The 72089-nt window shown below is 51.7% G+C and overlaps 1 protein-coding gene across 2 annotated transcripts; it reads right to left on the bottom strand.

The window, feature by feature from the left end:
• Positions 1–11957: 11957 nt before the first annotated feature.
• On the bottom strand, positions 11958–62540 carry LOC105278816 (POU domain protein CF1A). 2 transcript variants are annotated; one of them, XM_026974121.1, is made up of 3 exons: positions 58016–62540; positions 16309–16542; positions 11958–12152 (listed from the first exon to the last, which is right to left on the bottom strand). In XM_026974121.1, the coding sequence occupies exon 1, from the start codon at positions 60970–60972 to the stop codon at positions 59623–59625; it is 1350 nt and encodes a 449-aa protein (XP_026829922.1). In that variant the 5' UTR covers positions 60973–62540; the 3' UTR covers positions 11958–12152; positions 16309–16542; positions 58016–59622. The 2 variants fall into 2 exon arrangements, with proteins under 2 accessions (XP_026829922.1, XP_026829923.1); XM_026974122.1 differs by lacking the exon at positions 16309–16542.
• Between the last annotated feature and the right edge of the window lie 9549 nt (positions 62541–72089).

Below are 72089 nucleotides of genomic sequence, written 5' to 3'. Positions count from 1 at the left end.
AGCACGAAACCGTATCACTCCTCCACCTTTATTATCATTGTCGTGCGCGCGCGCGCGTTGATTCTATCGGTGCAATTTATTAAGTATCTAAATATAAATATGAGCGCGACCGCTCGCATACAAGTGGCACACAACTTTTACCGTTAAACGGGAGTTAACGGATACCACCCGGCAGATATCGCGCGATCGATTTCGGCGATCGATGCATAATATTATTAATATTGTATAATAATATTAACATTAATGTATCGTAACATGCGTAATGATATTATGTTATTGCTAAATGTGGTACTATATATGTGATATTATTATATAGAGGAAAGTCCCCGATTATGAGATACCATATCGATTTTGCCGAATGTAAGGAAATCTATAGGCAGAATTTAAAAATGTAATACGTTATCTTGAAGAGAATTTAATAAGCTTTAGGTTGGTGAAATGAAAAATCTAATTTAAATATTATTTTTTCTGAAAATTAAAAAAATTTGAAAAAAGAGCTTTACGCAGGATCGAGAAAGTGTGCTCCTAATATAAGATACCTCGAGAAATCGGTGTTAAAAGTGCAAAATACATCAGTATTGCAATTAAAAAACTTTATTAAATAGTTTTATAAAAATAATGCTGCCACAGCCTTCGCCAAATCTTCACGATTCCACTGTCGACGCTTCCTCGTATCTCTAACCTCCATAGTCAGATTCTATAAAAATTAAATACACAAAAATTCGTAATATAAATTCGTATTAACTTTTCTTTAACCTTAACGTAGTATTTTCTTTCTTTTTATTACACTACATAATCTTCATATTCGAGCAATAATGATCTCATATTAAGAGTACCCTGAATATCTCATTATACGAGCCACACGCCTAGCGGTTCCGCGATCATGAAATCTAACCTTTACAATTAAGCAATTAAACAAATCGCGTATTTTCCTCTTACTACGATTCTACTCTATCATTGCATACTGAATGTATTGCCAATCATTTCCTTATTATATAATAAACAAGGTTTAAAGACGTACCTCAAGTTCCTTTGACATGTTCACAATTTCACAAACCTTTTCTTGCAAAGGCTAAACGCAATAACGAACAATGGAGTTTTTCACTAAATACATTTTACACCAAGAGTAATAAGTTCATGGTGGAACTAACAGATGGTGCTCAATAGTTTAGCAGAAACCCCATTATCTCATATTAGGAGCATATCTCATAATAGGGGATTCTCCTCTATTGATATATAAGATATATGCATAAAAATGTTGATGATAAATACGATTCACATATACATCGATTCCACGGCGGAAAGGGAGGAACCGGAAAACCGAACCGGTATCCACTAAGACCGACGCTGGCTCTTGACACGCCGAGTGGACAACCGACGTTATAAAAGCACGCAATGTAGGAGATCGATTTATTAGCCGAATGCGAACCGTGCGGCGCTCTCGCACCGTACTCGGCGGCCGAAAAACGGTCAAACCCACTTCCGAAACTGGATATTCGAGATATCGAGTTTGACTTTAGATATCTTGTGAAATCGACGGCAAAATCGAAGGCACGCGTTGCCACGAAAAGACTGACAAAAAGATAGTCATTCACATCGAAGATTCCTGCGAGGGAATAATCTTCTCTCCCTCTTTCTCACTCTTTCTGCCTTTTTCCGCACCATATTGCTATCAGCGAACCCCATGAGGCTCACCTTATCACCGTGACTCTGGCATTAAACGCACATAACGAGGGCCGCGTTAACACCTGCAACGTCTCGCCTCGTCCTCCTCCTCCTCCCGCTCCCGCAAAATCGACACACATCACCCTGCCGTAGAGCCGCGTCATCCCCCGAGGGAGGGGGACCGTACGGAACGTACGCGGACCTTCCACTTAAGTACCTTACGACGGTCCCCGGCAACTTTTCGAACACTTTATCCGGAAATAAAGATTCCGCGCGATAAAAGGGGCGCGGAGGATCATTCGGTACGGATCGAGCCGAACCGGCCGCGGTGGAAACGAGCGTGTCGCAGCGATGCCAGGACAGGGGCGGAGAGCGGCAAGGGGGGAAAGATGGGACCATCGACGATTTTACATCGTCGAGTTTACTCGAGTGTGTGTGCGCGCGCGCGCGCGCTGGAGACGCGGAGAGGCGAGCCGGTAACCCACTTCGGCATTCTGGAATCGGATCCGAGAGACATCCAAAACCCAACACATCTCTGTCTCTCTCTCTTTCTCTCGTTCCTCCTGGACGCGCGACGCCGCGCGCAAGGGGGCTAGGCGAGGGGGCTGGGGAGGGTGTCTTGGTTGCCGGTAGGAGGCGAAAAAGGCGCGCGGGGCTCTACAGATACAGACACCTCGACTGCGCGGCGGTGTCGGAATGCACATAAACTCACGGGTTTAACCACCGTGTTGCGCCGCGACGCGACGGGAGCACCGGCTCGTGGACTTCAACCTACTCTCTATATCTCTCTCTCCCTCTCGTGCTCAAAGAGAGAAAGCTCTTGCGTTTTCTCTCTTGGTCCCTTGGACGCACGACCAAGAAACACGCAACCCTTATTCTCGCCTCGGGGAGGCGCACATGTGACCGCGAGATGAGTCCGCTATCAGATGCTAGACGCATCCTCCCCCGGGAAGGGGAAGAAACGAACAGATGCGGGAATTATTATACCCTCTGATGAATAAACTACGGGGAAGGGGGAAGGGGAAAAATCGTAAGTCGGTGCGTCTCTCTTCTCTTCTTCTCGCAGCGTCTTGACCGCGCCGAAACTGTGTCAACCGCTTAATTTACGGCGCGAGGACGAGCGCGTCGCCGGCTGCGAACGGAATTTCGCGATTCACAGAATTTCGCCGGACGTTCGGCCGGTCCCAGGACGAGCGACGGGCGACGGTGAACAGGTAGAACGGTAATTTCGCGTCGGCGAGGATACGTGAAGTGTGGGGGGAGGAGTGGGGTACGCGCGTATATTTTATTAGTGTCGTAATCTTTGATGGTTCGAGAGGCGTCAACCGCAAGGCGCGCAAGAATCCAGGATTATCGCGGTGTAGATATATATGCCGCGATTGTATTTTCTATTATTGCGAGCAACGGTAAAAGTATTAAAGATAAAGGAATTCGAGGTATACGTTTCGCACACGCAAAAATTCCTTTAATCTTCGTTCAGCATTTTTGCGAAGTATAAAACCGACGCCGCCGCCCTTCGCGCCTCGGAGCACCACACGGTGCTCGGGAGGCTGCGGTCGTTTTGCGAGTCCGGGCGGATTCCAACGACGTCCTACACGACATTCTACACGGGGAGACATCAGCTGCAGCCGTGCTCTCTCTCTCTCTCTCTTTTCTTCTCGAATCTTCCCCGAGTAAGTCGAGTCATACGCACAGGTCCGAATCAATGAGCGCCGCGAAAAAAGCAATCGCTCGCCGCTCTTTCCGGCAGCTGCCGGGTGAGAAGCAGAAAGAGAGCAAGGAGAAGAAGAAGTCCTCGAGTTCCACGTAAAAACGAGTTCCACGTGTGTCCGGTTTGGCAACGCCGATGGTCCATTCACCGTTAACCCCTGAGATAGGTTTGCGGGTTAGGGAGCTCGGGAGATCACACCGAAATCTCCACGGGCGAGGATGACGACGAGGACGAGGAGGATGAGAGAGGACAAGGGGCACTGCGATGTAGAGGGGGCGGGGGGAGAGGGGGAGAGAGGACGAAACTTGTTATTCCCTAAAAACCGAAGTCGCCGGGTCGAGCACACGAGCGTATGATGATACCTGCACGTATTCCGCTCCCCGCGGCTCATCCTTCTCTCTCTATCTCTCTCTTTTTCTCTCTTCATCTGTTCCTCTCCGTTCCCCTCCCTCATCCCGGCTCGATACCGGCCGGGCGTATCGTTGCGTATCGTTGCGTTCGGTTACCAAACTGGACATAAATTAATCCCGTCAAATGTCCTCATTCGTTACCCAGTCCCCGGATTCCCCTTGCCCGCACCAGCCTCTCTCATGGGCCCGGACATCGCTAAGCAAGGTTAATCTTAACTTATAGGTATGAGGCTTGCGTAAGCCCCCGAACGACTACCTGCCAGCGCTACGGTGCCCCGTTCATCGTCGTCGTCGTCGTCGTCGCCACATCTCGCGGCACCTTTCCCTGAGAACCTCGTGCACCTGGATCCAGCAAAGCAGAAGACACGGTTCACGCCGAGGATAACGTCGCTGATAAGCGAAACGGATGGACGAATGGTCAGCTTAGTCGCGACCAATCGCGCCAATTGCGCCCAGATAAGCTAATTAATTCCCAGGCTTACACGAGCTCGGTCCGTGTAACCTGATTGACCTTGCTGTAGTCCGGGATTCCACGGCGGCCGCGCGAGGCTCGAGATCCGTGGAGCAGAAGCCAGTTTCCTGAGCGTGGAATCGCTACGCAGCTTCTTAATCGGTAGCGTAAACAGTCGGCATAGTCGCCGGTGGTCGAAGACAATTGACGAGTCCTTGAAGGCAATTAACATCTGCGAGCGGTGGATGGTCGATGTATTCGATCGACGAGCAGAAATGTTAACACCGGACCGAGCGCACAACGCGCGAAAGTGACGCAACCAGGCGCGCTGCACAGCCGGTAGTAGCAGCCGAGGCGCAAGTAAGGACCGCCGAGAGTTACCGGTCCCACCTTACCGGGCATCGAATCGCGATGATCGATCCCGATCGACCGATCATGAATGATCCGTCACCAGAAAATCTCGCTTCGAGCGAGATGAAAGGAGAAAACCGGCGGTTTTCCCAGGCGGAAAAGACACGTAATTTCGGTGACAGGGTGAGCCCGCGGAAGGACGCGCATTAATTACACCCTGAGCGATTGTTCCGTTTCATTTCAGGCGACCACATCCCCTCCGTGATCATCCGTACGCGCAGATCGCACGCACCCCATGCGGGACTCCGCTCCGAGTTATCGCGCCGGCTGTAAAACAATACCGCTTGACGTTATATAGCGTTATAGCGCGAGAGCATATTGCGGTTATCGTCGAATGAAGCCGGTGCCACGAGGAAGGGTGAACAGCTTTCAGACTGCGCGAGGTTGAACTTGATTGAACCGGTCAGCTGACTTGCCGGTCCACGCCACGCCATCAGTACCCCATAGCTACATTTTTTAAATACTACGACATCCTGCAACTTAATTTTTTTGCCCATTTTAGCTACGAAATACAGCGAGAAACGGTGGTTGTGGCTTCCTCCCCTCAGTGGTATTTTTTTCCTGCTATTTCGAATGCTCAGGATGAATCTCTAGCGATCAACTGATGAGTCCAACGATGGTTGTCATTTTCGAACTCGACGGTATCGAGGGGAGAGAGCGAGAGGACGGAATTTCGCTTCGACATTTTAGTAGGTATTTTTCGCGGTGCGCGCAAGCGCGCGTCTCTGCGCCAGAGAGAAAGAAGAAAAGGAGGGTGAAATATCGAGTGCCTTCGGTACCTCTGGCACTTTCATCCCTTCGTGATCGCGCGGCGCCGGTGGATTCAACCTATTCCAGAATCTCCCCGAGGTTCTGGTACGACGGGGTGTCTCGCGATTTATGCAAAATGGTACGTAGCTCCCTCGGGAGCTTCTCAGCCCGGTCGACCCTCTATCTAACACGTGCGCGACCGTGGCGTGCCGGGGCCCCCTCACTGCCACCCCCCGTTTTCTTTCTCTTGGCTTCGCTCGGAAGGTCGATCCCGAGGCAGAAGGGGCCCTTCGTGCACGCGTTTTCTATGTATTCCTCGAGCGAACGAACGAACGAACGAATGCCAGCTTTTCCCGACCCAGATGTTTCGGAATTCTTCCATCCGTCGAAATTCCTGCGGCGGCGACTTGGATAACGCGGCGAAACCACCACCCCCATTATCCACCCCGATTGTAACTTTGTGCCTTAAATCTCGGCGCTCCGCTGTCTTTCGAGTCGACCAGCTTCCACGAAATTACGTAAAACGGAGTTTTGAATGTTTAAAAAATATCCCACACGCTCAAGTATTTAAATTAAAATTTTATTAATATTAATATCAGGAATAATAATGGAATATTTTTATTTATTGAATAATATAATATTTTTGTTTCGATTTGTTTGCATTTTTCTGGTATTTCGATCAAATGGAGAAATTGGGGAACGATTGACGCGCTCGATAAACGCGGTAAAAAATGAAGCGGCCATTTTTTACATCGAGATCGAGAGCACGCGCGCCCGTTTTCATTCTCGTCGAAGGGTGTCGGAATAAATAGGCACTTACAAGCCGGATGATCGAGGGAGACCGTGGATCATTTAATTTAATTACCTCGCGGGGGTTAATAGAAGAGATAAAGGTGGCGGCGCCCGTGCTGGATATCATACGCGGCCGAGTGTCGCTCCGCAGGACCCTCCGCGAATAAATCCTGCCTTTCTGACAAATGCGGGGAGCATTGCGATTCGCTCCGTCTCGCCGTCGTTAAAACTTTCGTATTACCTCACGCGGAATAACGCGTTGGACGAGGCGCCTTCACACAGAGTGGATCAAAATTCTGAAGAAAAGCAGATTTCCGAAAGCAAACGACGTCTCAGTGCATCCTAACAATTTATCCGACATTGTCTCAAACATCTCTTGCCGATATTACATGTTTTAGATTTTATTTGAGGCCTTTCGCGCGGAGGCATTAAAAAATCCGCTTAATCCCGCGTCAACAGAAGTTGTCTCACGCAAAAGCGCGACATTGTGGGGGAAGTTGCATTATTTGTAACGTATGTATGGGTAAAATATATACTTTGCAAAAATAATAGGCGCCGTATATATTATATATTATATTACACGAGCGCGTCACGGGCGGGCTGACCCTCGTTGCAGAAGTCGGCCGCGATTTAATTTCATAAACCGCAACTGTTGCCTCTATTTAGTTCGAAAGGGAGCGCGACTAATAGTTACGATCCCGGGCGGTCGGATTCTTAATCGAGTTCTTCTCTCCCTCCCTCTCTCTCTCTCTTCTCCTCTTGCCCCCTCGCCCTCCGGGCAGAGATTGAAAGCCGGGCGCGAATTACGTTCGCGACGTTACTCGTCCCGAATTATTTACGGAATCGCACACACGTCGGAGGGAGGTGGAGGAGGAGGAAGGGACGAGAGTCGAAGGAACCACGCGGACACTCCCCGTTTAACGAGCCACTCCTTGAGCGGGGGCACCGACACCTCGAGCGCTCTTGCGACACCCACCCGCTCTTCGAGGAAAAAAAAGAAACCCACTGGATTAATTTAGACGTCATCTTTAATCCAAAACCCGGTTTGCGTGCCCCTCTCCGTCTCACCGCCATTCTCTCTCTCTCTTTCTCTTTATTTCAGGCGGAAAGCGCTCTCGCTGTGCCCACCTGAAGAGCCCCTCCGTCCCGCCTCCGATAATTTCGACGGGCGGTCGCATTAACGGCGTCCCGATGGATACGTCGCCGCCGGGAACGTCGCGAGGGGGACGAGGGAGCGAGGGGGCGGGAGTGAGTTTCACTGGCGGGATCGCGCGAGGGAGGAAGAGGAGGACGGGGAGGAAGGACGCGATGGTTCGATGCCGCGCGGATGTCTCCGGCGATTGTATGCAGATGAAGAAGGCAGGGCGACAATGACTCGGGACGACGTCTCGGCGGGCCCGCAGCGTCCCCGAGCGGAAAAGAAACCCATCCGCGCGCCGCGCGGACGGAAGGGGGTGTCGTGCGAGGGCGGGGGCGGGGGGCCGGGCGGACGGGAAGCCCCTTTGGCTCGTGCTTCGGCACCCAGGGTACCCTCTGCCTCCTCCTCCTCTCTCCCTCTCTGGGACACCACCTTTTGGAGCCAGACACGCTCGTGTACTACGCATCCATACATTAACATGTCATCATCGCACGCTCGCGCGAAGGAACCAAGCCGATCCGGCCGATCTCGGTGAACCCGTCCTTCCTCCCCTTCTCTTTGCCCCGTCTAAACCCCTATCCTATCCTCTTCGGAGTCAGATTGCCCGTTGCGAGGCTCGCGCGCAGTCGAAACGTGCCGTCGTCATCGCGCGGGATGTGTGGACGCGCCATTGACTTCCCTCTACCTCCGTCCTGCCCCGTCTCGGAGCGAGGTCTCCCTTCGCGTCGGACTCAGCCGGCTCTCCTCGTGGGCGTTTTCGTTTGCTCGCGCCGGATATCGCGGGCAATTCGTCACGGGGATTCGCGCCGGGCCGTTTTATAGACGGAATAATTACTTTGGGGCCCTGCCTGCTCGACCTCCTCCGCTCCTCTTCCCGCTCCCCTCCTCGTACTCGCCCTTTCTCATCCGCCGTCGCCGCCGTCGTCGTCGTCCTTCTTTTCCTTGGCGAGTATCATCCGAACGCCGCTGCGATCTCGAGCGGAATCCACGCGCGAACCGCAAGAATCGACTTGTTTACGTAACTAGATTCACGCGCGGATAAGCGCGCAACCGCGAAGGTTTACTCTTCGATATTTCGATGCGGCTGCCGGGACGCTTGGCCGACGACGTGAACGACGTGAAAATTCGGCGTGGCCGCGCGTGATTCGAATCGCGGACCCGGCCGAGCGTGCTTTCCGCACGCGCGGGCTGGCGGTCGCTCGCTCCGCAGCGGGACGAAGCGGACTCGGAGAATCCTTGGGAAATCGTTTACGGCAGAATTTCGAGATCGCGAAGGGAGAGTCCGGGTCATTCCGGCCGGTCGATATGACTCTGGGGGTTGTTTGGCGGATACACGTATACATACAGGTACATAACCGACAGTTCCCCTTCTCTCTCTGTCTCATTTTCGTTCTCCTCTATTCCTCGCTTTCTCTCTCGTGGCGGAAAAGTGGTATATAGACCGGGACATGACGGTAGTAGTGATGGCAGTGTGGTGGTGATGGTGGCGGCGGTGGTGGTGCAGGAAGGGCTGGATTGGTAAACCGGTCACGTAATGCGCGGCGATGAATGGACCCGCCGAGTCGAGCCCAAAGCCGGGAATTGGCTACTGGGCACACCGCCGACCATCTACCCCACTGCGTCAGCTTTAGCCACCCCGCGCGGCAACGTAAAATTACAAAGAGGTGCTCAAACTCGTGCCGAAAACGCTGCCTCGCGCGAGTACGTAGATCGAGGACGGAAATCCGCGCGGCACGCGTCTCGTTGTCGGGGGGGGGGGGGGGGAGGAAAAAAAAGGGGGGCCGCCCATTGCCGCCCCACGAGACGCGTAATCGTACTGGGGGATTCGAAATTACTGGCAAAACAACGCGAAATGCAGATGCGCACGCGGGGGCAGATATGTGGGACGCAAACTTCGTTACGGAAATCTGAATCAAATCGTCAAGCACGATTATTGCCGTAATTATTGTTTGGCCAATTTCGGGGGTGCAGGCGGAAACGTGACGCGGTGAATAAAAATGTCGATAAAAATGATTGAGGAGAAAATATACACGCATATCGGGCATTCCGAAAATTCTGTCATCCAAACTGAATCGCCGCCTGTCACGCTCGCACTCGCGATGACCACCTGCTTCATCGCGTCAGCTTTAGGCGGTTCTCGTTAAGCGCGAAATTATATAGCGATGCTCATACCTCGCCTATTTCGCGGCGCGGATTACATATAATGCATACGAACGCGTATAATGAAGACACGCAAAAACGCGTGACGAAGTAGCCACGTGGTTTCATTTTTCCTTGTCTGTATAAATATATGTATTGAGAGGGTGCATATATGTATATTACATACACGTATAAAAAGTTTCGCATAATTTTGAATTAATTGAATTAATTCTTGTCTTCTCTCCTGGACGAATCGCGGCGCGAAAGAGGTGCAACACGAGCGAGTAACGCGTATAATCGCGCAGAGTCAGGAATTTGATGTTGAACGTAGCGCGATTAAGGTTCCGGCCGCGTCAGCGGTCCAGCGGTTCGCTTGCGCTCGCTTACAATGGCGTAAAAAGGGCGTTCAAACTCGGATAATTCCTGTTCTAATTCTACCCGAACGCGAAATACCGAGCGCGTAATCCGCACGCTTGCTACCTAGATCGTCGTGATCGAGATACTTTTTATCAGATTTTATCCCGCGCAAAGGATTGTCTTTACGTCAAGCTTTAGTTTGACATTAACCGCATGTATTATAGAATTGATAATTAAATCTACAAAAGTACAAAACTTATTGCTGCACATACAAAACTATTATAATATAATACAAATAAATACAATTGTTATAAGACTACTACAAAGCAGGCGTGTGTAGAAACAATAAAGCTTTCTTACTCACAGGCTTCACCAGGATCCACGGTCGGTCTGGACTTGACGAATGGAGAGATTTCGGGGGGCGGCGGTCACAGGACGACGTTGCTCGTAATCAGGATTCCATTTGCGGAATTCTCCCGGGTCCTGGCTCCTCGTTGTCGTGCCGTGGAGATCGTTCCGTCCGGCTCGGACACGGACACGGCGGCCGGGACGCCATCGAATCCCCGCGCGCCCGGCGCGCTCCTGGACCCCCTTATGCAATCTAAAGCAAGCCTCTGATCTGCCATAAAGTCATTTCATAACCCATCCTCGAGGGTTAAGTACCCCTCGAGTCCCAAATCCCGAGTTAAGCACGGAACCGCCGAGAGCTTGAAACTTTCACGACACGATCTCTCTCGCCACCCTTCTGCCTCCCTGCCACCCCCTCATCCAGTCTTCCTTCAACGCTCCTCGCAGCCGCGTCTTTCGCCTGCCTACCGCGTTATCTTGCGACAATTAAAGCCACGGGGGATGATATTCACCGAGAATTTGCCGGCGCGCTCGATTATTTCGGCGACTTGCGGCGCGCCGCGACGACTCGATAAACTCCCCCCGCTTACGGGGGAGTGCTGGGAAGCTGAGGAACGCCAGCAAGTATATCTCCGTATCGCAGTGTGTTCTCGCGTACACGCGTGATTTTTATTCCGACGCTCGAATCGCGAGTAAAAATTTAATTGTCGGACCTTGAGAGATGCGTTGCGCAACGCGTTACGTTATGCGGTTACGACAGAGCGCGGATGACCGCGGATTGTCGATTACCGTATTGACGGCATATATCCATGTGCAACTATACGCGAGTGAAAGAAGTGCGGAGGATAGAAGAGCGAGACGGGCGGAGATCTCGGCTCGCTCTCTCTGTCTCTCGATTTAATCGCAAACGGACGACGTGATTGCGCGGGGACCCGGAGCTAAATAAGACCGCGCATAAATTACGAGCGCCGGCGTGCGAGCAGCTCCAGCTAGCTGGCACCCGAGGCGGGCGGAAAAAACGCTGGCGGTGATACTTGCGTCGGAATTAAAAAGTAAAAGCTCGTTATAAATCAAACGGGCGCGCCGCGTCGACGGCGCCTCGCGGCGGCTGGCCTTTAAGCCGCCCCGGGGGTGCCGCGCGCGTCGAGGGGGAGGCGACGGAGGCGAAAACCCTTTCGTTAATTGCGCATCGCAGATGCCGGCCCGTTCCAGCCGGCCAGCTACTCTTTACGAGTCTTCTTTTCCCTCGCGCGGCGAACGACCGGTCGGGGGGGTGGAAAGACAAGGACAAGAAAAGCCCCGAGCTCTCTTTATCCTGGCGTAAAGTTCCTGGCGTAAGCTCCTGGCGCGCCCTTAAAAGCGATTACGACCGTGCCTCGTAATCGTAACACGATCCGTTTACCGCGCTCGCGTAAGCAGCGCGGGGATGGAGCGAGCGGAGGAAGCGGAAGATGGGGTGGTGGCGGTGGTGGAATTATACGTGTTCGACAGAAATTCGACGTCGCCAAATACCGAACAGCTCTCGAGTACCGTAATTAAACGTCCCGAGCGGGATCACCGGGATCTTTCCGGCGCGACGAAGCAGTCTCATCACGACCTCGGCATTTTTCGAACCCGACTACTTCCGACTCTCGGTTAATTCCGCGTTTCGATTAACGCCCGAGATCAGCGCACAGCCGAAGCCGAAGCGGAAGGGAACGTCGACACTCGTTCAGAGGAACTCGGAAGGCGGGGAAGAGGGAACGGTTCGCTCGGAAGGGTTGCGAAGTGCTGAAGACACAGAAGTATACATAAAATAATGTATTTATTATAATACCCCACTTCGCTACAGCGATTAACATTGATTTTAACACAACTTATACCGTAATTCTATATTGTAGTTATGTAATATTTTTTTTCCACACTGAGACACGATGCCTGGTTGCGACTGGACTCTGGAACGATTGCTTGCAGGAGGACGTTGCGAGACAGCTCTGTAAGCTGAAACACAAAAGGCAGAAGCGTTCTTATTGAGAGAGCGGTCCGCAAGATCCTCGAGAGCGATTCGCTCTCGCGCCTCTGATCGCGTATCTCTTATAAAAAGGAAAAAGCGCACTATCGAAATTATTCCGCCAACATTTCCGCACCGATGACGCCCAGACGCATTATCGTTCCGCCACATAGAACCCGCGCCCGGGAGGGGACGGGGGGAGGCGCGCAATATAATAATATGAATATAAATAAAAAGGCACGTGTGGGCAGCGCAAGGTCGAGCGGAGCCCCGAGACGTCGTCTTCGGGGGGTCCGCGAGTGAGCACGGAGGATATCGGAGGCGAGATCTCTTCTTCGCGCGGGAGCCCGCCGACGGGGGACGCGAGGGGGCCCCGGAGGAGCGTTATTAATTGGCTACACGATAAAACAGTGTTAGTCCCCATTCGCTCTGTCCTTCGGCCGGGCCCCCCCTGGCTTCTCCTTTAAGATATGGGGCCACGCGACTCGGACGCGCGCGAGGCCGCCGCCATGTATCGCGAGGCCGGGGGTCCGGTGAGAATCGCGGGGGGAAAAGGGGGATCCCGAGGGCGCCGTGTGCGTGCACGGACAACCCGTTTCCGGCGAGGATGCCCGCGCGCGAGAGCTACACGACCGCGCGATCCCTTTACATGTCCACCGCGAGGGAAAAATATCGATCTCTAGGAGGGTATCGAGTTGCGCAGCCGGCGCGGATTCCCAGGTGGATTGGACAATCGAATGAACAAAAGTACAAATGCGAGTCTGAATAAGTAAGCGTGATCTCTTTGGTTTAAAGCCGCGAGGTTTACGTTTCCTCCCGCCTCAGAGTTACGCTTCCGGGTTGGATTTCGACGTGTAGAGAAAAAGATTTTGCCTCCTGATTTTGCGGCCAGAAATAAATAATGAGAGCATGGGCGTCCGCAGGATTTTTTCCAGGGGGGGGCATGATTTAAAATGTTACTTCCAGAATTAAAATACTTATAATTTAATGTAATTAATGGAAAAGATTAAAAATACTGGAATTTTCTTCAGAAAATCTAATGCTTAAAGAACTTATAAGCGAATCTATATATGGTAAAAATAGGCTTAGTTTATAGTATTCTTTGGGATCCTTTGTGAAATAGTTCGCTCTTTTAGTTTGTTTTAATACAATTCGTGGTACTTTAATCTCAACACCAATCGAGCAGCTAAATTTCTCGTATTCTGTGAAAATATTGTCAAATTTATCCCGTTCTTCATGAAGAATAGAGATTAAACGTTTTATATGATTTTGACATTCGAGCAAATTTATTTGTTTATTTTGTAATAGTACAGAAATTGGTTCTAGTATTTCGGAATATTTTAATATTATAAATAGGCATAATAGAAATGTCGGTCTAATTGCGGAACAGTATAAACAATAAGCTTTTTGCTTACCACTAGTGGACCCTTCAGAAATTTCAAGCAATATATTGTTCCAATATTGTTCCGAAATGCTTTTTAAATTGACTAATAGATTTATGCTTCTCGATCGACATGCTATAAACGTGCGTTGCGGCGACAATCTGCAATTTTTTTCTTTATTTCAAGGAAAAATAAATTGTTTGCTGATTCCAGGAGGGGGCAAATGCCTGGTCTTGCCCCCCTCCCCTGCGGACGCCCATGAATGAGAGGCTTGCAGAAGAAGTGCCGGACACGTGGAAGTAAAAAATTAATCTTTCGGCAACGTCGTGCGGAGTTAGTGCGCGTCATAACACGTCGTAAAAGTGGCGCGATCGCCGTCATCGCGAGGGGGGGTCGAGGAGGCAAGGAGGCAAGGAGGCCAGGAATATCGGTGGCCCCGCGCGATTATCGAGCGGAAGTCGGGGCGCGCCGCGAATCACATGCGCACGCATTAACGCCGTCGAGCATTAATTAAAAAGCGGTCGGAGCAGGTCGCCGTGCGGGCAGAAAAATGGCGACGTAACGCAGATGCGATCGGCGATAAACGGCCTCGCGCCGTTGCTCGTGATGGCGACGGCGGCGACGAGAACGGGGATTATACGGCCGGGAGAATAAAGTTTACCGTCTCCCGCCTTCCCTCCCCCTGCCCCGTCTTTTTCATTGCTCGTTTCCCATTTTTATTCCCCCGTCAAAACACTCCGTAGCCCCCGTCGCGCTCGTTCGGTGCCGCGTGCCGGCGAAACTTCGCCCATTCGCGTCCAATTTATTCCTAATCCTTTCGTTGCGCCCACCGGAAACCGGCGCGAGCGCGCGCGATCCGGCTAATTTCGATACCGGACCTCCGATAGTGAATCTCGTTACGTTGTATATTACGGCATAAGTATAGAGTATGATATTATAGGGTAAAGTGTGATGGTAGTCGAGTATATATATTAATAGAGATTAAGGGGAGAAAGAGAGAGAGAGAGTAATACAGAATAATATTAATAATATATAATATTGATGATTATTATTACCTATATCCTATATATTTGTATTGTAATTTATATTTATCAGATATATTTTAACAGTTTTGTATAAATATCTGTTATATAACATAATCAATCTAATAATGCATCAATCTCTAATAATAATGGATTAATATAGCGTCTCGTGTTACGTAAATAGAGCGCGTCGATTCGAACGACGTCGCGGAATTAATTGACTCAAATCTGTGCGTGTCAATTAACGTCACGGTCTCGCTCTCTGCGCCCCTTACGGCGTACAAGGTACGCCGCGCGAATTTAACGTTTACCGGCATCCATGCAGATTTCCACGCGCGTCCATATAAAAGGAAAAGAATAAAGCTAAATCGAGAGGAAAGACAGGAAGCGAATACACGCTCTTATCACTCGCGCACCGATACACGCGTGTGTGCGTGTTGCGCTCTCTCTCTCTCTTTCTCACCGAAGACGAACTGCCCACCCTGCCTGTTGGAAGATTGCTCTTTTTCATTGATGTGTCATTAATTACAGAGCGGGTACGCGTATGATATGACGCGAGATAGTAAAGACGCGAGTGGCGATACGCTCTAAGTCTGTCTAGTTCGATTTTAATGTGGAAATTGCGAGGGGCGACACGGGGAGGGGGGGAGGCACGCCGAAGCAGCCGAGGATATCCGAGATATCCGTCGCGTTCCCTTATCCGCTTGTATCTTTCCGCCCCTTTACAGTTTCTTTCTCTATCTGTCGTCCCCATTGATTTTTTTCTCGTTTCCTGCGTACAACGCGACCCTCTCCCGCCTCTCCTCCCTCCCTGTCTCCTTCTGCTTCCCCTGCTTCCTTCTTCTTGTTCTTTTTTGCCGCCGTCCTGCCCCGCTCTTCCTTTTACATCGAGAGTTCCTTCGCTTCACTCGTTACACACGCACACACGCGTGCACCCGGTGTCGATGGGGTACGTGCATCGCGTGTGTTTGGTACTCCTATCGTTCCTCCTCCTCTATTTCTCTACCTCTCACCTTCTCTCTCTCTCTCTCTCTCTCTTTTCTCTTGGCTTCTCTCTTTTTCTATTCGTCCACCTTTCTCTTTCTCCTGCATCGTTGTTGTTGCTGTTGTTGTCCCTCCCGCGGATGAGGGAGCGAGCATGAGGGCTATAGGCCATAAGGGCTAACAAGGCGATTACTCATGCCTCCCATAAGAAGGAGTTACAAGCGGCTTCGAAGGTTTATTGCGGCAAATGGCGAAATTTGTACCTTGCTAACGATTGCCCGTCTTTTTTGCTTCTGTCACTCCCCGTCCCTCGCCTCTTTTTTTCGCCGTCGTCGTCGCCGGTTCCCCAGTACGGTGCGCGACCCTCGCGATGCTCGATGCACGATAATCGCGCGTATACGGACGTCGATGCGTTCCGAAAACGAATGACATCGTGCGTTATCGTTATCAGTAACACTGAAACCCGCCCTCCATCGAATTTCGTACTTCAACTGATATTTCTGGATCTGATCATTTTTTCAAGAGTTTCACGGAGGGACCAGCACGAAGAAGCAAAAAGAAGACATCGAGGGAAACGCATTCGACTTAGAGTTCTAGATAATTATCTATGAACAACCGTATTCCAAATAATTTCTAATAGTAATAATAATAATAATATCCTAAATAACTATAATGCGGTACAAGTCGGGGTATGTAATTTCCGAATAACCAAGTTCTGCCTTTTTCCATTACTAGCAAGCGACCGCAAAGTGCCTCACCTCAAATCCGACGATATCTGGGCCCGCCCGAGTGTCCTGACTGCGCGCGATCGACGAGCGACGCGTCCCAACGGGCCTTGACGGCTGGACGCTGCTTCGGGGCCCGCGGCTGACGGATCCGGCAGAGGCTGCTGGCCGAGCCCGAGCTGGTGGTGATGGTGTGCCGGTCCATCGTCGTGCTCGCCGGGTCCGAAAATGGGTCCGCGGGACGATCGGCAATCCGAGGGCAGGAAACTGCAATTTCGTAAAGTAGGGCCTTAGGTTCGGGATCCGTTTTTATTCCGAGGTCAAATTCGCGGTCCGGAGGAAGGGCAGATTGGGGGCGATTCCTCTACCTCCTGATCCTCCTCTCTGCCTCCCCTCGCTGGGCCCCACGGCAGCTCGAGAGGCCCGGCAAGCTCTAATTAGATTTTAAGTGAGAAATTGAGCCTGCCGGCAATTTTAAGGAAGCCGAACGCACCGCCCTGATTAATATCATTATGCGCGCTCGCTCGTTACACACCGTAGGGCCCACTCACGGGATGGAATCCGCGGGCCTGAAATACAGGCGGTTCCAAAACTCGCCGTTCGTTCGTGCTTGATGCGCTCGACTCTCAAATCAAACGGACCCTCTTTCGGCGGAGGGGTCTCGTTCTCGATTTCGTTTCCGCCTTTTCTTTAATTAAAATCATCATTTTCCGCGACTCTCTGCCTCCTGACGTAATCCGCACTCCGCGTGGTCTCCGCGCGAATCAATTTTATATTTTAGAGTGACGTACCGCGTGTAACGGATTAACAATGGAGGCACCGGGCTGGGACCCGTCGCTTCGCCTAACAGACCATCGTCCTCCATCCACCCCCGCCCTCGTTTCTCCCTCATCGCGGACGGGCAAACTGGAGCCCTTGGAGCATGCTATATCGCGATCGCCGAGATAGCCGCCAACTCCTCGGCCCGGTTGCCCGGAGGACGAAAGGCGGAAGAGGAGCAGCGCCGAAGAAGGGATCCGAATAGCGAAGACGCGCAACCCCGCCGCTCGGAAAGGAAGGACGAAGCAAACACGCCATTACTGTTACAACGCTCTTCGTGTTCGTGCCGCGATCGGAAGGAGCGACTCGTAACTTGCTGTTGGCGTCGCGTTTTGCCGGGGATGCACCGGCCACGTCGGGCGGTACTTCTTTCCCTCGTTCGTTCTTGATTCCTTTCTTTGCTTCATCCCTCCCGTCTCGTTCCCGTCTGCCCACCGGCGATGCCGGTTCCGGCGTTTTCGGGAATCGCGCGTTCCCGACACGCGAGCCGTGCGCGGCGCGCGCAAACATCGCGCCCGCGCGCGTCTCTTCTGAGATGAATTTACGAACGTAAGTCGAAAAGAAGAAGAAAAGAAGAAGGAAGCATATCTCTCTCTCTTTTTCGGATAGACGAGGAAGCGTGGACACTACTGTCCCATCTGTCCAAGAAGACACGGACACATCGGTGATTCCATTTTCGCCCTGAAAGGAGCCGAAGGGCGCGAAGAAGGGTAGGAACGTCGCCGGTTCCATTTGCCAGACCAAACTGCGAGTAGTTTGCGTTCAGCAGTAGTTTCTGTTACTCGCTCACTTTTGCTCCCGCGGACGAATCGAAAAAGTAGCGACGGTCTCTTTGTACGTCGCTCGAGTTTCTCGAGCTTCGACTGTCGAGCGCGTGACATGGCGCTTCCTTTGAAAGCATAATTCTTTGGCCTCATTATTCTTACGTAATTATGAAGCAATGAGGCGTATGACGCATGGTGCATACAGCGTGTAATTTTTGCGCGTTGAATTATGTATATGCGCTTTCGATGCTTTCTCCTCCTCCTCTGCGATGAACATCTCATCGAAGCGACACGTACAAACGTTAAATATGCGTAACGGGCGTTATCGGCACTCGTTTGCCTTAATGATCGGCGACCTGCAGCCGATGCACGGCCGCGATCAGATTATATATATTATCTAACCGCTTAAGTGCCATATAATCATTAGGATTACATTAATTTGTACATATTATTATCAGGCATAATCGCACGTCACGCGAATTGGAGGAGGCCGGGCCGCGCGCGCGCGCGAGCGTCCGCCGTTTCGTTTTTGCGACGTAGCCGAGTGAGTCCGTATTATTAGCGCGATTCAGCGGTGGAATATTTTTACATAAATCTTCTTCCGTGCGACGTGATCGACGTGTGCGGCGGCAGCGCGTCGTCCGTTGCCCGCCCCGGGTTGCCTGAATGCTGAATGCGCGCGATGACGCTGTCGTTAGCGCGCGGGGAGCAATCAGAAAATTATCATTAGCCGCGGCGAGGAACGCCGCTATTAGCCTGCGACATTAAACGGTTATTATTAAAAGACGCACGCGACCGCGAGCGGAAAAATGCGGCCTCTTGGTTCCGGATGAATCGGAGGAAGACGAGGGAAGAGGGAAGACGAGGCCCCGCTACTGTTTTACTATTAATCACCGTCGCTGTACGCGGCATCGCGTTTTACATCGATTTCTGATTCAGTGCTTTGTTTACTCGTCGTTTTGATTGCCGGTAGCGGCCGCGCGCGGGTTTAACGACACCGGGGTGTCGCGGCCGGTGTTTGATTGGTGTCGCACAGATGGACGGATGGTCGGATGGACGGATGGACGCAGCCGGGGTTCGTTACCTCCCGCTAATTAAGCGCGGGCTCGAGATGCTCCCTCGACGTCTGCGCAACCCCGCCGCGCGAGTTCCATCGGCGCAGAGCCTAATATAAATAGGCTCTAGCAGCGGGTCGTTTGATAATTAGAATAGCGTGGTTTATGTTCCAGAATGCTGAAAATATGTCCAAGAAGTTTAGGACAGAAGAGTGAGAAAAAATGAGAGAGAGAGAGAGAAAGCGTGATTTATTATTTGTATTCTGAGATAGAATTCCTTCAAGCATTTTAGTTAATACACATGATTACAATGTAGAGCGATTGACGGTGATGGCAAAAAGTATAACGCCCACATTGATATAAAGAAAACACCATAATATACTATAACAGAGACATATGATTGTAATTACGCAAGAGACCATAATTTTGAAATTTCGAAATCGCGCGAAATGAGGGTCGAGGCCCCAAAATTAAATTATTAATTCGAGGGTTGTGATCGCTGGAAACGCATCTTTGAGAGCAGATTCACCAGAATCATCAGATAATCGTGCGCCGATAATCGTCTCGGAAGACGATCGATCGGATCGGAGTCAGGCGTCAGGCGGATCGCCGGGACGGATTCTTCCGAACGATTACGTAAACGCCGCCGCCTTGCCCGCGGTCCACTTTTTGAAAAAAAAAGAGTGCGAGTGGACGGCCGTCCTCCGCAGACTTTACTCCGTTCGAGAATCGACGGCGGCACGATTCTATTCATCGGCCGCGCTGCTCCTCTTTTTACCTTTCGACCGTGACGCGACCGTGGCTAATGGACGCCTTTCGAGCGGTCGGACTGCCATGATAATCCTGATGGCCATGTTCCGCTCCGAGGACACCCTTCCGCACGCACGGTTTTTCGAAAATCCTGCACGGTCGTCACGCGTGTCACTTGTCGCGCGAGCGAGCGAGCGAGTGGCCACGGAAACGAGCGCAAAAAACGCGTTAGCATGCAGGTAGCGATTCCTGATGACTCGGCGTGGCTTGACCCGCAAGCTCGAACCCTCCCGCGGGAACACGCGCCGAGCTTCCGACCCCCCGAATTATTTCTCGGCCCACTTCCCGAGCGAGAACGTGGCTTCGAGTGCCAACGAGGTGTTGACGTGTCTCTCCCTCGGTCTTTCATCATTCCTGTTTATTTGAATAAAATTTTTACGGTGTTTTAATTTTTTATTTGTGTTCTGCAGTATTCTGTACTATTATAGTTCGCAAATTATTTTTATGTCGCGGCTCTTCGAGTTTCCTGGCGGATTGCGAGTAGAATTCGAACGTTTTGCTAACGTTACGTCGATCTGCGTGAGTCCATCCGCCTTTCTCTCTCTCTCCCTTTCTCATTTTCTACATTTTGGTTCGAGGTACGAGATCTCGTGCAGATTACGGGGTAAATGAAGTTGTTAATGCGGCGAGCGCTAAGCCGCAGCCCCTCGATGTTAGCGCGTACAAGCGGGCGCTTATAAAATATTACACGTGTGTGAAGGATTTATTACGTAGGAATAATTATATAATTTACCGTATGCTCAATAGCGCATAAATTTTGCGTGACTCGACACGGCGAAGAATTAGATACGCGTGATTCGCCCGTACGTCGTAGATCGCCGCGGTAATTCACGCGCTACTAAATACGCGCCAATTAATCTTATGTTAATTCGAGATTCAAGGGAACGAACAGAGAACACGCAGTAGTAGTAGCAGATTGATCCGTCATGATTATTCAAATATCACAGATCCCAATATCGGTATTTCAAAATCCAAAAGACGGAAAAAAGCCTCAATTGCAAAAATTGTTACGAAAAATAAAGAAAAAAAATCTAAATTTTTAATTATTTTTCTGGAATGACCAGAAGCAAAGAAGATCCATCCATCCATCAAATAATGAGAATAATAGTAATAATGACAAATCCGTGACGGATCGGAGACGAGCGTCACGCGCGCGTCAAGCGACCGAGTTCGTTGGACTAAAAATGCGCGGCTAAAAGATGAGCCGGGTGGTGCCCACTTAGCCGGCTTAATTAATGACCGAATTCATCATCGGGACGTTCCCACAATGAGACGGCGGACCGCCTGCTACCCTGCGCCTCGCGCGCGTAACCCTTTCCCTCTATGCGCGACCGCGTCTTTTCACGCGTATCATCAAGTGGACAAAACCGTGACGCGACCTGGCCAGTTCGTCTTTCCGGATCGAAGCTATCTCTCTTTCCTTCCTTCATGCTCACCTATAACGGTCGCTCCGGACCGTTTCAGGATGCTGAACTCGATCGCCAAACTGGATTTCGGGACGACGCCTCGAGCAGCAGCGAGGATAAAAGACGCGCATCCCAATTGTCAGGAGCGACGCGAGAGTTTACCGGTGGGAAATATCCGAGACTATCGATCCGCGACTCGAGCTCTCGATTAAACAACTCGCGGTGAATATGCAAGGAATCAATGGAAGCCGGAAACGCGATTCCGGGTAAATCTTGTGAATCATCATCTCTCGAATCATTCGCTCTTTTCGAGGGTTGATTCGGGAGAGTTTACGGAGGGGCCGGAGACGTATCGGAGTGCCGCGGAGACCATCGTTCTCTCTCTCCCTCTCTCTTTCTCTCCCTATCTCGACATCAAGTCATCAGAGCAGAATCGGAAGCGCGTGCAAAGCGGCCGCCGCCCTCGTGCGATGATAAATGATACGTTGAAATCTAGCTGGTAGCAGAACCGCCGCCGGAGGAACCGCATCACCGCTTCGATGCTGCGTGAAGCTGCCTCCCCCCGAGGGAGGAAGCTCTCGGGGAGAAAGGGGGGACGGATAGTGAGAAGTCAAGAGGAGAGAGAAAGAGAGAGAGAAGATCCCAGGGGTCCGAGGAGCCTGTCTTCGGTGTTGTTGCGCGCTGGTGACCGGTAAACGGCGGCGAGAGAGTCCCCGAGAACGAGAGAAGGAAAGAGTGAGAGTCACTCGTGGAGTCCCGAAGGCTAGAACTCCTAGGGAATTCGAGCAAAACCGGTCCAGTCGGATCCGGAGCACCCGCTGGTCAGTCGGAGCTGCCGACTATTCTCTACCTGATCTTCCTCTCCTGCTCTTTCTCTCTGTCTCTCTTTGTTCAGAGAGACAGAGAGAGCTATTCATCGGTTCTCTTTCTCTCTATCTGCCCATTGGAACCACTTCGTTCCTCCGTTCCACCGTTCCGAGTGTTCGACCGCGCGTCTCGTCTCGCCTTTGAATGCGTGGTGGACAGCACCGAGCAAGACCTGAACACGCTCAGCCTCCTGTCGGGAATCGATATTTCGTGCAATTATTTGCGTGGCTCGCCGTGCGACCTCCGCCGCTTTCCTGGAGCGAGCGAGGAAGAGCGAAGCGGACTCGCGCATTGTCGTCGTGTAAGCACCTCGACTGAGCGTTCTTATGTAACGGAAAAACATTCGCACTCGCAGAGAAAGAAAGAGAGAGAGAAGAAGAACGAGAGAAAAATGAGAAAAGAGAGAGAGAGAATGGCAGAGGGGGAGGGAGAAACTATCCTCTCGGAACGCGGGGATGGGATCTCAAAATACCAACGGTATGACGGATGCTGCTCGAACCGGCGACTCTTCTTCCTTTCACTTCACGGCGCGATATATTATATACAATATTTCTCGCTCGCTCGTGCAGCTTCTCCCTGCTTCTCCGTACAAGTAGCTTCCCGGTAGCTGACTCTTTCTTCATCGATGAATTCCGCCCGCGGCTGCGCGCGTGTCGCGGATCCGCTTCGCGATGAATTCACAGTCGCGGATCATCTCTGCCGATCGCATTCCCGCGATTCCGCGTGCAGGTCTCGCGACGAGAATCGGCGCGGTCTTCCGCGCGTGGATCGCAAGGACGAAGACGAGTCTCTTGATGAGATATCTGGATCCTTCTGGACGCTGGGAAATTCCGCGTGACGAGCTCGAGCTCCAGTAGCGCGCGATGGGCATCCGATCGACGTGGAAGGCCCCCGCGAGCGACGACGCGCCGGTATGCGGTAACAACGTTGTGAGATGGTATCTCGACACGGGAGAAAAATTAAAAATCGACCGCCACGGACACCGATGACGTGATTAGGGTGGAACGTCCTCCTCGTCGTCGTCGTCGTCGGTGTTAGCTCACGCCCATGACGAATCTCCCGTGAACTATGCGGAGGACAACCGATTCTGTTCCTTTCTCTTCCTTTACCTAACCCTGCCTCTATTTTTCTTTGTCTCCCGTGGCCTCGAGGAACCCACGAGAGATCTGTCGGCTGTAAGGGCGGGCGGCGCGACCTCCAGGGGCATCGCCGCGCTCGATCTTGTGATCGATCTGTCATCATTAGAGAGATCGGAGAGTGAAGAGTCGCTACCTCGAGCAACGAGCAGCTTTCCGGATCTCCCCTACCGCCAACAGCAATGTTTTACGATTCATTAACGGTAGCTTGATGCTGATGCTTTAATCCAACTTAATGATCCAACAGCCTCATCGAGACTTTGCAAGAATCGCCAGGAGAATGGCACTCGGGCTCCAAGATATCGACGAAGATGGCGAACGCACAATAGGCAGTTGTTGCCTATGAACAGTGCAGGCGGTGAAGCTGAATCTCGACGCGGACAGTGCGTAGGCAGTCGGTGATTCGCGTGCTCAATACGTTCTCCGGAGGATTGTATGATATTAAAACTGAAGTCCGCGTAAATTAGAGGCCGGGGGCGAGGGGAGCGCGATTGCCCTCAGCTTCCTCCACGTGGGGCCCGGGGAGGCCAGAGGAAAAACGACCGGGATGATCGGCCAGCTGGCAGTGCGCGCGAAAATCGGAATCGCTTAACGAAGGGCATAAAGACATCGACGAGCGACGATAAAGCGCGGAACGTAGCGACGGGCTCCACGAGCTGTTAACTCCGCGAGCTTATCCGCGCCGGTGCCGCGCCTCTCTTTCTCTCTTTTATCTTTCGCCTCCTCTCGGCGGACTTTTTTCCATTCGTTTAATCGGCTCGCCCGCGCACTTGCGCGAACTCACTCGCGTCCGGAAACCCTACACCGGATTGTTCGCGAGAGCAGGCCGATGGCGGAAATCGCGTTTTCACGATAAAACAGAGGACAAGGGCGCAGTAAAGTCTCGCTGATCTCCGCCGGAACGGTTGTTACGCGTACAGTTTACAATAACGAGAGCTCCCTCTCTCCCTCTCCCTTCTTCCTCTCGCTCATTCTCTCTCTCTCTCTGTCTTCCTTTCTCTCTTTCTCTCCAACGTGATATTATCGCCCGTCATTATCATCACGAATAAACGCACGCGATATGCGAGCCCGGATTATTAACGCGATTTCCGATCGTTATCACGTTTCTATGTGTTTGCACAGGGCACCTATCCACGTTCCAGCAAAGGTCCGAGCGGGACGATCTGTCAATGGTTCCTCTTCCTCGTAAAACCTGAACGCACCTGTACGCAGCGGAACAATGGTTGGACTGCAGCTATTTGCTATCGAATTTTACAAGTTGCTGTTACGTTACTCCGTCGCGGCATTCCTCCGCTCTGTGAGAGCCTTGCGACGTAGATTTATGTCTCGCGTCCGTAGGATGAACAAGGACAGAGCGTTGGTGAAAATCGTCGAACAAGCACGTACTGCGCCTTTGGGGATGACAGGACACTGACGAAAGTGTCTTACAACCCCGGGCCCCGTCCACAGATCGCCAACTCCCCGATGCGTAGCGAAAATCATGGGACGCCAAGCGGAAAACGACAGTAACGACGAATTCCGATGATACTCCGCTTCCTCCCCTTCTCTCTCCAGGTGCCGTGTCTACACTTTTCTCCACTGGACAATTCTTCGAAATTGACGTTGTCAGACACCTCGACGCCGACACGCTCAAGTTCCTCTCGCAGCCGAGCAAGGTTCGTGCCGAACGGTCGTCCTCGCAGGATTATGCGTGTCCCCTCCGACCGAGAAGGCGCCCCGGTCCTTTCTGGCCCTCGACTGGTTTCATGTCTCGTTCCGCATCTTTCTCTTTCCTTCTTTCCCGCTCTTCTGGTCGCACCACGTGGCTGAGGTGTACCTACGTGAAGATATCTTTACAGGAACGTTCGAGGTGCGAGGTGAGAGAGGATACTCCTTGCTTGTTCTCTCTCTCTCTTTCTTTCTTTCTGTCTCTGTCTCTGCGCTAGGCCTTGTGTCTCCCATTCTCCTTCATCTCATTTCTTTTTCCTCCTGGTATCTCTTTCTTCTTACTTCCTTTCCCGCCACGGAAACAGCACAGATGAGGCCCGGTGCCCAGCGGGCGCTGCCTTCGAATCTTCCTGAAGCTTCGCTCTACGAGAAGGCAGTCAGGGGTTCTCAGAGGACGGATAGCAAAGTTTCTCACTTTCCTCCTTTCCTTCCGTTCCCCATTTTCGGCAAGAATCCTCCTGACTGAATGAAGTACGAGAGACGTGAAGTAATCTGATCGTTGTGACACTAGGAATGTTGTTGCTGTGACGTTACTTGCGTTCACCTTACTCGATCTTTGCGAGTCCATACCTACGGAGGGCAGAGAGGGCCATAAAACTGTCCCGCCGCTGCGTTGCGGCAACTTGCAACGTATGCAGAAGCGAGCGTTGACCTTGCGAGCGATCCCTCGCCAAGATTTTTCGACCTTATTCGATATTAATGAAATTCACCGCAACAAATGAGGTGTCCTGGGGAGGCAAGAGAGAGAGAGAGGAAAGTGAACGCTTGTCAGAAAGAGACCATCGGTCTCTGCCTCTTTTATGGCCCGTCTCATTCTGCGTGCGAGGTGCACGCAGAAGATAGAAGAGAGACTGTCTGACTCCGACGAAGAGCGACAGACAGAGAGGCTGGGAAACGCATTTTTCCGAGCGGGATAAAGGGAAGAGGCTAATCGTCTCTCGAGAGCAGCGGATTGGATTTCCGAGGTCTTAACGAGGCATAATTAAGCGGCGAAAGGTACAGCGCCGGCCGGCGCCGATGAATGCAGCCACCGGCGCGGTAATTGCCGCTATTACGCCTTACCGAACGTCGTATTTAACGGGTAAACGCCGTTCGCCTACTAATCGCGCGCGTGCAGGAGCGAGCAGCACCCCGCGCGCGGTGCCGATCGATCGCGCGAGCCACCCCGTATTTTTATTCTGTTATTTTTCGATTAAATACGCACGCGAAATCCCGCCGTCGTCGGTACATCCCGCGATATTGTTACGATTATTGTTACGGTTACGGACGTCGCTCGATGTCGGAATCAATATCCGCCGCGGGGAGGTATAGAACCGATCGGGGATGAGTAATCGCGTCCATCGGCGTTCACGAACTTTTAACCCCTTGAGACGCACTCTCGGGATAATGGCGCGCCTTGCCAATAAAAAAAAAATTAAAAAATTACTTATGAAAAAATAAAAATAAAAAAATTATTATTTGCGGCAGAAGTGCATTTTTGACGCAACGTTTCGCGCGCGCGTCGGGCGCGTTTGCAAGATGAAGATTTCGTTTTTTTCTGGACGAGAACGACGAGCACGCTCTCGCTCTCGGCGCGGATGGAATCATCCCCGACGACGAGCCGCGGCTCCATGACGGGCACAAAAGCGATATGATTACCCGTCCTTCTTTATTCGTCCTCATAAAGGCTTCCTGGCCGGTAATGCGCCAAATGCGTTTACCTGCCAGCCGTGTAATCCTGTAAGCGCCCCTCGGCACGCTCCGCAGGCTCCATTGTCGCGCGATCTTAACTTCTGCGGATTATAAACTGTTTCGTATTTGCTATTAGAGAGCGTTTTCGCCCTCCGCCGCCAAGACTCGCGCGCGCGACCCCCGCTGCGCGAGAGCCGGGACCGCCGTTTTTGTTCCATAAATCCGGCGAGACGCCGGTTGCATCATCGCCGATGAAGACGTCCGAGGGGGGACCCGCTTTTCCCGCGTGCCTGCCCCTCCCGTGCAATTAAAATATCCGCTCGAGATGTTTCAACGCCCGGCGAGGCGGTTCTCGAACGCGCATTGAGTGCGTCGAAACTGCGCCGGCTTTAATCTCAACGAATGCCGATGCGAAGCGAAGTGCCGTATCGGATTACGCGTTATGGATTGTGATTGAGCGAGTTGAGGATTGAGAGTTACGCACATCTCGAGTGGTCAAGCTCCAATCTTCGCGATCTCAGTGTCCACTGCGCGGCCGAACACGAGCTCGAGCCGCTGCTTAGCAGGCAATAATAAATATTTCACGGTTTTACAACGGCGTATCCAAAATCGTGAGAGCGGTCTCCGGCCGCGGCGGGTTCGAGCAACATTTTACGAACGGGCTGGGGTCTCGCGTGCCGGGACGCGCACGCAGAAGAACATTATGAACGGCCGTAAGGATTTTTTTGCCGATAAATATCCTTCGGTGCGAGCTTTATCGCGACGTGTTCACCGTGGCGAACAAAAAAAAAGAAGCAAGCAAGCTGAAAAGAAAAAGAAGGCGGAGGAAAAAAAAGACGTGTACGTACGTACATACGTACGTACCTCCCCCTCGCCCCGGCGGGGCCACGATGCATGGATAAAGCTGGATCCATAATTTCTCTTTCTCTTTTCCCTTTCGCGCGGCAGCGTACACCGTATCCGTAATTAATGAACACCGTGTAGAATAGGGAGAATTATTGCGCGCTTACCGGCGCGGGTTCCTCTCCTTTATGGAAGGACCGAGATTGAAATCGCGCGGCTACGAATACGGGCGAATTTATAACGGCCGTTCCCGTAATGCGGGAGAAGGAATGAATCATATCGGAGCCGCCGCGTGATCGGCCATCGCGATATTGAACGGCGCGTGTTTATTTGCGCGAGATTTGCGCGGCGCGCCCAACGTCGCGGAGAGGTGCTCCGGCTTAATCAGCTATCGTAATTAAAATCGAATATCATTGTAGGATCACTCATCTGATCTAACGGAGCTAACCGCCGTCTCCCGGTCCGCGAACACGAAAGAAAGAAATTAATATTTGTGCACGCATAACAGCGTAACAGCGTTTACTGCAATATTTGCAAGCTCACATTTCGCAGCCGATGATTTGCGTAAATTCAGACTTCATTATTCATCGTATCGTTTCGATCGAAGTGTCTGATCTTAAATAGAATCAACGTACGTTTTTTCACCCAGGTACAGTTATAAGTATAGACTCGGTTATAGCGTGACATTGTAGCCGAGGAAATTTCAACTGAAAACACTTAGTCATATTACACGCTAAAATGGAACAGCGGAGTAAGAAACGATCGCTGTTGATAAAAAGCGGATTGAATAAAGATCAAGCGCGCTTTTAATAGAGTCCTGCTGATTGCCTGCCGATCATTCAGCGCAAATTGTTAGAGATTTCAATTAGAGACGTTTTCTTTTAAATTTTCAATTAGAGAAAGTATTCGCATTAAAATATAGAAATCATGTCACGTGGAAAAGGAAGTCTCACGCCTGCTATTAATATATTATTAATAAGCACGTCATTTTGCACGTGACATCGATGATGATGAACGATCGTGCGAAGCTGCGCGAATGAGAACAACGCGCCTGCACGAGATCCGAGGTCGAAGCGGCGGTTTTCCGGCGGAACAAGCAGGCGCGGACAGCTGCACGATGGAGCCCTACGGACGACACAGGAGTCCATGGCGTGCCGTGCGCGTTGCGCTGCGGATGAGACTGCGAGCGTGCGACATCGTGTGCCATCGAGAGCGCAGAAATGCGCGCGGACAAAAACTATGGATCGCGCACAATGGCCACATTGTGACGGGTGTATCCACAAAAGGGCGTCAATCGAGACGGGGGAGAGAGAGAGATAAAGAGAGAGCGGTGCGAAAAATCGCCCGAAAAAACCCCCGGCGAAACATGCTCCATCATCCGTCGACATCGGGGCGGCGTAATAAGGGGACACCCGGTAGTCGGCGTCGCCGCCGCCTCCCCCCGCCGCCGCCGTCACCGCCGCCGCCGCCGCCGTCGCCGTCGCCGTCGGTCGCTCGATGACACACACCGGTTAGATTTATATAACAGCCGTCGTGTCTTTTTAGAGAACTCGCACGGCTGTCCGTTAAGGAAATGTAGAAAAAAGGCCCAACCGGTTCTCGTTTTTCAAACGCCTGTTGCGTAACCGAGATTGATAAGATCGATAAGTGCGTTTCGTGCGCGCGCGACCGCGGCAACACGCGCAGCGCCGAAGGTGACGCGGAGGTGAGCGAAGGGCGATAAAATGGCCGTGCGATCCGGCGGCGTTAATAAAAATAACGCGACGCTTTAATCGTCGCGGCGAGGCGACGGAGGGAAAAAGAAAAAAACGAAATGAGAGAACGTCCCGCACCCCTCCTGCGAACGATCGGGGTTAACGGCGGCGGGAACGGCGTGCGTTATCGCGAATTAATTTCTGTTTAATCAAGCAACCTCGGGGGTTGAGGGAAGGGTGGAACGTGTGTCCCGCCGGGCGTCCCAGGCGGACCAAGAGGAGAGAAAAAAATAATCTGCGGGAAAATGTCAAAGGGTGGGATGCGAAACACGCTGGCGCCTAATCAGGAAAATCTCATGGCGCGCATAGGAGGAAAAAAGTGTCGCTCGCTCGTGTGTTTGTGCTCGCGCAATTACCTGCATTTCGCGGAATGGCGCCGGCATGGCTCACACGTGGCGCACGACGTCGCCGTCGCCACGCGATACGATGAAATTGGCTCTCCCCCATCGCATCGGGCCGAGCGAATGAAATTTCGATTGCACACTGCGAGACAAGATCGCGCGAGGAGTCATTCATTTTTTTTCTCCTCCTGTTTTCCACGCAGCGCGCATGACGAAACTCTGCAGAAGGAGCAAGTAGCCGCGGTGACATAAATCGCGAAGCAACGATCGGAAAATCACCGGTGCGAAACCTACCGTGCGCGCGCGCGAGACCGCAGTCGATTAATCTACGCGATTCCACGTCGCTCGCAACATTATCGCCGGTGTTGTGACTCACGACGATCTCCGTCGCGCGATTGCACGAGTCACGAATCCGCAATGAGTCGAGTGGACTATCCTCGGTCACGGAAGATCGCTCGGGAAACCGCGAGCTGATCGAGCGAGGGCACGAGGGGGGTACCGCAAGTACCCGGCTGCACACGAGAGAACGTCGACAGCGCTCTGAAAGCCGATCGTCCATCCGATCGCAACTCGATTTGTAACTCGGACAGTCGGAAGAAGTCTGCATTACGTTCAGGAAAACTAGAAATATTGCTCGTAATATTGAGTATTAATAATAACAATTTAATATTTATGCGACTTTCTTGCGACATGCGTGACTTATGAATTTTTAAATTAACGTTATAATTTTTTAATTAACGTTTAATTTTTAAATTAACGTTACGAAATAGCATGTTACAAGACCATGGATAAAGGAAATCTTCAAAAAGGGCAATTCCGAAAGGGATTCCGAAGGAATACAAAAAACCCGACAGACAGAAGGACGGTATGATCTCGTCGTTACACGAGATCAATTTTCGGCAATGAAGACGTGCAAGGCGTTCCGAAGAATTCTCAGAGACGAGACGGCCGAGACGAGGTCAGGCCTTACATTCCTACCCCTGTTTGCAGCTCAAACAAAGGTGACAAGAACCGATACGCCGAATGGGGATGCACTTTTGTTCTCACTGTGTTTCGCCGAGAGTTGACAGGGACATCAAAAGGCAGAAAGGAAAAACGAAAGAGAAAGAGAGAGAGAAGCTTCTCTCCTCGTGCTGTATACCGTTACAACTGCTAATGCTACCGGACAACAATGCGGCCGCATCCGCGTTGCACGCGCCCGACCGCTAATTCCTCACGTTTTCTGTCGCCCCTACGGGCCCCTTCCTCTGCCCTTCATCCCCCCCTGATGCAGGATGCATCAGCCACCTCGGCGTACGGGCCCCTGCCCTCGAACGAGACCCTACCGCGCCGCCGTCCGAAGCTGGAATTGGATTTCAGGAAGCTGGCGAGAGTTTTTGCGCGCGATCCTCCCCATCTGTCCGGCGCGCTTCCGCGTCCCAAAACGCGAAATGCGCAGAAAAAGGAGAACACGGTTTTCGAGAGCCTCGGCGTGGCCCGAGTGCTCGTCGAATTTATTTAATTTCTCGGAAAGCTGGAAATCGTAATCGGACACTGTGAAGGGACGCGGAGATCTCTGCGAGATCTCCGCTCGTGATTCATCGCGTCCTCCGCGCGCGCGATGTTCATCGTATGTTCCCTTAAAAAGGTAAACCCCGTTCCGCGCAAAATAATAGATTCCCATCGCGGATGAAAAATGAAGCGCCGAACGGTGGAGGAACGCTCGCGAGGAAAGCGCTCCTATCGACGCGATGGAAATGGAAATTCTCTCGGGGAATTCCCCCGGAGAGAAGAACGTCGAGGGTGAGAAAGAGAGAGAGAGAGAGAGAGAGAGAGATCTCGCTTCGAGAGGAACTCTGAGAAACTGAGTTCCTCAAGAGAAGTTCGTGCATTACTGTATAACGACTTTCTGGCACCGGCAAGGTCGAGCCTTTGCCCTACCGCGTAGAGAGTGCAGAAAGTCCAGTATGAAAATTACATTGGAGGATACGGGAACAAGGCGCATTTACGAATCCTTCGAGGAATTCCAGGAACTGTCTTGTGCATTTCCGGATCGGACCGGAACTAACGCACGATACTGAAACAAAAAGAGACAAAAATGCGCTCGGAAGCGCAAACTGTCCGGTAAATAAAGGAGGAAAAAGAGGGAGACAAAACGAGAGAAAGACGAACGAGAGAGCGTTTCCGAAATTTTTTTCCACGGGTAAATATTTCGTCGCTATCGCGGGGCGCGGTCGGTTTAATGGACGACCATTAAATTTGTCAGCGGGTTCCGCGCGCGGAATTCGTTCTGGTGGCCCCCCGCTCGCGTCCAGCCACCCTCCGGCGTGATCACCCGATTATCGCGCCACCCGGTACACTCGCCGCGGTAGCCGGCCGTGCCGATAGTGTACCTGCACCCGAGCGTGCCCGAGAGGGAGATGGGGGCGCGTCGGCCCCCCTGCCCCCGTCCTCTATCTCTATCTCCCCCCGGTGGAAATTTGCATGGCATTTACATCCGATTGCGGCGGGCTGGAAGCGAGCACGATGTCGCGGTCGTGGCGCGCCGGGATGGAAAAAGGACGAGGGGGCGAGGGGCTGCGAGGGCTGTCGACCGGGGCCCGTTCCCCTCTGACCGGGCGCGGGGAGTGTAGGTGCACTTGCGCGTTCGGAATTAGGTATTATTTTGCCACTTAACTCCGACGCGTGCACCGGCCACGTTTCAACTCCTTCCGTCCAATGAGCCGCTCTTCGCGCCCGGGCTAAGTGCTGTTTACGAGACGGACGGGAGTTAAAGAGGGTACCGAGGGGAGCGTTTATGCCCGCGTCTCGTCGCCCGACCGGGAGGGAGACCGTTTCGCTCGGCAAACGATCCCGACTTCTGCCGGACGAAGTGCTATCTGCACTTGAGTCGCTTCGAACGGTACGCGCTTTGAGAGAATCTTGAGAGGGAAATAACGCGCTCCTGCTGGCCAGTTAGAGCGTAAAAGTCGTAACGCGCTGATGAGAGAAATGATATTATAACTTTGTTAATACTGGGATCACGTCTTATCCGGTATCAATGCTGACACCGATGAGAGTGTTGAGCAGATGTGATGCTTTTACATTGGAAGAGACAGTTGGGCAACACGGAACTGATGCGACTTTCTGAAAAAAGGAACGGGCAAAATGCGAAATGCTCCTTTACAAGATCTTCCGTGCACCGGCATTGAGACGTGAGCGGTGGCGCATGACTAAAAAAACATGTATAAATATGTATTATGCTTATTATTCATAAGAAGATATTTACACCAGATAAAAAGAAGATCGCCGATATCGGCGTCGTCCGATGGAGAACATTGGCTCGTGGGCGAAATTGACAGGTGCTGACAGGTGGCCGTAATTTTCTGCCACGGGGGATTCCACGGGGGGGAGATTCTCAGCCGCATGAGAGGCGATATCGATAAATTCATTAAGGTGCGTACACGTGTCCGCATCGCTTTCGCAATTGCTTTTCGCGCGCGTGCACGTCACGAGGTCTCTGCAAGAGATTTCTCGACAGTTTTCTCTCTCTCCTTTGCACGTGCACGCGTAATAAAGATTGCTGCACGTTTTCTCACCGAACCTGCGCGTAATCGCGCGCTAATTCAACGCGAATCGAACTCATCTCGATCCTCGACTCCGTTTTAATTCCGGCTCGGCGCTCGAGGAATTGGCATCTTCGCTCGCAACGGCTTCCGGAGCGTCTCAAGACCGAAAAAATGTCTAACTATCCTAGAACTTCTTTACAACAAAGCGAAAGTAAAATAGAGAGTGAAAAGTATAATAAATAAAAAATAAAAATAAAAATAAATAAAATTAACAACAGAAATTAAAATAAAATCAATGTGTCAAAACTTAACGAAGTCAGGAAATACAATAATTCGCTTAAAAGAAATTTGGCGAACGTTCAGATGAGAAACATCCACAATCTTCTAACATATGTTCTGCAATGCAGTTGTAAGAGAGAAGCCGATCACTGGCCACGTCACAGCGCGCGTTTTTAGGATTAGGCACGATCTTGGCGTGCGCACGAGAGCATTCCTCGGGGCATCCGAACGAGCGCTCAAGGTAAACCGCGGGGTCAGGGTCGTAGGTGCAGTTACGTCGGAATTGGACATTATTTTCAGCGAGTGCCCGGCCACTTAACTCGCGCGCGTGTGCGCGACACGCATATGTGCGTGTCATAGGTCCCCATTATCGCGGCCACTTGGTGCCGGTATGACGATACCAGTCCGCCCGCCGTTGAAGTTCGTATTGCGAGAGACTGAGAACACAATGGAGCGGCTCTCGACCCACTTCAAACCCTCTTGCCCCCTCGCCGCCGCCGCCGCCGCCGCCGCCCCCTCCGGTCAGATATAAAGCCGCTACTTTACGACGCCGCTTTATTCGGACTTTAAGGAACTTCCCGCGCAATACGATTTTTTTAATAGCTCGCACGACGCTCACCGTGAACTTGAATGGAACCCTCCGGCACGTCGTGAAAGGGGGCACGGAGAAAGGGGGCACGATACTTGACGAGTCCGCGGTCGACGCGAACGGCTTGCAAGCTGTGCGACTGCAAGCGGATGACAAGTTCGTAGGCGGAAGTTTGAAATTGTAGCGTGCGTTTGTAAGATTGAAATCGATTGCACCCCACGCCAGGGTGTCACTCGTGATATGCGCGAGGGGGTCGATGGGGGACCGCCTGTGCCGCAGTAAAATATTCCTCGCATATGTGTCCCTCCTCCTCCTCCTCTCACCAGCAAGAGAGACTAGTCGCGAGCAACAGGGCGACGTTATAAAACGCGGCTGACGCGGTTGACCGGACCTAATAGCGCGGATCCGCGCGCGCCTCAGAGTGGAAAAGAGATAGAGAGACAGTTTCGCAACGCGCGATCCAGCTGCGACCTCATCGCGGAATGTCGAGAGGAAATTCGGATGCTGTCGAAGGGCTACACGCGACAGGGGGGGTGAAAGGAACGAGGAAAAGTCGCGGCGAGTCGAGAGAAGTGAAAGGAGAACGCACGCGATGGCTCTCGATCGGAGCGTCGATAAAATTGAGAATGCACGCGGTCTTTTAATGAATGAACGTCTCGTGGATATAGTAATGGGAGAGTAAGGGGGACCCCCGCCCTCCCGGGGGCCGGGGGTGAGACGACGATGACGACGAGGAACGCGAAACGGGAGGAAGCGAGCGCGAGATTGTGCATACGCGCCATGTACGCGCGCGTGCACACACATACACACACACGCGCGCGCGCGCGGTCGGAGTTTAACGTTTGTGTAATGCCGGGACGTAGCCGGAACGGATAGCGGCGGCGCGGAGATCTACATAATGTTTATTATGCTAACCTAGGCCAACGCGCTTGCATCAACAAGTGTTATATTATCATTCAAATAAAATGTTTTAATCTGCATACGTTTTATCGCCCTCCCGCGGGCGCGCACGCGTGCACGAGCGGAATATGCATCGCCGCCGCTAGACGCGCGTGCCGCGCGGCGCCCCGATTTTTTATCGTTGCGCGAGGGATTCCTTCCGGGGCGGTTCCTCCGATGACAATTTCGCTGGAAAGAGGGAAATCTTCTCGGAGGAATCTCGACGAAAACTGTCTACCCCGCGTACGTTGCTCCTTCTTAGCAAACAGCTCCAGAAGGGAGCAGACTTTTAGACTCGCCTCGCAATGCTGCAAAATTTTTCTCGAATTCTACCTATTTTTGTTATTACTTTTTTGATTTCGACTTTATACCCTTTAATCGGATTTTAAAGTGGCGAGAATTTTGGCGAGCCCGAATTTTTGGCGCACGAGGACTCTCGTTCCCGCAAGTTTCTCGCCCGCGCTGGTATTAAAAACACATAAATCGGGATGATCGCCCCCCGGGGGGCACGAACCCGCGCCCCCGAGGAACACCGCATCCCGCGAGCTGCACACGAGATATTGTATTCAGAATTGGTCACTCGGAGACACTTTATCATCGGGCCGCCGGCGAACCGGGCCCTCCCGGAGGCAGAAACTTTTACGGCAGATTTTCGATTAGACCGAGGGAAGGAGGGGTGGCCGGGAGGCCCGGCGAGATTCGCGGAAAAGTTTCCCTGGCGAAGCGTTCTCTAATCTACAATGCGCTTTATCGGTCCCGCGGGTCGCGTACGAGGGCACACGCGAGTGCGTGCGCGCGCGCGCGCGGGAGGATGCGTTTCGTGTCCGCGAGCTACGGGAAAAAAGGGGTCGAGATTTGAAGCGTGACCACGCGAATTCGCGTGACACACTTTCGTTTAATTGATGACTCGCATGCTCGCCGACGACTGTTGTCGCGAGGGTGTTTCAGGAAAAAAATACTGGATGAACGATTCCGCGGCCGCAGCACGATAAAATGGGGAAGAATCATAAGGGATACAAGGGGATGAGCAGTATAATCATTTCTGAATTTCTGAATCAAGAGGAAACCTTATTTTTGCTTGCTTCAAAACAGATTCGCGCACAAGCGAGCTGAACATCATTGAAAGCGAATTGGGGTGCAAAATCCCGCTCGCCGGTGCCACATACTTGCAATACGTTTTAATCGCATGCAAAGCATATGCACAGACGCAAGGTTACAAATTCATTCAAGATTATAAATTTATCAATACAACGAAATCACCCCGCGGTCGATCCCCTGTAATCATCCCCGTACGTCTCACCCTCCTCGCGTTAGCTTCTCTTCGCTTCGCCGTCAGCTTCGCCCCGCTTCCCCTGCGGGGTGGGATCTTTCTGTGCCACCTGTGTGTCTTCATTATTCAGCAATGCAAATGGATCGGCCGGGCGCATTACCATAATTAGATTCAATATTTGTAGCTTGTCACGCCGTTACTATAATTCATCGGGGCGACCGCGCGTCTATCCGCGGCGATTTGTCGGCTGAAATACGCGCGATTCGCAGGAAGATTCAATTTCAATCCTGCCTGCCGTGAGATCCGATCGACTCATCGACGTAACTCCACGATCCCCGTGTACTGATTAAGATCAAGCGTGGATCGGAGCGCACGTAAGCACGGCACGGCGCTCGAGTTCCCGGCTGTGCGCAGGAACGTGACGCGTTTTTATGTAATCACGTAATCGTACAATTATGCAAAACGCAATTTGATATATAACTTCACACAATTACATAAATTTCATATTTTATGCAATTGCTACAAATTCCTCAAGCATCGTGGATTGACCTAGACCGAGATTGTGATCCAGAAAAATCACAAAAGAAGAGCCTTTTTTTATTCGAAAAAGGCGACGATCGAAAACTGACACTTCCGGCAAACTGGTTCCGCCCAAGCTTGATGATTCTTCCCCCCACAATTTGATCTCGAGATTCCAATCTGAAGAAATTTAGCGAGGAGGAGGGTGAAGTATCAACGGAAGCGAAGAAGCGCACCCTCTTCCCCCTTTCTCTTTCTCTCTCTCTCGTGCCGTTTCTCGCGTGCTACAAGCGCGCTACAGGCGAGCAGAGTAAAGCGATTAATGAAGTTTTCACGTTGGCCGCTCGCTCGCGCGATCCACCCGCTATAAATCCGCGAATCGCGGCGCGCGCGCTCATACATAATTCAGAGGAAACTTTGCCCGCGCGCGAGAAAAATGCAAAAACAGGTCTCAGCGCGATACCCGCGCGCGTTTCGACCCTAGCTCGGCCGAAGGCCGCGATAACGTAATAACTTATCGTGACTGCTTTTCCGCGCGCGAGCGCGAGCGGCGCACTCGCTTTCGAGAGTAGCCAGCTCGAGGCAGCAGCGCGCTCGCGATCGCGAAGGTCAACGACGACGAGAGATTTTCCAGGCTGGAACGATAAGCCGGCGCGAAACGATCGCGAGCGGGAATGGAGCTGGCTGGATAAACCTGCCAGCTCGCGGCATTCGGCACGGAGGACTTCCTCTCGCGCCGAAGAGAGTTCCGGCTGCTGAGGATGCCCGCGAAGGACGCGTGCGCGAGAAGAAGGTTCGCCTCGCTTCGACTGCTCGCGCGATTTTTTCCGCGTCTTTCCTCTCGGTCGACAAGTTGTGGGTTGCATTTGCGGATGCATTTGACTTTGATGATTTCTGGCCAAAAGATGCCCTCACAAGTGCGGAATCGGTCTCGCGAGCCAGCATTTCGCGGGTGGGCTCCTGGATGTCCTGAATTTCGCGAGGACGAATCTCACCGATGGAGGAGCGAGATGGAGGAGCGCTTCGCCGAGTGCTTTTTCCCCGACGGATGTTTTCGAGTTAGTCAGTAGGCCGCGGTGTGTGGACGTTTGCCCTCAATTAACTTTATAAGTGAGTAAGGAGGCGTGCGCCCGTCAGTCCGTCCAGTATCTCCATTGCATGCGATGTTCATTCTGCGACTGCCGAATACCACTGGCTGGGTGACGGACGCTTCTATTGGCGACCGATGAAGACGCAATGAATCGCAGAAACGCGAAGAAAATCTAGGAAAATCCATGAAAGTCATATGCGGCGGAATTATTCGAATGGAAAACGCTTGTTCCGCGACTCGTACAAGACACATCTCTTGTAGGCACATAGATCTCTCTCATGCGAGAGAGAGAGAGAGGGGGGGGGAGTAGATGGATACATTACGAGGCACTAAAGATCGATAAATAGATAATATATAACACGGCGAATAATTACGTAACGCCGTCAGAGTACGTTTATATGAAGAATCGATTACTACTCGCGCGCGGATCGCTCCGCGTAACGAGGCGCAGTCGCTGATTTTCAATATCAATCCCGGCGGAGCTGCAGCGATACTACTCGCGCGTCGGCCAAAAGGTCATAGGTGAACTCCAAGACTCCAACTGGACGTATCTCGCGAGGCGAGGCGGAGAGGGATAATATAATTTCCCGAAATAAGGCACGTTGCCGAGGTAATATTTAATCCGGCTACTCGGAGGAGAACAAACGAGCGAAAGAGAGAGAGAAGGAGAGCTCCCTGCGAGCTGGGGAGCAATCCACGAGGCTGCGTTGCGAAAACGCCGTCTCCTACGCTCCTCCGAGCACCGGCACGTCGTTTTCGCGATCGAGCGCGTTTCCGCGGGCGATGTAAGGCAACGGCGAGCATAAGTCAGGCGAGTGTCGGCGGATCCTGACGGGATCTCAGCTACCTAAAAGGTGCCCTCTCGATGGAGAGAGAGAGAGAGAGATGACGAGAAAGAGGGAAAAGAGAGAGGAACAGACAAGCGCGCGTTCAGTCTTTATCTCGCTGCGCCGGACTCGCACACGGACGCACTCACCGGAGTGCGTGCACGCACGCAAAGTGAGAAAGGAAAGAAAAAAAGAGAGAGAGAGAGAGAGAGAGAAAAAGAGAGAATCGCGACGCATATAAGCCGAGTCCGCCCACGCGAGCGTGTACACCGTGTTACGAGAGGCGCACCGCGCGCTCTCGCGCGACGACGACGCGCGTTCCGAGCTCTCTACAACGTTACACGCGCTCGCGCACGCATATACGCACGCACGTATGCGACACGTGGTGGACGTACAGGTGTACGTTTCACGAGCGCACATGCGTAGGCTCGTTTACTTAGCCAATGCCATACCTGAGTTATTTATCTGTCTTTTGCCCGGCAGCGCCACCGAGAGAATGCCTCTCTATATGTACGAGCCAACACTCCTAGAGAGCCGTACGCGCGCGTGGGTCCCCCCGGAGTTGTTCAAGGCCTACCTGGTTATGTTGCTGTCGGACGCGCACGATCGGTTCCCTCTTCTCTCTTTCTCTCTTTCATTCTTTCTTGTCCTCTCTTTGTCTCTTACGCTCTCTCGCACGTCGGTCCTCTCGATCTCCGGCGTTTGTCTCCGCCACTTTGGTCCATCTCCCGTTTCTTCTGCTTCTGTCCCCCCTCCAGGTGCGTCAGTGTCTGTTTCTCTCGTAACATTTTGGCTACAGGTTTCGCCAGACTTTCACGAAGGAGTTTGCGCGGGAGAAAAACGTCAGAATAAAACGCGAAACGGCGACACGACGGGGAAACGGAAATTCCGGGAAATCTTCTATATCATTGGTCTATAGCAGTGGTCATGGTAGTCTCTCACTCTCTTTCTTTATCTCTAACGGGACTGTGGAGTATAATAATAGCGACTATGACAAACTATGACGCACTCAATTTCATTATAGATAGTTTTTCGATGGTTTGACGTTGCCGTCCGATCTTGACCGGGGACGAAATGCCACCTATTGAAAACTGATCTATACCTGATGTTGGCCCCCCTCGACGGGGGTCGAGTATAAGAAAAACCATGTATGACATGTGAAATATAGAAATCTGCATGAGTTTTATGGCTCTAATACGTCAGCGTGACGCGTCGTGGGGGGTAGCTTATATATCGCAACTATGAGGAACACCCAGGACGAGAGAATCACCATAATAAACTTCTTTCGGTTCGGCTTCGTGTCGCTCTTCTCGAACTCTTGGAGAATCTTCGAATCGTGGATCGCGGGAATCGAAGGGAAATGCTCATTGGAAGCGGGCAACGATGATCGCGCGGTCCGTCGCGAGCTCGCGACTCGATCGCGAAAGGATCTGCGATTGTCTCTCTCGATGGCCGAACAGGAAGCCGCGAGGACGAAAACGGCAGATTAGGAGATACGTGCACGGTGGATCGGAGCTCGCGCTGCTCGCGCGCTCGCTCTTCGTAGCCGGATTGTTGAGTGACGTCAGCGTCACCGGAAATGGAATGTAGGTAGCGGTGCTTATTAAGCTTCAGAGCGCGAGAGGGGAGACGCGGAGGGAAAAAGTGAGACAGAGAGACAGTCAGGCAGACAGACGGACAAAGAGAGAGAAGGAGAGAGACAGAAAGAGGCGATGGAATGGCGACTGGAGAGACTGAGAGATAAAGAGAGATGAAGAGAGAGACGAGCCAGAGGGAAAAACGGAGAGAGGAAAGGATGGCGTTCAATTGTTTCCTCCGCACACGCATGTGCACGTAGGTACCATATGTACCTACGTCCGTTCGTGTATAAAAGAGACGACGACGATGACAATGACGACGATGACGATGACGAGAAACGCGGCTGCTAGCAGTGAAGATCCTAGTGTGGGCATCGGCTATTAAATCAATGCGCCGGTGTCGAGATCTGTTCACGCCTCGCTAATACGCCCGTGGAATGTCAACGAGGCGACTACCTTGAGAGGATCAGCTGGAAGGGAGGAAGGAGGAGGCTGCTGACTGCCACGCAACACGGGAAACCTCGCGACGACGAGGGGATGAGAGTCTCTCTCTTCCTCCTCGCGGATCCCCTGGTTCCACGGTTCCTCGGCACGCGGAGGAACCGCTCCGAGTGCCGCAGGAATGTCCTCGTCGAAGCGCGAGAAAACGTTCTCTCGCGAAAGAGGACTTTCAGTTCGAGGACAGCCGAGTCTGCTGCAGTTGATTCCGATCGAGTCCGATCGAACCTGTTAAGGCCACCGATAGGACTGATAGGATCGCAGTTGGATTCCGGTAAACGAGACGCATGTTGTCGAGTTGCCGCGAGCAGGCAGACTCGTCTCGAGTCAGTTCGATCGATGAATGCTGCAGGGAATGATCGCGCACATTTTGCGCTTCCTCAATTGCTCAAGCTGTTTGCGGGAAGAGTGAGTAAGGTTTGTGCACGAGCGCGGGCTCGGGGAAAAGGCCTGTTTAACCGAGAGCTGGTCAGCGCCTTGCGGTTTGGGCGCATGTATTTTTCCCACGGCGATCTCGCGCTTGCACTTCCTCGTTGTGTTTCGACACGTGTGCCAGCAGAAACGGCTGAGTGCATTACGCATCTCTCGCGATCCCCGAGGGAGCAGCAGAGAGAGAGAGAGACAGACAGACATGGTCGTCAATAACTAATTAACGGAAGCAACGACAACCCATGGGCTCGAGCGACGCGCTTGACAGCCGAGCGCGGAGCTTCCGCGCGCGTGTACATCCCGTACAATTAAAGCCGATGCTGTCTTGTCGCACGCGAAACACGTAACGTCCCATTCGCGCTTCCTCGTCATGTGGAATGTTTCGCGAAGAGAAAAGTCCTAAATAACTTGAAGGATGCAATGATTTAAGGCGTACGCTGCCGAAGCGTAATATAACTGACCTTCCGTTCACGTCAAATAGATTGCGAACATTCACCGTAACATGTTTGCATAATTATTTCCATAATTTTAATAAATAAGAATACGACGTAAATTCTGTGTGGCTGTTATGCCTCTCTGTTACAATTATTAAGCAATCGATTTTGCAGATGCAAATTACTGAGTGTTACAATATCATTCATAATAATAAAATCATTCATAAATAATAAAAATAATCCCCAGCTGTCAATCGACGTTTTGAGACACCGACCGATCCTTCCTGAAACAGCTTTTGTATCAGCGACGACGAGGCTCGTACGAAGTCTGCTCGCGACTCGCGAGTACGTACGCGCGCGGAATGCCGACGAACAAAGCCAAAGCAAATCCGAGATGGAGATGCAATAGCGGAGAGAAACGCGAGGGGTGTCGCCGGGTATAATTACGGTGTTCCAGATAAGGTCGGCTGACGTGTCGGGTGCCGCCGACTGCGAGCGGGCTACCGGTGTCTTGTAGGAGCGAGCCACCCCTTTATCAATCGGCGCGGCGGTTAAATCGATGCGAAGCCGGCGCGAGTTCACGCCCCGATCGGAGGAATGTCAGGAAGGCGAACGGGATTGGCGACGTGATGATAGCGAGAAAGACCACGGGAGAACCGGAATTCGACGGCGACGACTGCGAAGAGCCACCCTCTCGCACGGGAATTGAGAATTGAAGTGAAACGGACTCTCGCTCGATGTTTTTTCTGGGAACTTTTCTGGGAACTTTTTCTGGGAAAGATGAGACGAGATTCCTCTAGTATGTGATCCGCCAGTAACGTAATATCTGCTCCGAAGAGCGGCTCTAAGATGTACCGTTACCGTAGAGATTCTTTCTTCCCCTTTTCGTCCTACGGCCATCGCTTTCCCTTTTCTCTCAGCATATCGTGCTGCTTATTTACCAGGATTTCCGTAAAAGGAGTTTAGGAATCTTGAGACTCTGGAGTCTGCCTCCGAAATTAGCCGAAATGCTCGCCGTGACTTGGATCGCGTGTCAACGTGCATCGACCAGCGCCACGTTCGCGAGGATTCTACGCAAACGGGGTCAGGTTCAAATCGGTGCCGCGGCGCGTTGGACAAATCGTGGGACACGCGAACGGAATACCGAGGAGAGATCACACAGCTCGGGCGAAACACCGAAACAAGAGTCGAAACGTTGAGAAAATCGTGAAAACCGGCCGACACTCGTCGATCGACCGCCAACGAAGCGTCGCGGCACAAATTGCAGCGTGCACGCGCGATTCAATGCAGACGTCGCGCGCGTGCTACGCCTATGAAGATAATTTCGGTAGGTGTGAACGAAACCGCCGTAGAGGGAGGGACGCGGAACGCGCTCCCGCGGGGGGTTGAAAGACCGCGGGGTGGAGGCGCGAGCGCGAGTCCCAGAGCGCGTGCGCCTCCCCCTTCCGCCGGAGGCTCGGAGGGGTTGACGGGGGTTGATCAGCGCGTGCGCCGAGTTTCACCCTCCACGCCACCTCCACCCTCGCTGCCCTCCTCCAGGTATCTCGCCCCTCTCTTATCACGGCGGCGCGCCACCCCTCTAATCTCCCTACTCCGCGGCAACAGCCCCTCCGTGCTCCCTTCGTCACTTCCTCCCCTGCAACGTTCTCCTTCCTCCCCCGGACCCTCCCGTTCGCGTTTCCCTTTCTCTTCCCGTGACTTTCCCTCCGCGGAGAACTCGGACTTCCACCCCTGGCAGGCCCGCGTTTGCCCTCATCAGGAGACGGCGCCTCCGTGCCTCCCTCCGTCCCCTCTTCCTCGTCACGCCGTTCTCCTTCCGTCTTTCTCCCATGTCGGTCAGTTTCACCCCCTTTCGATACGCCACTCTCATTGTTCGCGCGTGTCACGCCTCGCCGAGGTGAAACCGTCGGACGATTTCCTGGCTGGCACCTGGTTTCGCGCGCGCTCTGCTTTTTTCCGCTTCTTTCTCCACCCTGCCCCTCGCCCTCGTATATACGTCCCGGTCCTTTTTTCTCCCGTCCGCTTTCATCCGCGGCCGTAGGCCGTTGTTACCGATGACCGGTCGAAGGGCACGCACGGTCGTTGGGTCGTGACGGCGCGGCGCACGACCGCGGAGGGGGAGGCCGACTTCCGAAGTGACCGATGTCACTGCCAGTGACAAGTAGCAGCGGAAGAGACACGAGGGGCGGGTGGCTAACGAGGGTGTGACAGGTGTAGCGTCAAATTAGTACGTTTGTGATCCGTGCAGCCGAGGGGGAAAGCCGGTAGCGGCCCCCGCTGACAGAGGGTGGTATCAACGAAAGACCAAGACCGTACAGAGACTGGGGGGAACGGGTTGAAGCGAAGGGGTAAGACGCGGTCAGTAGTTTTGTAACGACGATGCTTCAAGAGGGCGTCGCGCGATCTCGCGCGCTCGTGCGTGTCGCTTAAGGCGCGATTCAAATGTCTCATTAAACGACTTAATCGCGGCGAAATGCGTCGCTAAAGAGCGCCGATGCGCCGAGGAAAAAACGCTCGCGCCCTCTGCCTCTCCCCGCTTCGAGCGATGATGCATCTTAATCGCACGGACGCGTTTCCACACATAATTAAAGCCGATTCACACATCAACATAATAATCCGCCTCGCGTGGATGCGCCCGAATGCCGGCGCCGGCCACTTAAGCGTCGCGCATCGGGGCGCAGCGCCGTTCTTTCGCACCGCGCCGGAGGAACCGGAAGCACGTGTCAGCCGTCAGCACGATCAGACCGTCACCTCCGTTGCGGTGTGCACGGGCGACGCACGTTGGCACGCGAGAACGGAATCGCCCGTGTCGAGCGCCGATTTTCAATAATGCTGTCCTGAAGCTAAATGAATCATCCCTCGACAGATGTGTGATAGATTTTTTTAAGCCTCGATTCTTTAAGTGGTACTAATTTTTCAAGGTAACTCCATTCGAATACTCCATTATGCCATTATAAAAGAATTGTACTTTGTTATTTTTTTTCTATTTTCTTTAATTCCTCGAAGCTTAGTTCTGTGAAGCATCACGCGGAACTTATCCAGGGTCTTATTATCAAAACTTAACGGTACTGAGAGCCTAATTTTTCTACGAAAACCGCGGAAGAATTTTATGGTTTCAAGATCGATGGGGATCGAAGACGATCGATGCGAGCAGCGAGTCGAGCGACGAGGAGGGATGGTGACGGCGGATCGCGATTATGATTATCGGCATTATCCCCTTGCTGGTCTTTTACCCTGCCTCTCCCCCCTTTCTATTTTTTTTTCTCTCTTTTTCTCGGCGGAGATTACTCGGAGCACGTTTTGCGCGCTTCCGAAGTGAGTAGATCGTAACGCGATATCTCCGCGTAACGCCCATTCGCCTGGATTGGCGGAGATCGCCGCCAGAAAGCCACGTGATCTTCGCCACCGGCCGTAATCGTCGCGTACACGACGACGATCACGATTTGCATATTAACGTCGTTGATTTTTTCGCGCCACCCTGTCTCCGCGCGTGACATTGGTCACGAGGTTGTCACGGAGAAATCGACGGAAATGCACGTGGCGAGCGTAGGTCTCCGTTCACACATCCGCTCGTCTGCCACGACTGCCGCGGCTGCCAGGATTCGCGAGAGGATTCCCGGAATGCGCGTCGATCAACAGCAAATATTCGCCAGGATGAAGCAGAATGCAGTGAAAAAAATTGTTGGTTTGACCTTTGACATTAAATCGAAGCTACCTGAATTATTCTCCGTTAATTAACAAAGATCGCGACTCATTATCTCTTAATTAACAGCGAGAGATCATTAAGCCTCGCGGCGGAATTAATTGATCAATTAAATAATGTTGCGCGAGTGAGGCTCGCCTCGCGCGACTCCTCGTCGCTCTTCCTCGGCGAGGCTTCATTTTGAATAAAATTATAATCGCGATTTTCAGGCGACGGGGGACCGCGCGCTGAATAATGCATCGCGCGGTTAATCTGCGCACGGGGGGGGGGGGGGCGGCGGAGGGGGAAGGCGAGACAACCCTGGCAGGAAGCGAACGCAGGCAATGAAATCGACGGGCTGTTTCCCGGTGGCGCGATCGTGCTCTTTCGCCTTTAACGGCCGTAAAAATAAGAGCGACATAAACCGCGAACAATGCGCGTAAAAAGCGAGACTGCAAGAGTGCTCTCGCCCGCGCGCGCGCGCGAACGCGAGCGGAAAGCGGCCGCGGCCACGCGTGCGCGCGTGGCCTTTCCATCGTGGCGAAAAACCGCGCGTTATTCCCTTGGATAGATTCGGCGGGCTGTAAAAACCGTCGAGATTTACGAGACGGACGAATGAACGAACGGACGAACGCGTTCGGAATATAACGGTCACTCGTATCCGCGTGTCGTTCGCGCGAGGAACGCGTTAATGCGCTTTAAGCCCGTTATGTTGCATTGTACGTCGATCGTCGACGAAGAAACCGACTGTTACGTGCTCGCCCTGCCGATGCGACGGAGCCGACGCCTTCATCGAGCCTGCTGGCGGCTGCTAATTTCGAAATCGCCGCGACGACGTGCCGATCAGCCGGCGAGATCCCAGCGTGAAAGCGGAAAAACGTCGGCTAACATTGTGGGTGCTTCGAGTACGTTGAAGTACATTGAAGCGTGTAACAAGAAGTTCGGAATTGTCCCGATTAAAAGTGTCAATCGAAGATGATTGGCAATTTGAGAGAGATGCCAAATAAAAATCGCATTGCACTCGGCGAGTTAATTGTGTATTACTCGTTAAGCGAATCGACTCGGTTCTACTGCGAGAATCTGAGATCGTTTACATATTACGCAATCCAGCATCAATAACGCGTCTCGAGGAAGGAACCTCACGACCAATTATTACTCATCAGACTATAAAAAAAAGTCTTGTGAGCGGGATGGCAACACGGAAGCGAGAAGATTCACTCACTGGGAGAGTGAAATCGGTCTATCAAATTAGTCCAAGAATCTCGTTACGAGCTCCCATCAAAGAGAACCGCTTGATTAATCGGCGCCTGTCGCGAGGAATCGATTATACGCCGGGTCCTAAGCTAGGTCGCTCATTTGAGTAACCCGTATGCCGTCCAGTTCAGCACACATACATACACACACACACATACATATACATGCATACATACATGCGTACGTACTTTCGTGCTGGAATCAGCTGTGCAAAGAGCTAGCTCGAGATAGCGTTGGATCGCGCGAAATAGCGTTTACGATTGCGGCCCATGCAGCTCCACGTGGAAAAATTGGGCCAGACGTGCAGCGTGCCTCCAATTAATTCACGACGTGGGCGCGACCGTCCCACGAAAACCCCATGGAGATCCGTCGATCCAAATATTTCGCCATCATCCTCCGTGACAACGTGACGAGCGATCATTTCGGCCGAAAAGCGTCAGTGGGACCTCTCGCGATATAATGAACATCGACACTCTGGTTGCGATAGCGGAAATCTTATTACGCTAGGTCAATGACAATTTCGGCAGTGTGATAATAAATTATTATGCGTCCTCTCTCTCTTTTTCTTTCTCTCTCTTTCTCGGAGAAGATCATCTCTTGGCAAGACAGAGAGAAATTGGAGTCCAATTTAAATAGTTCCAGCGAAATTATCTCTCGTTGGAGAAATATTTTCCTAGTGTTTCGTGACAGTCGGACGGAAATATAATCGTTGTTTCCCACGCGTGTGATTAATTACCGCGAAATGATTAATTTTTTACATCCCGCGGCTTTTTATCAACGATCACGTCCTTCTGGGTATGTAAACATGTTTGTTTTTTCACGTGTGTCGTATGGAGTTAAATGTATTACGTGATTCCGGTTTCCCGATCGATCTAGTTTACGTGATGTTTGCCGTGACGTACCTATGTAAAAGGGGAAAGAGAGCCTCGCTCGAAGCCGGCGATAACGAACGATTCCGCACGATTCCGCGGTCTCGGCCAGTCTTATTTCGAGGCCAGGAAAAATATCGCAATCAACACCAGCCAGCCGCAATAATTAAGAAGTGACAGTCGAGCGAGTCTAAATCAAAACTATATAATTCTCTTGAGCAGAAGGACGGGAAAAAAAGCTATGCGTTAACTGTTATCGGACGGAGCCGATGTTAGAGCCTTTTTTGTTGCGAATTACGTCACTCGACTCGGGCAATAAAATCCTCGAAGGAGGACGAGGTGGAGGAGGAAGAGGAGGAGGCGGAGGAGGCGGCGACTACTTGTTCAAGGTAAAACGTGCCACGATATTCGATTTCGCGATAAGCAACAACGACACGAGCCTTCGATGCGTAACCGTAGGCGTAGCGAGAAACACCTTTGAAGCCGGTCTGATGCGTTCGACGATGAGCAAACACCGAGCTCTCGCTGGAATGTTGGAGCAATGTTTTCCAACCTTCCCCGAGTGAGGAACTGCTTTTAAACGATGAAACAATACGCGGAACGCGCGAGCGACGAGCGCGCCTAGAAAATGTGCGCGTGCACGAATCGGAAACGCGAAAGAGTCATCCAGGATCATACATTATCAAGGAATCATCGGTTGCCTGAATTATATTATAAAATATACGCCGATGCTTGCGAGCCAGTGGTCGAACGATTCGTACGGAGGAAAGATTTCGTAAGACACGCTTTTTTAATTATGTCAATGTCTACGCGCTGTCGAAAAGCCCGCCGACGTGGAGCAACGATGCAACGTAATCGATTGTAATCGGAGAGGGAACAGGGAACTCCGATCGTACGCACTTTGCAAAGAAGAAATTTAATTTAACCGTGCGATTGAAATTTTCGAATTCAGGGCTGGCTTCGCGAATGGATTATTTCATTATTTATTATTTTAAATATGATTGTTATTAAATACGTGAAGAAATTATTGCAATGCAATGGAAAATTGCGACGCTGTTTACAGGTACCACGAACGAGAGCTGCTATATAATTTTCGAGCGAATCGGGAAACTCACGCTATTTATTATTAAGCGCCGCTTAAAAGGAGAACAAGATGTATTTATATTATATTAATAGTAATTAATATTTTCCTGAAGGACATGCTCTGATCCCAGAATAAACTCTCTGATCCCACAATAGTCCTAGAATAGTCTTGGAATAGTGCTGAAATCGAATGAATCTTCACTGCGCCGTGATATTTCTGGCGGTCACTTGCGGCGACCCATAGCGTGCCGCTAATTATACCGTACTCGAGTGACGGAATAATCGAACCTGTATTTGTCGCCGTCGATCGACAAACCAGCGTTTGTCACAGAGAGAGTGCACACCATCGACGTGGAACCGAAACGAGAGAGGAACAATCAAAGCGCCAAAAAAATCCGTCTTGAGGAGGAGAGAACCGAACGTACCAGGGTTTCAGGCACGATCGATTATGTGCGCCGATTTTTCGCCGTGTCTCTCTTCCCCCTCTGGCAATCCCCCTGCTCTCCCTGCGCGTCCCGCGGCGTCGCTCACGTTGTTCATTAAGCTCTTAATTAATCCGCGACGACGGGACCACGGTGCCGCGCCACGGTTTAAGTCGCGGATGAACTTTTGCCGTAATTATTCATGGATACATCGCGGATGGAAATGAGACGCGAGAGTAAAAGTGATTCTCGCCCACGGCGATCCTCGACGAAAAGGCAGAAAAAAGAATAGAAGGTGAAGAAGAGAGAAACAGCAAGAGAGAGAGAGAGAGAGGAGGCTCGAGAGCGGAGCTTCGGCTGCGCGTGGATGAAGAAATCCCGCGACAATAATCAGACGGCCGATCGACCTCGTCAAGGAACTGCATCCTGCGAGGGAAATCTAGCGAATGGTTCGTTGGCTCCCTGAACCCCTTGCCTTACCATGTTTCCTCCCGTCGTTGATTTGATGTTTGATTTGCGCGTCGCGTAAGCGTCCGCCGGATAAGCGCCTGCCGTTTCGTTTATTCTTCGTCACGAGCGATCAGATTCAACATATTCTTACAGAAAAGACTAGAAAGGGTTCGGCAGTAACACTATAATATATAGAATTCAGAGAGAATAAGTGAAAGTGTCCCCTGAGGATGGATCAAAGTTTAAGCACAACGCCCACGCGAACTGTGGCAACCGCGCGTCTCACGTGGCTTCCAATTTTGGATTGTCCTGCGATCTGCAGCGCGAGTGTCCCTCGTTAAAGCAAAGGGTTAATCGTGGAGCGGTGCCCTTCGCCGATCGCCTCGTCTCGTCGCTCTGCGAGCGGGCCCCGCGAGCGGATTCATTGAAGCGGATTATCGTTAATGATCAAGACCACAAATGTCGCACTTTCGCATTTATTTGAACAATCAACATCATGGTACAACAAGAAATAATGTACAGGGGGTAATCGGAGGGCTGGCGGAGGGGGTTGGCGGGGGAGGCGGGCAGAGATCCGCGGGAGGATTCTAGCTCTCGCGCAATACGCACGCGGAATATCGACGAGGTAGAGACAAGTGAGAATTTCTCGAGCGCAGACGATGACGATGATGACGGCGATGATGGTGATTATGATGATGATGATGACGATGACGATGGTGATGAAGATGATGGTGATGATGATCCGGCAAATAAAGCAAAACGCCAGGTGTGTGTTGCATTACTTTCATCTCGTTTATTAAATCGAAATTCAGTAGTAATTTAGCTTTTCGGCCATTTTAACAAAAAAAAAGAAGAACGTGTGTCTCATCACCATACTCCAAATCGTGATTCTCTCCCTCTCTCATACGTTAATAATAATTAAGATTTAATTATATTAATAATATACATTGTTGGGGGAGGGGGGGGGAGGAAGGGCCAGCGAGGGAGGAGAGAAAGGGCGGGAGATCTGGAATTGTTTTACAGTTGCGTGTCGTCGTGTTAACGCTTTCGTGCACACACGCGTCTCGTTATACATGTATCTCTCTTTGACGCCTGTCTCATTCCCTCTCGTGTATGCGCATCGCTCATAATTCATAATCCGCAGCATCCGCACGCGTTTAATGCTCCAAGAAGACGCGAGAGAGACCGGGGGATTGAGAAATCGGTGCAATTTTCACGAGTTTACGCATCCCGACGCTCCATAAAAGCCGTTAAAAAAAAATAACTTTCAGAGAAAATAATTTCGTTATAAAACATGTAATAAAAAAATACCTTGTCGCGCGATTTAAAGTTCAAGTAAAATATAATACGATATTGAACGGAAACGCGATTCCGTTTCATATATCTTCGTCGTCCGCTTGAAATACTGCTCGATGCTCCATTGTCGCAGGTTTCTTTTAAATCTGAGGTCGCATCAGTCACTCATAAAACAGTGCGCGTTTTTCACGAGCCGAAGGACAAACAGCTCCTCCACGAAATGGCGTTTTTGAGCGAGGGAGATTTTTTCTTCCCCCCAAAAAAATGAAAATGAAAAGAAAAAAAGGAGGACGAAAGAAAACCTGGATTTGCAAGAAATCTGCGGCGTGCACGAGCATGACTACGAGATCCGTTTCGCAAACAATCGTACCGATTTCATCATTCTCAGCATCATCGATCCTCGAGATCGAACGCGCGCGGAACGCGAAGAGCGCGGTTGCCTCGTCGTTTTCCGGGACGTAAAAGAAAGAACACAAAACAAAGAAACGTGCCGAGGGACGGTTCAATTAGCAATTGTCCAATTTCGCGTTCGCGGGCGCTCGCCAGAAAAGAATTTCCTTCATTTCCTCGCCGAACAACCGCGCTCCTCGAGCTCGCGCTGCGATCCTCGCAAAATATCGCAAACTATCGATTACATTCGCACTCCGCAATAATCGCGCTCTTTGATCGGTCTCTCTCTCTCTTTCTTTCACTTTCTATTTATCTATCTCTTTCATCGCTTTCGCTTTTCGCTCCTTTCTTTTTCCCATTTACAAAGGTAGACAAAAAACACAGGAAAGAAAGAAAAAGAAAAAAACGAATTTCTCTCGCAGCGTCTCATTGATCGTTTCGCAGATCGTTTCCGCCGATCGGTCTTCCTCTCCCCTCTCGCTCGTGCCTCGGCGCCCAAAACAACGAGAGAACGAACGAACGTACGAACGAACGAACAAACGGTCCCCGGCCACGCACGGCCAATAAAATCACCCGGCACGATCGATCACCGTTAATTTCGATCCCGGGGACGCCCATTCTTTTTGCGCGAGCGCTAAATTATAAGCGTCCCCACAACGGCCTCGCAACGATGCACGATCGTGCGCCTCTCGCCGATGGGTAAAAGTCGTTTGTCGACACAACGAAATCACTTTGCCGACTCCGCTCCTCCCTCGCGGTTTCCTCTCTCCCTCTCACTTCCTTTTTTTCCTATCTTTCTCTCTTTCAATCAAATTATACGCCTAAACAAAAAAGAGCACGGTGAGAAGGTGTCGGGAGCGATTTGGGGGATGTTCCGGAAAACGGGAAAATTTTGTGCTCCGCTCGCGCGTGATTTCGTCGCGTCGGATCTTCAACGAGTTTGCTATCGCGTTTCCACTCGCTTTTCCCTTTCGCTCTCTCTTTCTCTCTCGCCCCTTTCATTCACTTTCATTTGCTACTTTCGTGAAAAAAAAAAGAAACAAACAAAATGAACCGAGAATAAACGCGACTGGCCAACGTGCAACGCGATTATTGTCGTGATAAAATCCGCGCGCAAAAATCCGATTCGCGTCTTCGACGATTCGGGACTTTTCTTAGTGCAACTCGCTTCCGTTTCCGTGAGCTCATTTGTAAGGATTAAAAAATTTCAACGGAGACACTCGCGCCGGAAGTCAACGGTACGCAATCCGCGAGCGCCAATTGAATTACCAGAAACGGTAATAAAAAAAAACTAAACAGCCGCGCACCCATACACGTGGACGCGCGCGCACACATCCATACGCAAGCGGCGTAGGTGAAATCTTTGGAATCACTTTGATGTTGAAACGAGTACGTGTCGCGTGTCACAATCCGCAGTTGCGTCATTCATAAGTGCACCTCTTGTAGTTCCGAAAATCATTCTCAGGAATAAGCGCGTGTCACCGGCGAGCCGAATTAAACACGATGATCGCTCGCGCGAACGGGACCACCGCGAATTATCGCTTCTCGCCGGAATCAGAAGCGACGGTAGTCCCTCATTGAGCCCGTGAATCGAGCGAATCCGCTTCTCGGCGGGGCTGAATCCCGCGAGGAACCGCGGGATCAATTCCGCTTTTGCGGAAAATCTGGCAAGAGCCCGCCGATAATGACGTCGGTGGCTAATTGAGCAAATAATCACAGGAGCTACGACTGATAATAGTATCCCTATCCAGGTAATACCTTAACGTCGCCGAGTGTTTCGAGCGGAGAGCGACGCGAGATCCTCTCTCAGCGGAAAGAGGAGGATGAGTCTTCTATTAACACCGCGCCGCGTTTTTTTCTGACAAATGTTTGCGCGCGCTTAGGTAAATCCCCGAGATTCGAGAATTTACCATTCTCGCCGAGAGTTCCTCGAGATCGCGCGATCCGCTCGATCAACTCGGGAACCTCCTTCGCTCGTGCGAGCGAACGACTTGTACTGTGAATTTCTACTGCGCGTATCACAAGTAAGAGTAGAGGCAAGTGCAGATCTGTCCGGTCGACGAGTCGAAGAATACGAAGTTCCTTCGGAGATAAATCTGATCGAATCGATCGGAGCAATCGTTTACCGTAGAAATTGAGATTGTTTCCAGAGCGTTGTAGAGAGTGTAACGCAAAGCATGTATTAACGAAGCTAATGCGGATTCAAAACCTGGAAGAACGAAAGAATGAAAAGAGAAATTTTCGAAATATTTGGAATTGCGGGTACTCTGCGGGTGCACCATATTGTGTACCGATGTACCATATCCTGGTGTCATAATGTATCTGCTGGTGGCAATAGCAAGTAATGCGTCGACATATTGGTAATGTCGGCAAACAAACGAATATTCTCGGTTTTTTTCATTGTACAGAATATGTCAATATGTCTTCAAAGAAGCGTCCCTTTTCCGTTTTCTCAATTTATCTTTCCTAAAAAAAAGAATCATCTATCTATTGTTGCCAATATTTTAGGAGGTGGTCGCCAACATTCGTTTTTCTCGAGAAGATTCGAAGTATATTGATAGTTGAGTTGCAACAACGCTAAACCTCTATTCAAACTTTTGTTTTATTCGAGGAAAGCGGAGGAAACACTACCGTTACCAGTCATCGACGACGCACCCCGCAAGTACACCGTCAAAAAAAGGAACAGAAATCAAAGTATAAGCGCAAAATACTTCAGACCTGAGAACGCTATGCAGAGAGAAAACTAGGGCGAGAGAAAGAGAAAGAGAGAGAGGACGAGAGAGTGCAAGTCTGACGAAGAGGCACTAGCTCGCGAGCTTAACAATGTTGGCCGACGTGAACTTCTGAGGGACGCAGTCGCGGGAACCGTGGACGTTTCTATTACCGTGTTTCGGCGAACGGACCTAAACTAGGATTTGACTCGGCCATGAGTATGGCTACGATTACGTCAAAGAAGGACGATCCCGTGCGAGGTTGACCGGGTGCGCTAACTAACGAGCGTCGCTCTAATGCGAGAAGGGATTCTCTCTTGGAACGGCTCTATCCAGGACGGCGGACGACGGACGAGCTAATATCGGATCTCGTAAAATTCCGGAGCTCTCTCTGACTCCCTTTCTCTCCCTCTCTCTCTCTTTCCTGGGCTCCGGGGCGGAATACGCTTCCGCGCGAGCCGCGAGTAGTACCGATGGTCGCAGATAAGACCTTAAAGTTCGCGCGATAGCGCCAGGGGTTAACTGATTTGCGCTCGACGTTAAGTCACGGGAAACATAAAGGGATACGGACACGCATGCACACACATACACACATATTCACATATGCATACAGGCATACACACAGGATGATCGATCGTAAAGAACGAGCTGAATTTTCAAGGTCGCGCTGCGGCGGGAATGTATAAATGGTTGATGCGCTAAATGCCACGATCGCGCGATAAGCCTCGAGAAACTTGAGGGACACTGCAGGGAAGAAATTGCAACGTTTTCTTGAGGTAGAACCAGAACTAGAATTACAGCTTCCTGCCCGTTATCGATCCTTCCCGAAACGTTTCGCGCGATACTTGTGCCTGCATTGCGTTGGGAAGCCGCGGGACGGAAAGTCTGCACGAAAAGCAGCGCCAGAAAACAAGTTCCGTAAGCCGAAAACTACGAACGCTCGGCATCTAGCACGACTAGTCGCGGGCGCGACTGGCTACCGCCGAATGTGGGGCCCGACGGAGGGACTCGAAACGAGGGAGCATTGGGTCAGTCGGGCCAATCGGATGATGCCGTGCCATTACCGGAATGCCGAGGAATTACGGAAATGAACGGCCGCGCGATGCGTTAAACGCATTATAACGATCGGGAATTATGATGATTAGCGGGTCGCGCGGTTGTCCGGTGTAACGCTGTCGGTCGGTCGGTCGAGTCCCCCGGTGGGCCCCGAACGAGGGCGCTTTACGGTGGGGCCCACCTTATTAAAGTCTCGTGACGCGCGCTCTCCACGAAACGATCGCGTCCCCATAAAAATCTCTCGGTCTGTCCCCCCTCCCGTCTCCTTCCTCCGGGCCCCCTGTCTCTTTCTTTCTCTCTTCCCAAATTGGACCGTGAATTACAAGCCGCGCGGGCCCGGTGCGCGTTTGCGCCCCTAAACGACTCTCTTAGCCCGCCAAGGTAGATACCATTATTAACGCACCAGACAGTTTATACACACCTAACAACCTAGAATGCGCGCGCGCGTACTTGGCGGGGCCCAATCGGGTCCCGGGCCGCGGCGTGTCGGGGGCGCGACACCGCGGAAGCGTATAAATTAGCCAGCCGGTATTTCGGTAAATACGCGCGCCGTCGACGCGACGTGCCAGGCGCATTAATAGACAATGAGTGACGGGTTCGTTGAACCACCTTGTTCAAATAAGAACAACGCGACCGCCAGGAATGTGTCTCTCGGATCCGATCGCAATCGCTCGCCCTGCGGTACGTGTGCTCTCTGTTACTCTATAATCGTCCAATTCTCTATCTGCGTCAATAGAATATATCGAGAATATATGCGTGCAATTGACGATCATATCACAAGCTTGATTTCACGAAAATCTCGATGCTCGAGTCGCGAGAGTGAAAAATGCTCTTATAGTTGCAAATACGCGATAGCGAGTCAAGATTGACTCCAACACATCCAGAATTCCTATAATTTTTACCCTTACTGTCGCGGAAAATTGATCGCATGAACATCAGATGGAAAATCGCGCGTCGGCAATGACTCCGACGACGACGAACACACGAATCTTCGCGCGTTACGGCGCGTAATGATCGGAAAGACGAGAAAATGATGTCGTGCACCGGCGTAGATACGCGGTACGCCTCGACGCGATCAGTTGAGGCGGAAAATAAATCGGCGAGGGTGAAATTCGCGACCACCTACGCGTCCCACGCTGAGGAGAATCGCAAACGATGAGAGAGGGCGGAAGGCGGTCCGCCAGATGAAAGAAAAAAATGGGAAAGACCGCGGAACAAAGCGACAGCGATGCGGGTGGCGGAGGGACTCCCTTTTCTCACTCGCGGTAAGCGTTTCGTGCGCGGATTCGCGCGATCTCGGAATCGAGTAATTAATACGCGCGAATTATACGGCGGATCTCGCGCGTAGCGGATTCGCAACACTGACACGCCCGAGTGGGCAACGCGATTACGCGAGGCGAGCGAGAGAGGTGCAAAAAAGGGGGCACACCGATGGTACTCGGAGACTGCACGGAGATGCTGGAGGAGTGGGACACGTGACCACCTACGCGCGCGCCGGACGGCTTCAAAACAACATCGAATAAAAAAAGAAAAAGGACCCCAGACAAAGCAGAGGAAGTGGAAGAAGAGGAAGAACCGGAAAGTGAAACCTTGACGAGCCGCTGGCAAAAACCGATCGATCGATCGGTCGATCGATCGGCTAATCCCGTCTCAATTTCCAACGTCTCCGCTCGGCCGTCGCGCGGCGTAATTCGCGAAGCGCGTAACGCGCCGCGTGGAAAAATCCCCGCGATGCGGTCTCCCGCGGAAACGAAGCATCGCCGACGGCTATAAATCGATTAAGTAAATCTCTCTGAACAAACGGTTGATCGTTCGTAGCGGAGATTGGAGCGGGAGAGGATCCCGCGGCCGCCTGAGGCGGATTCGAGAACTTTCAGCGCGACATGTATGATCCGCGATCTCGATGCATCTCTTAAAGTCACTACAAGAACTACATGGGACAGAGTGATAGATGAAAGCTTTCATGTCTATTCTCTCGTGCCCTCTTTTATTTTCCACTTCCGCTGTTCGGAATTTCAAGACCGTGATTTTGATCCCGCCGGCGGCCGGCAAACTTCGCACCTTTGGCCAATCAAACGTGTCGTATCGTGCAAAAGTGCCGAGTGCAAATTAATTATTTATTATCTGACATTCGCAGACGCTACGAGATAGAGAGATAGAGAGGGAGCGAGGAAGGAAAAGGAACTCGCTTACGTGAAAGAGCGAGGGAAACGATCGGCAAACAAATTAAGGATGACACCCGGCTAGAAGCGGAGCTGAACTCGCCGGCCTGAGTGGCCTGAAATTCCGTATACACCATTTTTTCGGCAATTATTGACTCTTTCCGCACTTTGACTTTTTTGCCGCGCGTACGCTTTTCCGCGTTCCTGCGCCGCGTACGCGACGCCGAGATTCAAACGAGACTTGCTCGACGACAACGAGCGTGGAATTCCGTCGTGTTGCCCACGCCATTTCGCGGAATACGATCGCCTTACGATAATCTGATCGGATAATTGACGACGTCCACGTAGCGTATGGTCCATCCTCGTCGTCCGACGCTACGCTTCGTGACGTAAAATGCTCTCGGTGTAGACATTGTACCGCGAACCGCACGCGTACACATCAGCTTCGCATCTGCCTAAGCCTCTTTCAAACGAAGGAACAATCCAGAGAAGACGAACGAACGATACGAAACGAAACGAAAAGAACGGAGAGACAAAGAGGGAGACAGGTCTCGAGAGAGCGAGAGAGGAAGCGCCTTATAAGAACTTGGCAGCGATGGAAGACGCGAGATCCACATCGAACTTTTTCGAGCTTCGAGTCCGACCGGGCGGATGGATAGGTATCGATAACATCTCGACAATGATAATAATAATAATAATAATAATAATTAATAATAATAGTTAAAATTATAATAATCGCAATAATAAAAGGATAGCCATAATAATAATAAATGACAATAATAAATGGTGGCGAATATTATAATAGTGATAGATAAGATCACCGTGTGTTGATCGACACTAGTCCGTTCTGCCACAGTTTACAACATGCTCTCTCTCCGATATACCGGACAACGAACGTCACAGTGCGATATAATAATATAATAATGGTAGCCGTATAGTAATAGCAATAATGTTAAAACGTAATAATACAATAATGAATAGAGCGTAGTCGTCGCGAAAAGCCTTCCGGTCTCCGCGTAAAACGTACATAGAGCTCTCGAATCTATCACCAATTAATCGGTCCGCGCGACTTCATGTACACACACATATATCCTCCTTTTTATGTATATATAATATTTCCGACTATGTATATATATATATATATATATATATTTATATTCATATATAGATCTGCGATCTAGTATATATACACGTATATATTTATGTATACTTACTCTTTATACAGAAGGGGTTTTTCGCGCGTGAAGGGGGTTTCTGTCTTGCCGTCTCGCTAGGATTTCGCACGCGCGCTTCAGACACGCACTCCCTCTTCGACGTGTGTGTGCGCCCTGTCCCTTTTTCTATATATATATATATAATATATATAAACTGTCCCTCTCTTTTTTTTCGGTTTAGGTCGTCGCGCTGCATATTCTCCGTTCTTCTCCCTCCGTCTCCGTTCACGTCTATCGCCTTCCTCCTCCGTCTATTCCAGCTCACGCGTCTACGTTTTTTTTTTCCTCGGAACGTTCCCGCTCGCCGCCTCGGACGACGAGGACGGCGGCGACGAAGACGACGTATTCCCGTATTCTCTCTCACTTAACTTACTAGCTTTATCTAGTACATTATTTACAGTCCATATTTACTTATGTTACATCATCCGCCGGGTTCGCACCGTGCGAGACCCGCGCGAACACAGCACTCGCCCCTTGCTCGCGTGCGTGCGTGCATGCGTTCGTTCCTTCATGCCCGTTCGTCCGTTCGTTGCTCTTCGCGAATGTCGGACATCCGCGCGGCGGATGAGCCAAAAATCGCGCCAACCGCTGACAGATCGCGAAACGCGCGTCTCGTGTCCGATACTCGATACCCTCCGCGATCAAAAGGGAGAGAGAGAGAGAGAGGAAAAATTTAGACACCCGCACGTTCTTTCGCAGCCGCACCCCCGCGCCCAGGTCCATCCGTCCGCGCACCCTCGTTATCCGAACTATCCGTCTCGGTGGATTGCCGTCGGAGACCGTCGAACAAACTTTGCACTTCCGGCTCACCGGCGACGACGATACAACAACAACAACAACAGCAAACAGCCAACAAGGGTCCAGCTCGGAACACCCCGAATACGAACGGACGAACGGGCCCCGATCTGACTGCGCGAAGGAGAAACGTCACCACCACCACGGCCGTCGATGAGAGAACGACACTCTGGTCTCCTCTTGCGCGTCGCGTCGCGTCGCGTCGCAGAGACACGATGAGGACGTTTCACTTGTCACGCCCGGACACCTGGTGGAAACTGGAACGCGCCGGAACAACGATGACGATGACGACGACGACGACGACGATGATGATGATGATGAGGATGACACTTCCGGCGACTTGAGCGAAGAAGTTGTCGCCAGCGCAACGCGGACGGGAAACGTCCGCCGACGGACGCCGTGACGGTCTCCCCGCGTTGATCCTCTCTTCTAGTTCCTGAGCAGCGGCTAGTATCCTCCTCTCCTCACGTGTACGCACGGTCAAGGTCGGCGTAAGAATCGGCTGACCATACGCGTCAGCTCGTCAGCCTCCCCGGTGGACCGGTCTCGGCCTCGTTAAACCCCGTTGAACCTCGTCGACCAAGCCACCATTCCGTACCCTCGTCTCGGTAACGAGCACCGCCGTCGGTCGGCAGGTAGAAAGGGCGCGGCGAGTCGGTCAGCTACGACGTCGTGCCATAACTGCCGGTACGCGCTTGAAGATAGTGATGATAGAAGGGCGGCAAGCTGGTCGTCTCCGCCGTCGACGACGCGTTTGTCGAGCTGTTCTGCGAGGTTATCGCGAGGCCCAACGGGGGAGGCCCCGGCGAACGCTAGTGGGCCGCGAGCGAGTGGGTCGTGAGCGCCTGAGGGCTGAGGATCGGCGGACTGTGGCTGTGGCCCATGGGAGAGCCGTGCAGGTGGTCCTGCGGATGATAACCCTGATGCAGGCCGCCCTGGCCCTGGTGGCTCGGTGGCATACCCTCTATCATACCGTCGCCGAGCGTGTTGGGCGGCGTCATCCTCTTCTCTTTCTGCCGTCGGTTGCAGAACCACACCCTGACCACCTCCTTCTCGAGCTGCAACGAGTCAGCAAGTGAGGTAATCTCTTGCGCCGAGGGCTTGGGCTGCTTGTGGAAGTGCTGCTCGAGCGCGCCCTTTACCGATACCTCAATCGACGTTCTCTTCTTGCGCTTCCGACCCTGCGCGGCGATCTTATCGATGCTCGTCGGCGAGCCGGTCGTCGAGTCCGCCTCCTCGAGCCACTTCTGCAGCAGCGGCTTCAACTTGCACATATTCTTGAAGCTCAACTGGAGAGCCTCGAACCTGCATATTGTCGTCTGTGAGAAGACGTTGCCGTAGAGAGTACCGAGCGCGAGACCGACGTCCGCCTGGGTGAAGCCAAGCTTGATGCGCCTTTGCTTGAATTGCTTGGCGAAGGCCTCGAGGTCGTCCGACGTTGGCGTGTCCTCCTCGCCAGCGCTGTGATCCCTGTCGAGGTGGTGGCCGGGGTGCAGTGGGTGCCCCGACGGTGGACTATGATTGTGCGCGTCCCTCAGGTGATGAGACAGACCGGCCTGATGGTTGTGCAGCTGATGTGGATGCTGATGCGGGTGCTGGTGCAGCATACCGTTCATCGCCGCGTGATACTGCTGGAGGGTAGTGGGCGAGGCCGCGCCACCGCTAGGGTTGTAGTGTGCCGACGGGACGACCGGTGCGTGCCAGGAATGCGGCGACGCCATGCCCGGGGACTGGTGCGGGCCCCGATGGTGCATCCCCTGATCCGTCGCGGTCGCCGCGGCTGCCAGCGGCTTCACGTCCAGGCTCGCGTTCGCCTGATGGGGATGATGATGAGGATGGTGGGTAGCATGGTGCATGCCCATCGAGGCCGCCCAGGGATCATTGCCGGGCTGCAGGCTCACCCAGGGATTCGCCGACGAGAGGCTCGCCGGATGGGAGAGGCCGTTGGGCGACGGCGAAGACGCCACCTGATGATGATGGTGATGGTGATGGTGATGCTGAGGCGCCGGCATGTACTTCATTTCGCCTGCGTCGGCGGCGCTGCGCGGCGAGCCCGAGGCGTAACCACCCACGGCGATGTTCATCCCGATCGTTGTACCTGAACCACCATCCAGGTCGGTAGACACTGCGCTACTAACCGGCATGTACGTGGTAGCGGCCATCTACTTCCCGTTTCGTCTCGAGAGAGGTTCCGCGAAACCCTCTCGCTATGCGACCACCCCGCGTTGGGACGACACCCACGGGGTATGCAGCCTCTCCGTCGAGAGAGTCCTTCCTCCGAGTTGTTCGAGTTGCCAAACGCGAAATCGGAGATTCTCGTTGAGCGGGATTTCTTCGTCGGAGGATTCACGCGAGAACAGTCGTTCACTTTGCAAGGACCCGATTTCGGGTGGACTGGACAAGTCGTCGGTTGCACCTGTCTGATCACCTCACGATGATGCGGATGATCGCTCGAATGACAGTCCTCTCTAGTAATCACTCATCACTTGTGGCACATCCACAGTTCGCCACAACGCACTAGGTACCAGACGGAGCTGGTCGTCGATCTTGACGGGGCTTCGTTCATAGTTTCTCGAGGGTGTCGTGCACCCGCGGTAACGCAGTAACATTGACGGAGACCACGTAGGCGACGAGAAATCCGGGCGAATCCGAGGAGTATGCCGAGAAGCGCACCTTCTCCCAGGTCTCCGCTCCGACGGGGTGGCTCCCCGCAACGGAGCCGTACCACCGTACTCAACGACTACCGGGAACGTGGTCCCTTCTGATTCGTCGTCGCTTAACCCTGTCGCGGTCACTCGTTCCCCTGCACACAGAGAAGCACACGCGATACGAGAACTCCTTTGTTGGCTCCGTGCTGGCCGACCGTAGAATCGAGTCGGGACGGGACTCGCGTCACTCGCGATGGCGATATCGATTCAGCCGAGATCACTCATCCCTGTCGGGGATTCGAACTTGTCGGACTAATCACTATCTCGTTTGAGCGACAAGGGCGACGGCGACGATGTCGGTGACGACGAAGACGATGCTATCTACGACGATGCGAGGATTACTCCGCACTGGTGTGGTATCCGTGGCCCCGGCGTGGTGGAGGCGTACAGATGACGACGACGACGATGCACGACGCGACTGCACTCGGGGGTAGCCACCGCGGACCGACGACGACCGAGCAGCGAGCGAGCGACCGACCGGCTCGGCGTAAAGGGACGTACGACGGTAATCGCGGAACGGAAGAGACTCGACTCGGCGGGAGTAGAGTAGGTATATGATGTGCGTGTGTGTTCCTCCTGGCGGTGGATGTCCCTCTCTTTACGTGAGTGTACGTGTGTGTATACATATGGTATACGTGGTGAACGTGAGAGAACGTGTGGGTGAGAACTGGGGAGAGAGAACGAAAGACAGCGAGCGAGTGAGTAGGTGAGTAAGTGACACAGAGAGAGTGAGAGAGTGGAAAAAAGAGAAAGAGAGAGAGAGAGAGGAGGAGAGAAAAAGAGAGAGAAAAAACGGGAAAAAGAGAGCGAGAGAGTATGTATTGTATGTGAGTGTGTATGTGATTGTGTATATGTGTGTATGTGACGGCGGAGGAGAGACGGGTTAGAAAGATCTCGCTCGGGCTCTCATGCGTTATGCATGTCGTAGCTGAGAGCGACTGACTGCCTCGCCTCGCAGCTCACCCGAGGTTCCCGAGGCTCCCGGAGCAGCTTGTGGTGGAGAGACCCCGTCATGCGCGCCACCGTCGTGGGTATCCCTACCAGGGCGAGCTGCGCCGCATGCAATTGGCTGAGCCCGCAAGGTGGCCGTCGGTGTACGTCAGAGTCAGGCGGTACTTCGTATGACCGCGCCTACGAGGGCAGGCGAGGTACCCCAGGCGCCAGTCCTCGCCGACCCCCCCTCGCCGTCGCTCGGCTACGCTCTCGCCTGGCTAACGATGCTCGTTCGCTGACGCCGCCGCGCCGCACCGCGGCGTATCCACCGCCACGCCGTACCGCGCCGCGCCGCGCCGTTTCGTTTCGTTCCGTTCCGTTCCTGCCGTTCTTCGCCACTCGGAGCAGCACGATCCGGAGCGCCGCGACTCGGAGTGGCGCAAGCGACGCTGCTGCTGCTTGTAGACTGTTGCTCAGGTGCACGCGATCTCTCCTGTCTGCGAGTCTCCTGCACGTTCGACCTGTCAGAGATCTCGTTCCTCGCGTACGACGGACGCTCCCGGAAATCGCTCGCGATCACGATCGACCCGGGCGATCACCCGCGCGCACACGCAACAGGTACTAATTTCAGCGGATAATTGTACACGCGGCACGGCACGGCAGACATCGCGGTGGCTCGACTCGAGCCACCGTCTTCCGCATGAGGCATATCTTGTGGGAATATCCGGGCGAGCAGCTGTGAGAATCACGCGCGTGGATCACGTGGAAAACGTTATTAATCCGAGTAATGATATATTAAGTAATTGCACGCGCAAGGAACGGCTCGCACGTCCAAGGTGCATCGCGAGATCCTGATTTTGCTTCTCGCGCGCGAGAACTCGCCAGCGTCGCGAAGGAACCGCGCCGGCAAGCCCGTCACGTAGTACACGGGCGAAAGATCAATTTTTCAGGCACCGTCGCGGTACAATCCTGTCTGTCGACAGTTTCATTTCCTTTTCGCGTAGCTCGCGCGGTGCAACAGGTGCACGGGGTTACCATTGTCCCCCGCGAAGCTCGTCCACTCGTTGATTACGCGCGCCTTCGTTATCGATATTCCGTACCCCCGCGCCTCGTCGCGCCGCCGAGCGAGAAAAAAGATGAACCGACGGGAATAATCCGCGCGCCGCATCGCGAAACCCCGATTAACGATCGGGCAAATTCCCTCTCTCCCCCCCCCCCCAAAATTAAAAGATTTACGCCGGGAACACTTTCGAGCCGAGGAACCGCGTGACACTGCACGCTATGCTCCTGAATCCCTTTTTGAAGCAGCGGCTCCATCATACACGCGATCCGGTTCGAATCTGCAGAACGCAGAATTCCCGATCGGCAGAGAGGATCGACCGATTACGTAACAGCAACAGGTACTCACTCGAGATGATTAATTATGAAGGACAGTGGCCCCGATCCACCCCGCGAGGGGTGGTATCAATAAGAACGAGCCGAACGCAAAAAGCGAGCGAGCGAGCGAAAGCGAGTAAGTGTATCGAGAAGCGGGAGGGGGGGAGAGAGGGAGATGGGGAAAGACAGAAAGATAGACAGAGAGAAAGGGGTCGAGGGAGAACGAACGCGCGAGTGAGCGAGGTTTAGTACATTTAAATGAGAGCCACAGGTAGCAGCATTATGCAGTACGTGCCAGCCACCCCTCAGGAGGGGTGAGCTAGATCATCGTGTGCCGCGGGATCCTCCTGTGTCGTGGTCTGTTTCAACCACCCGGCTGGCTTTGCGCGCCTTCGCACCTGTGGCCGCGCCTCGCTCGCGCGCGTTACCGTTGCCGCTAACGCTACCCTCCCCCCCTCCTCGCCGCCCTCCGTCCTCCTAGCTTTTCTTTTCGCTTCTTTCTTCCTTTTTCTTTTCCTCTCCGTTGCTCGCGCGTGCGAGGAAGCGCGGCTAATTATCGCTCGTACGAGACGTAAGGTGAGTTCTCCGAACTATGCTTCGCGAAAAAAAGGAAAAAAAGACATGAAGATGATACCTTTTCTTTCTCTTTCTCTCTCTCTCTCTCTCTCTCTTTAACGTGATGCGAGAATTATGAAGGAGGAAATTGCAGCAGCCTTATAACTACAGCTTCGCTAGTACTTTACGATTGTCCGAAGTAAACATCGGATGGATTAGCTAATTGCTCCATTGCTAATTAATTAAGAAAACATCTGGTGCCACGATGGACCATCTGGACTTTGTAACAACGCTGCAACGAGAACCAGAAGTGATCCACACATTCCCGATTCCTTCGGCGGATCGATCGAGCCTGATATCGGAGTCATGCGCATACGCTGATCCGTTTTGCGAAGGTTCGGCGAGCGCGCTGGAAGTCCCTCGACACTTGGGAGAATTCCTACAGGGTGGTGTTCCCCAAATAATTTCCCGCAAAGTGCAACAGTTGGCCGCGGGTGCTTCTGAGTCAACGCCTGGAGTAAAAACTGAGGAGAGGAACGAATGCGTCGCAGACGCTCCATTCCGCTCGGAAAAGGCGCGTGTTTCGGCGGCGAAAATCGGCCTCACTTTGGCGCTCTTTACTGCGTCTCCCTTATCGCGTGGCATGCTCGGCCGGCTTGGCGCGAGGCTTGGCTTCCGCGCTGCCGGAGAAATTATGCATTCCGCGTGTACGCGCGGGTGTACGTTGCCGCGAACCGCCTCCGGAATTTCACTCGCCCTTCTCCCTTTTCACCGTTCTCGCGGGTATACGCAGCTCGAGTGCACACGCCGGGCTTATCTCCATTGGAGTTCTTGGACTGCGGACAAGATACTCGTGGTCCCGTTCCGTTAAAAAGGAGCGCTCAGACATCAAATAATGCGCTACTCCGGGAGATTACACAGAGACTAACAAACTAATTCAGATAGTAGGCTTCCCTATTCTGCAAGCGAAAAGTCACTCTTGCTATTTTTTACGTTGATCGTGTGCGCGAGATCCTTCGCAGGAAGGCACGGTCAATTCCAATTGGTCTATAAATCGCAACGAAAGATCGGCTCTTTTTCCTTCTCTAACTGCTTTTTTTCGTTTTTCCATTTTTGACCGATTTTTCGAGGTCACATAACGATCGAGAGACTATCGATGAAAGGAGGACTCGCGCGAGACGCGTAAATTCGCTTTCGCCACGCGTACCGTGCTACCGCGAGTGCTCGCCGCGATACCGGTAAGTAGACGAACCAGCGTGACGGCAGGATGGACAGGCAGATGAGAGCAATAATAGAATCGTCTTTACATATGTATCGGCGAGCTGACAGATTATGAATGACGCTGCTTAAAATGCCGAAGACGGATCGCGCGTCGAGCGCCCGGTCGAGTAACGCACGTACGACTTTAACGCGATGCGTCCTCGGGTGAGTGCATAATACTCCGCTCTAAAAGCGGAAGAGGGTTCAGTGGGGGTTAGAGGGTCGGCCGCGAGAGGGCACGCGACTTGAGGAAAGCAAAATCGAAGATCCTACATTCCGGGGGTAATGCGGGTCGGCAAAGGGTAGATCTGGAAGCTTGATGTTCCCTTTTGAGTCCTTTGCTTCTGCATAAGAAAGGAAGAAAGACGCTCCCGAGTAACGTTAACATGCAAAATAATCCCATGCAATTGTTATATTGGCCGCGCATTGATCTTACGTAAAGAAAAAAACAAAAACAAGCGAAAGGAACCCTTAAACTAATTAATTTCACGAGGCGAAGCCAAATAATGTTAATTTTGTTTCTCTATATTTTCATAAGTAGAAGTATATAACTAATAAAATTATTGCCACTTCAATTGCTAAAACCACACCCACATATGGCAGTGTAAATGTTAAAAGAGGCAAGATTTCTGATTTAATAATTATTTAATAATTATTTTGCTCATTTAATTGACTGAGGCACATGCAGCTACCACTGCCTTTCCTCGACCGTTATCCTCGCGAAGCCACGTCTCGCTGGATCGATGCCACGATCGATCGGGGCGAGCCGCGCCATCATAATGCACCCTTAATTCGATTTCGTGTTACCCCCATTGCGCCAAATTGGATTGAACGCCGCCGTGAAATATTTGCTTAGGATCCGACAGGTAGCTAGCTGCTTTCGTTGCACACACAGAGTAAACTTAGCCACGGGTGGAAGAAGGAGGACAGCCGGAGGGTAAGACGGGGGTCGAGCGAGAAAGGAATAGAAGTGCGAAGAGACACGGGAGACAATCAGCAACGGCTTAGTTCCCGGCTGGACTAGGAAAAACGCTCGGCTACCTGAGCTTGCATAATTCAGGCACACTCATCCCAGGACCCCGAAGGGATCAGGACCGATTGCACCTAGTCCACAGAAGTGCGAAAACATTTGTGCGAAAACACAGGCACGAAAATGACTCCGTCCGAAAATTCGGCGTAAAGCGGTCGCTTTCCCTCTCATCATTTTCTTTCTCGGAACCGTTTCTTCGGAAACTTTGCAGTCATTTCGAGTGCGTAGTGTCATCCTTGTGGACGTCACACACCTTTTGATCTCTTGATAGTACTTTTCCAATAGAGTAAGGCAATGAATGACAATTATCGCGCAAATGTAATTTGTTTCAATTAATAAATTCCGAAATAAAGCATTTACGCCAGATATTGCATTGATTGCAATTCTTGCGTTTTGCAACAAAATACACACGCAGCACACGTGCACGTAGATACTCATGCATCCTCTCTGACCTTTCCCCTCTCGATTTCAATACGAATGCATCCGCCCGGTGACGTCGCATCGACCGAGCACCGAAATTAGCTATGCCTCTTTGAAAATGTCGTTCGAATTCAAGCGATCGTCCGGCCAGTCAACCAGCTCGCTCGCACGCTCGTTCACGGTGGCCGAGACGAGCGTATTTACATAATTCATACATACGAATACATACGTATTATATTAACATACGAAATCCGCCCGTGGACGCGACGAGGGAAACGCACACAATCGTCACCTAGGGCGGAGGGCCGCGATAATAAGACGTGCATACAGCTAGACGTGGCTCGACCTGGAAAAGGGCCGTCCTCTTTCCTTCGACCTAAATTTGAAATTACAATCGTAGGCCTCGTTAACGCGTCACCGAGACGAGCAGCGGGATTCCCGAATGAGATGATCGACGATGATGTCAAGCAGCCAGCTGCCCGTCCAGAAGCGTCTAATTCAGGTATTTAAAACGTGTCGTAGGTCCCGGCGGTCGTAAAAAGGGGAGAGGGGGCTATTTTAAGGGGACCACCTACGAACGCGCAGCGGCGCTAGGCGAGCCAGCACTTACTGCAAGATCGTGACTCGAGATTGCCGTTAAGGCCTTTGACAGAAGGAAAAACGTAAGCAAATCGATCAGTAACCGAATCGACCAATCATGATCGATCGAGACGGCTGCCAGAAAATTGCCTTTACCAAACGCGCGGTCGATTTGTCGGCTAATTGCCGGAAGCGCGAGGCATAAGTTCCTTTTTTTCACCTCCGCTTGCGCTTCCCGAAATTTCCATCCAAAATTTCGCGGAAACCTCGTTTCACGTGAATTTTCCAAAATCCGCGCGCGCGTGGATGCTGCGTTCGAGCGGAACTCACGCAAATTCGATCACAGATTGAAACGGAGTGCCGCGTGCCGTCCGTTTCACGATCGCGTGTTAACGTGTACGCGTGCATGTGCACTGCACATCTTTAACGACCGTGGGGGAAGAGGGGGAGTAATGGACGATGAGGAGAGAAGGCAGGAGGGAGGAATAAAACTCGCAACGATCCGCGAATCGGCGCGGTGGCGGACCGAGTGGCCTGTAAAAGGGAACATTCGAAACGTGTCGTAGGTCGTGGCGGCTATAAAGAACAAAAAGAAAAAAAATGAGAGGAAAGAGGAAAAAAGGAGAAGTCAGCCGGAGGAACGCCACATCAACCCCGTACGTGAATGGAGAACGTTAAACGGCGTAATTTGGCCGCCTTTATGCCCGAAATGAATATTTTAATATTTTAATACGAAATACGCTATGAGGGATTTTATGGTGCGCTATAGCTTTTCCCTATTGAGGGTATCCGCGGCGAGGAGGGAGGGGCGAAAAAAAGCAACGTAGGACAAGAGCGAGAGAGCGGAGGAAAGAGGAGAGGCGCGAGAGAGGCAGAGAGCGAGATTCGATGCGCTCGGGTAGGAGGGAGAGGCAGCGATATACGAATAGAGGGGACACAGTTCGAGGGGACAGAAGGAGGGAGTGCCGTGGGTGCTGTTAAGGGATCCCGGAGAGAGAAGTAAAGAGAGAGAGAGAGGGGAGGCCTAGATAGTGAGCAAAAGTGCAACGAGGTGGCAGCAGTACACGGCCATGCCGTGGCGACGAGCAGGATACTCTGATCGGTTACACCCCTTCGAAGGGGTGCGCGAGAAAGGGATGGGTGTTCACAAACGCGGTGACATCTGTGATGGGAATCGAGAATTCCGTGGGAGAGGAACCGCAGATACGACGATAACGCGCACGCTCTTTTATTGATGATTGCAATTGCAATTTTGCAATTGTGCGAACGATGTTTGAGAAATTGCTTTCCCTTTCTCAAAATCAAAATGTTATCCGTAGAGATAAGTAAACTCGGACGTCGCAAGTTGGCTTCATAATTGCGTGCTTTTGTTCTGATAATACATAGAAAAATTTATTAATTTTTTTGCTCTCGATTTGAGATTATTTATAAGATATAAAGATTAATTATGAAAAAAGTCATGAACTTCTATAATATGTTCTATAACATATATTGTTATTACGTAATTGTTACACACGTATTTAATTCATGTTTAACGATTACGGAACTCCACATAATGCAACACACATAACAGATATATTACTTTGACAGCATGAAACGGCATTTGTTCGGTAATACGAAGTATTGATACAAATTACAAGGATTAGCTGGCGCCCGGAGAGGAGTCAAGAAATCAGCGGGCTGCGTTTCAAATTTCTCGCGCCCCAGACTTTTTCTCGCGAGATTTTCCGACTCGTCAGGAGCTCAGTAACCCATCACCGCGCGATTAAAACGATTTTTCAGAGCGCGCGTCGGGATCTCGGCTGCCGTGGCGTGGAGTATCCCACCCTTCACCACCCCCGACTCGTGAATCTCCACTTTAAAAAGTTCGATCTGCCACACGGGGGCACACGTTAAGCCGCCCGGGGCGAGAAAATCGATAGCCCGCGCGTGGAAGGATGTAAGGAGCGCGAAGAAATATGTCGGCGGGGGCGGAGGCGGGGAGCCGAACGCGAACGCGATGGTTTTATTTACTGCCGCCGCTCCGTGATCTGAATTTTTACGATCGCGGCCGCCGAACCCGGCCGCGATTCATTTTCCGTCCCGCGCGGTGACGTCACCCGCCTCCCCCTCGTCCCGCGCAGGGGTTGACTCTGACACGTGGCGTGGCACACGAGCGTCCACTCGCACTCGCGGGGTGAAAGTTTCAAGTGGAACCACACTGGTAGCTCGTCAAGTGCTACTGTCGTTAAAGCTTTAAAACAAAAAAACATAAAAAACAGAAAAACATTTTGCGAGACATGAAAACTGATTAACAAGTATTTCTTTTCTTTTATAATATTACAATAGAACTTTTTCATTTCTAAATCTAAAGGATTTTCAATCGTCGAGACCTCTTCGCAATATGCCAAATAACAGTATAAATAGCACAGAACTCCTTGGAAAAAGAAAAAATTTTTAATGGCTAGAACTTTTTCATTTATTGTTTTAACAAATTTTAAATCATCGAGAACTCTAGGCAATATGCCAAATAACAATATAAATAGCACAGAACTCCTCGGAAAAGAAAAAAATTTTAATGGCTAGAACTTTTTCATTTATTGTTTTAACGAATTTTAAATCATCGAGAACTCTAGGCAATATGCCAAATAACAATATAAATAGCACAGAACTCCTCGGAAAAGAAAAAAATTGTAATGGCTAGAATTTTTTCATTTATTGTTTTAACGTTGCTAGTATTATAAAATATGATATATAATATAAATATTTTAATAAAATCATATCTTTTCATCGGTCAACCTGCTTTCAATTCTTTTTCTATATTATTGCCGAAGATCAATTTACGTAACTTTATGCGCTTCAGCAAATCAGACATAAATGATGGTTTATGGATACGTCAATGACAGGTAAAATGAAAAGAAAAATTTCCTAAACCTAACAAGCGATCTTTCGATTTTCCAACGATTGTACAATGTTGTACTCGCGACAATCGTAATTAATGAGCCGTTTCGAGTTAACTTGGAGTGTAACTCGCGGATGACCGCCGCAAGCGAGCGCTCTGAAACGGAGTGCTATGCCAAACCAGAGTTGTCCGGCGAGCGGATGGAAATTCCCGATGGACAGGCGGGAGGTGGTGCGAGCCGCTCGTTAAAGCGTCATGACGGGGTCGAAGGGTCCGAGCAGGGTCCTGCACGAGGTGCAGGAGGAGCAGAAGAAAGAGGAGAAGGGCGAGGGGGAGGATGCAGTGGAATAGATTAGGCGTCCTGGATTCGATTATGATCGCCGGCGGATCGAATCGTTCCCCGGTTAACTTCGTCGACCGCGAGATCCTTGGTAGGAAGCGAGCAGAGAACTCGCATTGGGACTCGCCCAGTAGACCTCATGGCGTACGCGAATTTGCGTTTGAAATCGAGAACCACGTCCCTTCCGTATACCACCATGCCGTCGTATTGGTGTGCGTTTGGGGGATGGGGCTCGGGACGCTCTCTCGGACGCGGAGTATTTGATCCTGGCACCTCCAAGGACCCGTTAACTGCGCCGGAAACTTCGAAGCTTCGGGTACGGTTGATTAAGGTGAGATGCGGGACTAAACGCCGCGCGCGATCCTCTCGGCTCTTGCCTAATGCAGCGAGCCAGCGGCGGCGACGTTACCGCTGAAAGTTAGCGCACGTTCTTGCCCGCCACCCCCGTTCTTGCGCAGTCTCCTCGATGCTGGGATAATTTGCCGCGATCTCGTATGCTTAACTACTTGGATTCGGCGAGGAAAAATCGGAGGACTTGAAAACTCGACGCGGCAAAGTTACGTGGAGGGTGTTGCTCTCCAGAAGGAATGGAATATATGAAATATGTAGCGAAAGTTGTATGTATAATATATGAAAATATACGATAAAGATTGAAATAAAAATAAAGAGGAAAAATATTATTTAGTAGAAATATTATTATTTTACAAGATAATGATGAAGAAAAGGAGAAAAACATACAGAGTGTCTGACAAAGCGAAAAACCTCTCGCCCACAGGTAGATCTCGTCAAACTGAATTAAAAAGTCCTTTACCATTTTGCAAACAACCACGTAAAATTTCGAGTAATTAGGTAAAGAAAGTTCGCTAATTCAGCGGACGCGAGGGAAGAATGAATGAATAACGTAAAAAACGGCTAGCCGCGCGCGCGACGAGATAGCAGCGAGTATCGGATTACAGCGGCAGGCGAGACGACGCGTGGACAATAATTTCTCAGCGTCTCATTCACGCGCTCGTGTTGCCGAGAAAGTGTGTCGTATTTCTTAGAAGCGTCGTCTCGCCTGCCGCTGTAATCCGATTATCGCGTTCTTCGAAATACGCTCGCGTCGCGCGCGCGGCAAGCCGTTTTTTACGTTATTCATTCATTCTTCCCTCGCGTCCGCTGAATTAGCGAACTTTCTTTACTTAATTACTCGAAAT

Source organism: Ooceraea biroi, chromosome 12, assembly GCF_003672135.1.
Source record: "Ooceraea biroi isolate clonal line C1 chromosome 12, Obir_v5.4, whole genome shotgun sequence".
NCBI classification, from domain to species: domain Eukaryota; kingdom Metazoa; phylum Arthropoda; class Insecta; order Hymenoptera; family Formicidae; genus Ooceraea; species Ooceraea biroi.
This window is presented reverse-complemented; position numbering and strand designations above follow the sequence as displayed.

Bases quoted from the DNA above. Each gene is read 5' to 3' on its own strand.
- LOC105278816 (XM_026974121.1), bottom strand. From the start codon at position 60,972: ATGGCCGCTACCACGTACATGCCGGTTAGTAGCGCAGTGTCTACCGAC.